This window comes from Pseudorasbora parva, chromosome 24 (genome assembly GCF_024679245.1).
Source record: "Pseudorasbora parva isolate DD20220531a chromosome 24, ASM2467924v1, whole genome shotgun sequence".
Taxonomy (NCBI): domain Eukaryota; kingdom Metazoa; phylum Chordata; class Actinopteri; order Cypriniformes; family Gobionidae; genus Pseudorasbora; species Pseudorasbora parva.
In genome coordinates this window covers 11,124,041-11,196,129 of record NC_090195.1, presented here as the reverse complement: position 1 = coordinate 11,196,129, position 72,089 = coordinate 11,124,041, and the positions used below count along the sequence as shown (strand labels likewise).

General features: G+C 36.6%; 3 protein-coding genes across 7 annotated transcripts in view; 2 read left to right on the top strand and 1 right to left on the bottom strand.

The window, feature by feature from the left end:
- zmynd11 (zinc finger, MYND-type containing 11) overlaps positions 1 to 14,795 on the bottom strand; it is a 22,515-nt gene extending 7,720 nt beyond the window's left edge. Inside the window, exons 1-15 of one of the 3 annotated variants that reach the window (XM_067434682.1) lie at positions 14,621 to 14,795; positions 11,765 to 11,896; positions 11,239 to 11,398; positions 9,759 to 9,782; positions 9,367 to 9,399; positions 7,846 to 8,007; positions 4,872 to 4,949; positions 4,660 to 4,752; positions 4,483 to 4,570; positions 4,340 to 4,395; positions 4,099 to 4,176; positions 3,897 to 4,015; positions 607 to 850; positions 433 to 501; positions 61 to 351 (exon numbers count right to left, since the gene is read on the bottom strand). In XM_067434682.1, the coding sequence (XP_067290783.1) occupies positions 61 to 351; positions 433 to 501; positions 607 to 850; positions 3,897 to 4,015; positions 4,099 to 4,176; positions 4,340 to 4,395; positions 4,483 to 4,570; positions 4,660 to 4,752; positions 4,872 to 4,949; positions 7,846 to 8,007; positions 9,367 to 9,399; positions 9,759 to 9,782; positions 11,239 to 11,398; positions 11,765 to 11,880 (1,611 nt within the window). In that variant the 5' untranslated portion in view covers positions 11,881 to 11,896; positions 14,621 to 14,795. The remainder of the gene's footprint in view (positions 1 to 60; positions 352 to 432; positions 502 to 606; positions 851 to 3,896; positions 4,016 to 4,098; positions 4,177 to 4,339; positions 4,396 to 4,482; positions 4,571 to 4,659; positions 4,753 to 4,871; positions 4,950 to 7,845; positions 8,008 to 9,366; positions 9,400 to 9,758; positions 9,783 to 11,238; positions 11,399 to 11,764; positions 11,897 to 14,620) is intronic. The other 2 variants (XM_067434683.1, XM_067434684.1) reach the window with 2 other exon arrangements.
- Positions 14,796 to 20,739: 5,944 nt separating this feature from the next.
- Positions 20,740 to 57,547, top strand: vipr2 (vasoactive intestinal peptide receptor 2). The gene is made up of 13 exons (XM_067435104.1): positions 20,740 to 20,979; positions 30,319 to 30,421; positions 34,321 to 34,428; positions 39,375 to 39,469; positions 46,900 to 46,997; positions 47,361 to 47,496; positions 49,111 to 49,261; positions 50,627 to 50,687; positions 50,860 to 50,929; positions 52,063 to 52,154; positions 52,658 to 52,793; positions 53,680 to 53,721; positions 55,441 to 57,547. The coding sequence occupies exons 1-13, from the start codon at positions 20,887 to 20,889 to the stop codon at positions 55,612 to 55,614; spliced, it is 1,359 nt and encodes a 452-aa protein (XP_067291205.1). The 5' UTR covers positions 20,740 to 20,886; the 3' UTR covers positions 55,615 to 57,547.
- Positions 57,548 to 65,791: 8,244 nt separating this feature from the next.
- Positions 65,792 to 67,501, top strand: LOC137064075 (uncharacterized). Of its 3 annotated transcripts, XM_067435411.1 has the most exons (4): positions 65,792 to 66,629; positions 66,748 to 66,903; positions 67,063 to 67,115; positions 67,195 to 67,501. In XM_067435411.1, exons 1-4 carry the CDS (start codon positions 66,293 to 66,295, stop codon positions 67,282 to 67,284), a joined length of 636 nt encoding a protein of 211 aa, XP_067291512.1. In that variant the 5' UTR covers positions 65,792 to 66,292; the 3' UTR covers positions 67,285 to 67,501. The 3 variants fall into 3 exon arrangements, 1 of the variants encoding a protein (XP_067291512.1); XR_010901484.1 differs by having other exon boundaries at positions 66,774 to 66,903; positions 67,063 to 67,501; XR_010901485.1 differs by having other exon boundaries at positions 66,771 to 66,903; positions 67,063 to 67,501.
- The last annotated feature ends 4,588 nt before the right edge of the window (positions 67,502 to 72,089 follow it).

Here is a 72,089-nt window from a genome sequence, read left to right as displayed (position 1 = left end):
TTTGAAACTGGCCACAAGAGGGAGCCAAAAAGAAGTCCAAAATTAAAGAACGTTCCTCACCTTGTCCAGAGCCTCTTTCAGGACGCGCTCGGTCTCCCGCTTGTTCTCCGCCTTCATCATTTCTTTAACGTCGCTGAAGATCTTGGTGTATTTGTCGTGGCACATGTTTTGGCAGTTGCCCTCGTTGAGCGTCTGTGTGCCTCGGTGTACCATGCGGGGGGCTGGTGAGGAAGAGGAGGGCGAGCCAGACTTTTTGGTCTGGGTGTAGACGGACATACGCTCAGGCTGATGTGGAACGGCTGTTGGGATCTCTTGACTGGAGCTGACGGCTTCCATCTCGGGCTCTGGTTCCTGATACAACAGCAAGGAGATGGTAAATGTGACGTGAACACAATGCCAAATCGCACTCGATAAAAATGATGCATCACAAACCTCTTCTTTGGGCTCTGCGACTTGGGAACGGCGGCTCTTTTTAGCTTTGGGCTCTTGGTTGCCTTTCGACTGTCGCAAAGATTAGAACAAGACGGCAAATAAGGCAAAGCCAATCTTGCTTACTTAAAGGTGAAATGCAATATTTCTTTGCCACTGTGGCAGCAAAATGCTAACCTGTTCGTTGGATGTGGAGGAGATGCTCGACTCAGCCTCTTCCTGTCTTTCTTCTTGTCTTTCGTGCCTCTCCGACCTGTCATGTTTCTCTTCAGGCTTCCCCTTCCAGGTACGGCCTTCCCTCACGAAGCGCTGGTGGAGCTCCAGCTCATCACACGCCTTCTTCCACCCCGAACTTCGCTTCACCTGCAGCTGCTGCACACTGACCGTGATCTCCTGGATGTTGTCAGAAGGAATCCATGCCCTGCAGCAAAACAGACGCGGGCCTGCTAGTTTCACAAGCTTGTTTCCCCACATACAGATTTATACCAGGTCTAGAATTTTCAGACTTTTGATGTCAATACAGATACTTACATTTATTTATATTTTTGGGCTATGAAATTATATTCAAAAAATGTATTACACCTAATGTTAAAACAATCATACATTTGTTTAAACAATAAATCTCCAAATGTATGTAGATTTAAAGTAAAATTATTTAATAAATATTATAATATGATCATACCCGTTTATAAAAAAAAAAGAAATTATAATTTATAACTTACACCTTGCATTACACATAAAAACATTTTTTAAATTTGCTTTCCACACTGTATGAACACCGATTTTTTGTTTATATGAACCAAAGAAATATCAATATTAACCTACATTTTTACTAAAACATTCTCTAATACATGAAGCATACCATATAGGCACTTCTGTGAACATTTGTGAATGAGGATGCAAACAAATCCGTGAATACTTTTTTAATTGATTCTTGAACTGTTTCATGTACCAGCGCCATTAAAACAATGAAAATCGTAAGTCACAAGACACAATTGCACAACTAGTCAATTTTAGTAAACTTAAAGGGATAGTTCATCAAAAAATGAAAATGACCCAATAATTTACTCACCCTCAAGCCATCCTTGGTGAATATGACATTCTTCTTTTAGACAAATACAGTCAGAGATATATTAAATAAAGTCCTGGCTCTTTCAAGCTTTAGAATGGCTGTGAATAGAGGAGTCGATTTTAAAGCCCAAAAAAATGAATCCATCCATCATAAAAGATATCCACACAGATCCAGGGGGCCTTCTGAAGGAAAGTGATCCATATGTGCAAGAAAAAGATTTAAAACTTAACTAAAATAACTAGATTTTAGCCTATTTATGGCGAAAGATTAACCCTTACTTGACGTGTGTCAATGCGGGAATGTAACACCGGTCCCCAAAAACGAGAAATGTCGGAGGATTTCGATATAAGAGAACAGAGGCTTGAGTTTGTTGCACAGCCCTGTGTTTGAACCAAGAGAGGCATCAAAGCTTAGCTACTCCAACATCTCATCAGGAGTTACTCTTTCGGCGCAAGTCGTCTTGCCTAGTCTATTCTGCTGATAGTTATTATAGTTTTTAAAGTTTAAAAATTTCAATATTATTCTTACACAAAAGGCATGACTTGGCTTCAGAAGTCCTTTATTAACCCCTGAAGCCATGAGGATATCATTTATGATGGATGGATGCACTTTTTTGGGGGCTCTATTATAAATCTAAGAAGAGACAGGACATTTTTTTTATATATCTCTGATTGTATTCGTCTGAAAGACAAATTGTCATATACACCTATGATGGCTTGAGGGTGAGAAAATCATGGGGTCATTTCCATTTTTAGGTGAAATCATCCCTTTAATGGTCCAAAAAAACTAAAACAAAAAAAACAAAAAAACAAAAAAAACCTAACAAAAACAAACAAACACATTAAGGCCTGGTTTCAAAGACAAGGCTCAGATTAAAGACAATGTCTGTCAGGCTGTTTTTGAGCATGTTTTGGCTTAGTTTTGTGTTCCACATTGTTGGCTCCATCAGGTGCTTTGGGCATCAGGCTGTCGGTGAGAGAAAGAACTCTGATCGGCTGTTCGAACAAGTTAGCGCACGAGACTAAAAGCGAGCAATCAAAACGGTGCAGAGATGGCTGTTCTAATTTTACGCCATCTTACCGGAGCATCTGAATACACAAAAAACATGAGCCGACAGGAATGAAAAGAAAGTGATCAGCGTGAATGATATTCAAAATGGTAAGCAAGCGCTGCTTTGTTTATGGTTTGTATATTAGCAGCTGAAAATATGACGAAAATGCACTATTGATACCTGCTCATAGGCATATTTATTTACACGCAGACACAGAATGCAAATGCTATAGGTGACAGTCTCCTTTAGTCCTTTTAGTGCATTCAAGTGCAGCTTCATGGACGGGACGCAGCCGACAACACTAGTTTGTTGACGTCGACTTGGTGTATCCCAGGCTTAAGCCAGGATTAGGCCTAAGTTCAATACAATTAGGACATTTAAGTAGCTTTCATAAACGTGCCTTAGAAAAAAAAAACATTGCTGATGTGCATCTTAAAAGGTTATTTCACCCAAAAAATTAAATTCTGTCATTACTTACTTACCCTAATGTTGTCAAAAGACCTTTGTTCATCTTCAGAACACAAATTAAGATATTTTTGTTGAAATCTGATGGCTCAGAAAAGGCTTTTATACACACCAATGTCATTTCAGCGACGAGAATATTTTTTGTGCGCAAAAAACCTAAATATAGACTTATATAGTGATGGGCCGATTTCAAAACAAAGCTTCGACCCGTTATGAATCAGTCTATTGATTCATGATTCGGATCACCAAAGTCACGTGATTTCAGCAGTTTGACACGCGATCCGAACCATGAATCAATTCACTGATTCATAACGGTTCGAAGCTTTGTTTGTAAGTCGCTATTTAGTTTTTTTGTGTACAAAAACTATTCTCGCTGCTTCATAAAATAATTGTAGAGCCACTGTAGTGAGATGGACTTTGTAACGACGTGTTTAGCAACTTTTATGGGTCTTGAGAGAGGAAATGACATTGGTGTCAATGAAGGCCTTTCTGAGCCATCGGATTTCACCAAAAATGTCTTCATTTGTGTTCTGAAGATGAACGGAGGTCTTATGCGTGTGAACCGACATTAGGGTATGTAATTATTGACAGAATTTTCATTTTTGGTTCATATTTTAAATATAATGACTTTAATACTTTAAGTATTAAAATATTTGTCAGTGCAAGTTGCTTTCAGTTAAGGCAGCTGAAACATGCATTTAAGTCAAGGACTAGGCTTAAGCCTTGTTTGTGAAACCGGGGGTAAAAATCATTATAATTTTCCCAATGTATTCATTTTATAACAAGATCAAGTTTTACTATAGGATGAACTTCTGAAGTCTCCTGATTCTCCTTTTATATCAAATATGGTTCATGTTCCTATTATAACCTGAGGCTCACCTTTGGTGCTGGTGACCAAAGAACCGAACATCCACCTGGTTGCCCTCTCTCTGCATCACCTTGGCAGGCCAGTAACCAAAGCCCTTCATCCTGGCCCACACCAGCTCATGATTCGGACTCTGATTACAGACAAACATCCTTTAATACACTCACAAATTACACATAAATCTGCAGGAACGAGTATGTGCGTGTCTGTGCTTACACATGGGAAACAGAACCAGTTGTCGGGTCGTGCATTCGAGAGATAAAAGCAGTGTCTGCACAACATTAACTCGTTCAGCTGGAAAAAACAAATAATTGTGCAATTCGTTTAAAAAAAAAGAAGAGCACAAAATCTTTTACACATTAACATAAAAATGTCAAAACCCTAAACGGCAAAGCTTAACCGTATTTGTCAAGTGCATTAAACAAGCTTAAAATTCCAACTGTATGCTCAGTCTGACCTCATGGCATGTGTCGTTGTAGAGAAGTCTCGCAATTTCAGTCTGATCGCTGTTGACTGTTGACAGAGAATGTGGAATCGGTTAAGCTGACGTTTGAGTCGTTTCATAAATCACACTGATGACTGCGGTACGGAAGGCCTCACCTCCGTGCAGAATGGCTGTGTTGTGAACTATAAGCTGAGCGTCGGCCCTGAACTCCTCAAAGCTCTTGTACTTCCCCTCTGAGATGTTCTGTACGGGAACAGAAGACGCAGGAGAATGTGCCGAGGCTGATAAAACATGATCTTTGATTCATTTCTACTAGTGTGTGCTCGGTGTACCTCTTGTATGTTCTCCACATCCAGAGCTGTGTGGATCAGTCTTTTGTACACGGGTTGCTTTGACTCCTTGCCTCTCTTGTGCAGGTCCACAGCCTGAAAGAACATCAGGAGGGGGACGAAATCTGCCTCAAATCTCAATAGAAAAATGCATGTGGGGGGAAAAAAGCTTTATTTCTACATGATTAAGTGTGAAGCTTCAGTGTGAAACGCACCCTTTCTTTCATGCGTCCAAGAATGAACTTCAGGTATGTTGTCATTTCCTGTTTGTTCAAATTCTTCCTTTTACTGCCCTGTTAGTAAACATCACCATTAGAAACCAATGACTCAATAACCACATCATTATGTTTACTTGCTTTTAAAATGCATATTGGGATTTAACATTCTTTGGTAAGATTTCTTCACGGCTGCATTCATTTGATAAACAATACGATAGCACAGTAATATTTTGGAATTTTATTACAATTTTAACTAACGTTTCTATTGTAATTAAATATGCAATTTATTCCTGTGATGCAAAGGTGAATTTTCAGCATCATTACTCCAGTCTTCAACTGTCACATGATCCCTCAGAAATCATTCTAATATGATGATTTGGTGCTCCAAAAACATTGATTACTATCAATGTTGAAAGATATTTCTGTGAAAGCCTGTGAATATATTTTCCTTTGATTAAATTCATTTTTTTTAAAAAATCTTTTGTAACATTATAAATGTCTTTAATCTCGCATTTGAGCAATTTAATGCATCTTTGCTGAATAACATTTCTTTAAAATAAAACTTACATTTTTAGGCATGACATGAAGCTATACAATTATTTGGTGAATTTTCTATGCTGATTACTATTTAGTGAAAATAAATAAAAATAAATATTAAAAAATATCTGATCATTCTATCCACAATAAATTAAATATTCTAGTTTTAATAATAATCAGAATAAAATGTACCTACAGTATAATTATTATAATAATGGTAACACTTTACAATACATTTTTATTTGTAAACATGAATGTACTAACTAACATGAACTAACCATGAGCAATACATTTTACCACATTTATTCATCTTTGTTGATGTTAAATTAATTAACAATGTGTTTGTGATTTCATGGTGAATTGACTAATTTGAGTTAACAAATACAACTTTTGATTATTATAATGTATTAGTAAATTTTGAAATTAACATTAGCTACGATTAATATATTGTAGTAGCATTGTTCATTCCTAGTTCATGATAACTAAAGTAGATAACTAGTGTGAACTAATGAAATCTTTTTTTAAAGCATTACCATAATATTAATCTGAATTATAGAATACACTCTGAACTAGCCATTTTCTAATGGTGTCTCTATACCAGAGATGCCCAAACCAGGGCCAGCAGGCCAAAGTTGGCCCGTGATGACCTTTGATTTGGGCCGCCATGCCATGAGGGGAAAATTATGGCCTAGGAAAAACAAAACATGCCATTGAAGTAGACGGTATTTGGTAATATTGTTTATCTCGGCAATTAATATGCATAATATTGTTACCGTGGGTACTTCAAAATACAAACCTGATTCCAAAAAAGTTGGGACACTGTACAAATTGTGAATAAAAAAGGAATGCAATAATTTACAAATCTCATAAACTTATATTTTATTCACAATAGAAACATTAAAATGTTGCCAAATATTGACTCATTTGGATTTCATGATTACACATTCCAAAAAAATTGGGACAGGTAGCAGTAAGAGCCCGGAAAAGTTAAATGTACATATAAGGAACAGCTGGAGGACCAATTTGCAACTTATGAGGTCAACTGGCAATATGATTGGGTCTAAATAGTTCCTCTCAGAGTCTCTCAGAAGTCCAGATAGGCAGTCCCCCAATGCTGCGGTGAAAAATAGTGGAGCAATATCAGAAAATGGTTTCTCAGAGAAATATTGAAGAGTTTGAAGTTATCATATACAGTGCATAATATCCTCCAAAGATTCAGAGAATCTGGAACAATCTGTGTGTGTAAGGGTCAAGGCCGGAAAACCATACTGGATGATCGTGATCTTCGGGCCCTTAGACGGCACTGCATCACATAAAGGAATGGAAATCACAACATGGGCTCAGGAATACTTCCAGAAAACATTGTCGGTGAACACAATCCACCGTGCCATTCGCCATTACAAGCTAAATCTCTATAGGTCAAAAAAAGAAGCCATATCTAAACACGATCCAGAAGCGCAGGCGTTTTCTCTGGGCCAAGTATCATTTAAAATGGACTGTGGCAAAGTGGAAAACTCTTGTGGTCAGACGAATCAAAATTTGAAAACTGGGACGCCATGTCATCCGGACTAATCCAAGTTGTTATCAGCACTCAGTTCAGAAGCCTGTATCTCTGATGGTATGGGGTTGCATGAGTGGGTGTGGCATGGGCAGCTTACACATCTGGAAAGGCACCATCAATGCTGAAAGGTATATCCAAGTTCTAGAACAACATATGCTCCCATCCAGACGTCGTCTCTTTCAGGGAAGACCTTGCATTTTCCAACATGACAATGCCAGACCACATACGGCATCAATTACAACATCATGGCTGCATAGAAGAAGGATCCGGGGACTGAAATGGCCAGCGTGCAGTCCTGATCTTTCACCCATAGAAAACATTTGGCACATCATAAAGATGAAGATGTGACGAAGACCTGAGACAGTTGAGCAACTAGAAGCCTGTATTAGATAAGAATGGGACAACATTCCTTGTCTCCTCAGTCCCCAGACGTTTGCAGACTGTTATAAAAAGAAGAGGGGATGCCACACAGTGGTAAACATGATCTTGTCCCAACTTTTTTGAGATGTGTTGATGCCATGACATTTCAAATTAACTTACTTTTCCCTTAAAATGATACATTTTCTCAGTTTAAACATTTGATGTCATCTATGTTGTATTCTGAATAAAATATTGAAATTTGAAACATCCACATCATTGCATTCTATTTTATGTCCCAACTTTTTTGGAATCGGGTTTGTACTGTGAATAATTCTAGATAGCATTAGCAGAATATTTTTCATTTCTCGGAACTTACAGTAGCTTCATTTCCATTAACGAATCAAGATTCAAAACGTTTTAATGCAACCCTAATGGGCTGTTTAACATGCATTTGCAACTTATTTTGGGCCCTCGGACCTCAATCAAGTTTGGCCCCCTCTGCTCTATACCCACCCTGCATATGCCGCACTGCCAGTGGGAGGTTGTGTCCCGTGGCCGGTGGTCTTCAGACAAACAACGGAGGTGGTAGACACGAAAGCAGCCGTCACACTCCAGCACGTCTCCGGGAAGGTGACACTCAAAGCAGTACCAGTCATGACTTTCTGCTTCCCAGTCCTGAAACACACACAGTATAGTAATGCACATCCCCGCCCACCTGGGCCACCACCAAGCTCCCGGGAACAACACCACTGATCCAGGAAAGCTTTGTCCCCCTTTAATAACCTGCAGGTAAAATCTTGGGAAATAGATTTAAGATCAGCCCTCTTACTTGCACATGCTTTTACGATATAGACTTTCTGTCAAAGTCATATAGGGTTTCTGTCAAATTAGGGACCAGAGCCCTGAGAGGCATAAAGTGATAACACTAAGTAGTCTATGTTTAATCACTAGAAACATTACCTTCACTATATACACAAGTATGTATACTGTGTGTGTGTGTGTGTGTGTGTGTGTGTGTGTATATATTATATTATATATATATATATATATATATATATATATATATATATATATATATATATATATATATCAGTGTTTGAAGCTGAGAAGTATGAGAGCTGTTCTTATATGATTAGCAGTATTTCAAAAGCACAGAAAGAGCAAAAGTGTAAAAACCCCACTCATTAGTTATAATAAAGAAACAATCGATCAAAAAATTGTAGGTGTATATGTTTATATTATGAGAGGAACATAAGCATGTTACATTTTTGCTTTATGGTTCAATTTAAATGGCCATTATTTCATGTTTGTACAATTGAAATGCAATGTTTCTGAACAATACGTGCTTCACGCAGGAAAGAGTTCAGCCTTGAAGCCCGTTCAACACGGATGAAACACTTTCAAAGACTAAAGCTATAGATTTAAAGCAAAGAAAACACCACTATATACTTTCCATCAAATGGCCATTTAAATCAAACCTCAAATAAGTCAAAATATTCTTTGAAAGGAACGGTGAGCAATCACATTCTCACATGCCACGATCACATTCACCATATGTTAACACTATCCTCTAAAAATATCATCCATCTATATAACATTTCTCAAAACACACCAACACACACCAGAGACATTCCACCATAGTCACTGTTCTGGTTACAGTAAAAAAATCTTTAAGATTTGGACAAAGTTTTACTTCAGAAAATGCTGGTTCTGTCTGCAAATTGTTTTTTTTTCTTACCTTTAAAATGGGCCTAAACCAGTGCAAGACGTTAACAGGGGATTAAAGTGCAAAAATGCCAAAGACTGTGACAAAATTCCCCTCATGTAAATATTAGTTTAGGCCTATTTATGCATAACATTTGTAATTTTACAGGTAATAGAAGCGCTAACTTCTGACACTGGTCTTAGCCCTAGTAAACAGCTTGTAAACTCATAAAACACAGGTCTAACTGATCTTAACATTGACATACAAATCTTATTAAAACAAAACATTGATTTAAAAACATATAAGATTAATGTGTGAAGCATACGCACATCTTGAAAAAGAGCTTCAGAAGGCAAAGAGGGCTAGAGAAGAGAGAAATCACTCAAATTGAGCATTCAGTGGCAAAACAAGTCGCACAAATCCTCACACAGCACAGCACTGAAGTGACAAAGCTTTCTGATGCCAGTATAGCCACCGGAAGAAATACTGTGTATTATCAAAATATCTATATTGACAATTACATAGAATGAGCATTATCGATTTAGATTTCATGGAAATTTTCAAATTTGGAGATCAAAGACTGAAGGCCACAGAAGCTCCTTTCAATTCAGCTGCTGTTCTGTGCACAGGTTACATATACTATTAACTATAGGGCAGATTATGTTGTTAATAAAAATAATGATAAAATAAAAAATATCACAGCAACTGGATGTGAACATACCTTGCTTCCTTCTGACATCTGCTCCTGCGATTGCAAGTGATCCAAAAAACATTGTTTAAAATCCTAATCTGAGAGCTGGGATTGGCTGAAACTAACCACAGGCGCTCCGTGTTAGGGACTCGCAGGTGGGTGTGTGTGTGTGGTGTGTGAGAAGTACCGGAATTCAGCACAGTTACAATATGAACATTAATCTACACTTCTATTGATAAAAATGCCATTTTTTCATACCCTACCATTCAAAAGTTTGAGGTCAGTAAAATTATGTTTTTTAAAGTCGCTTACGCCAAGGCTGCATTTATTTATTCAAAAAAACGTAAATTACTACATTTTCAAATAACTAGTTAGTTCACGCAAAAAAAGAAAGAAAATTATGTCATTAATTCCTCACCCTTATGTTGTCCTCCTAGATGTATATGATGTTCATTCCGAGATTAAGGGAGGTCTCACGGGTGTGGAACAACATTTATTACATAAATTCGCGAGTCATTAATTACATAAAATTCATTTTTGGGTGAACTAACACTTTAAAGTTCCACCAGTGTAGTCGCATGAACTATTTTAATCATGTATTTACTACCATTTTGGGACTCAACATTGTGAATAACAGTGCAGTCTACAGGGTCCAGAAAGAAAATATCTTAATGTGTGTTCTGAAGATAAACGAAAGTCTTAAGGGTTTAGAAAAACAGGAGCAATTAATGTCAGAATTTTCATTTTTGGGTGAACTATCCCTTTAATTTTAGGATTACGCCAGTCTTCAGTGTCACATGATCCTTCAGAAAGCATTCTTATTATCAATGTTGAAAACCATGGTTCATGTTACATTCTACGATGTATAAAAAAACTCTAAAGAACTGCATTTTTTGGAAATAATGATAACAATTGAATTCAGCTTTCCTCAGTAAAAAAATAAAATAATTGGTATTTTTTTTTAAAAATTACTGACCCAAACTTTTGAACAAAAGTGTAGATGTAGGAAGGTCTTTCATGCAAATAAGCAAACACTTGGCTATCTTTTTGAATGAAGAGGACACATATGGCTGATGATGGCCAGGGACGAATGCGTATATTCCTAGCTGTAAGCCATTCCCCAAAAACAAACAGTGCTTCCTTCAAACAGGCTCTTTCACACAGCAGAGGAATGACTCTGTGCACTAGTGAAGTCACTGAAACCTCAGCATCTACCATTAATAGATCATATGGAGGAAGTTTACAGCTAAAAACTCACTGTTGAACATTTAAGTCATCAACTTGATCAACTTTTTGGTCAATATAAGCTGAGGAACTAATCAAATATTTCTTACTGATGGACTTCAGAGGTCCATGGAGCCAGCAGCATATCTACATTTTGTGCTCTTTATTTAATTTGACTAATGTGTTGTAAAACCAAGCCATGTTTACCTTTCGCATTTTTATCTAGGAGGCACGCAGATAAAAGTATGTTATGTTTAAAATAGACATGCTCTGGTATATGTCTCACCATCTCGTCTCCTGGGAGCCAGTATCCCTCTTGTTCGATCCCGGCTTTGGAGCCTTTGCAGCCCACTGTGAGCGTCTCCACCACCAGACCGTCTTTCACGGCTAGGACCAGCTGCCTGGCTGTGTCTTTAGGGTGCATCCCATACACACGACTTAAATATCTGCATCAAAACAAAGCCATCTCTTAAGATATTTCAAATGAATGCATTAAAGGGATAGTTCACCCAAAGAAATCTGTCGTCATTGACTCACCCTCGAGTTCTTCCAAACCTGTATACATTTTTTTTCTCTGCTGAACACAAAGGAAGCGATTTTGAATGGCACCACAGTATTATTTTCCATACTGCGTAAGTCAAGGGTGCAGCACAAATATTTTTCAAAATATCTTCCTTTGTGTTCAGCAAGACATGTATGCAGGTTTAGAACAACTTGAGGGTGAGTAAATGACAGAATTTTCATTTTTTTGGGTGAACTATCCCTTTAAAAGGTGATAGGGTTAGCAAAGGCAGCCGAGTTAAAGCAATTACTTTGAGATCCTGTCCATGTTTGCGATTTGTTTCTGATTGCGGATGACTTCAATGGCCGACCAGACATATTGAACCACCTTGGGGTCCGCTTGCCTCTTCTTCACCACCCTTGACATTGTGGCCAGTTCCAACCTAGGACGAATACCAAAACCCTTGAACGAAGACTCACGCTTCCAACAATAAACAAAGTACAGTCTTAAGAGCTAAGGTGCTTGCATATAAAACAAGCAAAATGCAAATATTTGTTAGTTTTGTCAGAGAGTGCATTTAAATTACAACAGTGCATGAGCTCACCAATGATACTCTCCTCAGAAAATGGCACCAAACTACACATAACTTCTTCATTAAGTCTCCATCTAAATGGAATCTAAGCTCCAAGTTCTTTATGAAGAGCTCTTGCAACTAACCAGGTTCTTCATATAAAAAAACTGACAAGGTTAAACATTAAGCTTTCTTATAATACTCCTCAGAACAGTGCTGTTACTGTCAAAGGATATCAAAGACAACAACAAGAAAAACTAAAACTAGCCCCTCTCATCAGCATTACAGAACAGCAGAGATTTACAGTCAAAAGGACATGTAGAATGGAAAACCAGTTCTATACAAATCCTTAACAGTATATTCACTCTGCAAAGTGCCCGCAGTATTTTAGGTCTCCATGTGGCATGAAGAACAGATAAAAATGACAGTCACGTTTATTGCTGTTGTGCATACTGTAAGTTACAGCGTCTACAATCAACTGCCAGATGCTTCTGAAACTCCTTCTGTAGGCTGCAATTTATTAATGAAAGTGCATTCTAATGAGTTTCCAGGAATAAGAACAACAAGACACACTCATTAATTAAATTACGGAAATAACAGTTTTCGGTGTACAAGGCATTAATCTAACAATGTTGTAAGGCCTTAGCTGATAAATCTTGTTTCCATTTCAATAAACAAATAATGTCTGGAAAGAACAGACGTAGAATGATTTGCAACAACATAAACATTATTCATGTGGGGAAAAACACAAGTCATTTTTATTTTACAACATTCAAAAGTGCACTCAGTTTGTTCATGTCTAGAACTTTGGCTTGCGGTAATACTCATCGTATTGGCCTGTATGCATGACGTTTAAATACTACTCCTGGTTTACAACACGCCTGTCTGGCGTTGTACTTCTAAAGCGCCATGGTCAAGCCTGAAAGTGTTATATGTAGGTAAAACATTTGTGGAATTCGGAAGCACATACTAGCATACAACTCGTACTATTTTTACCACACACACAGAGAAAAAAGGTGTCAAAATTGTACCTTAAGGGGTACAAAAGCTTGTCACTGGGGCAGTAGGCCTACCATTAAAATTACATCTTCGTACCTTTTTTTTTTTTTACCACAAAAGGGTTCATAGTAGTACCTTAAAGGGATAGTTCACCCACAAATAAAAAATTACCCCATGATTTACTCCCCCTCAATTCATCCTCCTAGATGTATATGACATTCTTCTTTCAGACGAACACAATCATAGTTATATTTAAAAAGTCCTGGCTCTTTCAAGCATTATAATGGCAGTGATTTGTTGGTTTGTTTTGGAAGTCCATAGAAGTGCATCATATTACTGTTCCACATGGCTCCAGGGGGTTAATAAACGCCTTCTGAAGCGAAGTGGCACGTTTGTGTAAGAAAAATATACCTTTTTCAAAACTTTAAAGCCATTATAATGCTGTGAAGAGCCAGGACTTTTTGATATATCTCTGAAAGATATTCATCTGTAAGAAGAATATATACACCTAGGATGAATTTTCATTTTTGGTTGAACGATCCCTTTAAGGTAGGTATTTGTACTTTACGAGTAAAAAAAAAAGGTAAGGCCTACTAAAGATGTCCTTTTAAGGGTACTGCCCCAGTGACAAGCTCTTGTACCCCTTAATATATCGAAATAGAAAGCAATGTCAGAAATAGTAAGAGTAGTAATATTAAGCAATTATCCTAGCAACTTGGTAATTTGCATGGCTGGTCACGTGACGTCAACATAGCAGCACCCATGAAGGGGCGACCCGCTCCATGTAGAATAAAAACGTATCTTAATCATGTGGATTTTCCTCATTTTAATTATATTAATTAATTTGTGTGTAAACATTTTTAGTTTGCAAAATCCACTGAGTGCGGCTTTGATGTCACCAGCGCAGCGAGACCTGTCGCTTTATTGCGCAATACACATGCAATAAGGATGGGAACCGATCGCTTCCTGATCAAATACTACCACAGCAACGTTGTTTTTTGTTACAACCTTAACTTTTATTCACACGGTTCCAGTCTACAAATGTTGCCAGTGTTTTTTTAAACCCGCCACAGATGGCTACACTGTATCCACAACAGCTCATGTGATCTACAGCCAGAGTGCTGGAATGTATGGCGCAAAAGCATTAAGAACACGATTATATTAACGAAGCGACCAAAATATTGTCATTTCAAAAACCATGATGACTTTGACAGCTGCCTGTCTCGTTTGTGTTCAATCAAATCCAGCGTATATCCCGCTTTTCGGTCACAGTACACAGAAGAAACAACAAACGGGTGTCTAAGAGTCGCAAAACTACAAACGTTTGGACATCGTAAACGCGCGAGCTGTTTTTGTCACGCGCTTCATATAATCAAACCGCGAGGAATCACGATCAATAACCAAATCGAATTGCAAATGGAGGGAAAACCTTCATCGGTGCCTAGACATTCTTGTTGGTTGGTTGGTGAGCTACACGGACGCCATGTTGATATCCCTCCCTCGCTTCTAGACAAAACCAACCAGTTGGGAGTGGATTTTTTTGTTCTTCTTTGCTGCGAATGTCATGAAATCGAGCCGGTCTGTGCGTTTACTCACCGCTGTCCGACAGCTGATCAAACGCCTCGCCGTTCGGTCTCACTTTAGGATGTAACGCAGCGCTGGTTACATTTGTGTTTCCGGAGTTAAATGTCAGAATTGTGGTTGGTTGAAAGAGCCCGGCCACAGTTGAGAGCTCGGAGGGGGTAAACACACTCACACTCAGTCACAGGCTGTGGGAGAACTCTAGTGGCAGGACGCAGGAGTTGCTCGCTTTACTTCGCACGTCTCACCTTGAAGCTTTTTTATGCTGCCTTCACGTGCTATCTATCGGTATTATCGTATAGTTTCCTAGTTTAAAAAAGGACATTAACGCTCTCTCAGTCTCACGTCATTATTTGAATGCAATGAGCTCGTAATCCCGACTTCAGAAGTGGGAAGCAGGACATTTCCTATAACGCGTGAAGACAGCAACACTTTTTTACTAGTTTTTAATATGTATTCATAAATGTAAAATTCCAAGTAAAGCTTCAGTTTTCTTAACTTTTATATTTGGTAATGTTTCATCTGACATCCGTTAGATATGATGAGAACCTCATCTAAAAAAATGCATGCATTAATTTATTATAAATCTGCATGTTTTGCTGCATGTCATCAATGTCATGAGCTGTTTAATTTTTCAGTTCAGTTTATATGAAGTTTGTTGCTGTCTGAATACAAAACTTTTTCATGTTTTCTAGCAACAAACAAAATTAAGTTAAATTAAAATGACAAAAATAAATAAAAGATTCATAAAATAAAAACTAAATAAAATATTGCACATTTAGCCTGCAGTATATCAAAGCTGACTATAAAAAATGATGGTTTGTTGTAGTTGATAAACATGCTTCCTATTTATTAAAGTTAAATATATTTTTTAAATGATTTTTTTTCCAAGTCTAACAACTATAGACTAGAATAATATAATAATTTTGCAAAATGTGGTTCACATAAATAGCCTATTACATTTTTACTACTTTAAGTTTTACTTAAAAAACTTCACATTAAAGTGTATTCTAACAAACGTGCCTTGATACACAGAAAAAAAGGTACAAAAGCTGTCACAGGGGTGGTAGAGTTTGTTCCTTTTATGTACATTTAAGGTAGGCTACCAGTATGCATAATACTGTCCCAGTGACAGCTTTTGTACCTTTTTTTTCTGAGAGTGTAAGTTTTTCCTCACTTTTTAAAAAAAAATGTTAATGTAAGTAAATGTAATGTTAATAATAGGCTACTGATAAAGCATCACTAATTCCCGCTCACACAAATATATTAAAAAAGCTGTTATTTCTTTGGACTGGAGTGATGGAATGAACAGATCTTTCCAAAATAATTCTTGTTGCCCTTCACCCAAAAATACATTTCACCCCCCCAAAAAATTCTGTCATCATTTACTCACCTTCAAGTTGTTCTAAACATCAGAAGTTTCTTTGTTATGTTGAACACAATATAAGATATTTTGAAGAATATTGGTAACCGAACAGTGTCTGGCCCCCATGACTTACAAACATTTACTTCTATAGTCGTTTTTCAAACTATGGAAGTCAATGGGAGCCAACATCTTTTCGGTTACCAACATTCTTTAAAATATATATATTTTTTGTATTTAACAGAACAAAGAAAGTCATACCAGTTTAAAACAACTTAACGTTGAGGAAATTATGACAGATTTGTATTATTATTGGGTGAACTATCCCTTTAAGAAGAAGCTCCAGCAGATGGTGCTAAATTAACACGCATAGACTGACACCAGAATGTCTGCAATTTTTAAACAAAGATGAATATAAACTGCTTTATGTCACCTGTCCCATGTCAGTTTAAAGTTGTTAGAAAGTCCAACTATGCTATTGTCCTTTTTCTTTCCCCTTTGGATTTTTACTGCCAATGTACATCTGTCAAGCACTAATATTTCATTGGAGAATGAAGAACAACTTGAGTTTTGGTACTTGAAAAAGTACGTTACAATGATGAGCGAGGTCTTGCGCAGTGATTGTGTAGTCTGAACTTGAATTAGCCATGTCGCGTGAGCTGTTGTCTGACCTCATATTCATAGGTCATTTCCTTGAAATGGAAAGTATTCAGCTGTTTTACCATTCGCATGGCCAAATTTATTTGGATCTGTGTGTGCTTACATTTTCCCTCACTTTAATACCACAACAAAAAATTAAAACGTCTAAACACATCTCAACGGTTGACAAAATGTTTGTCATTATGTCTGTTACTCTGGCGAAGTCTGCTTATATGTCCTTTTTTAAAGAAAGAATTTGCCAGGAATGAGAACACTCATAATCATAATAATTCTGTGTGTATACATCACTACATAAGTCATATTTTTCTTAAGTTGATGCTTACACATAATGGATAAGTTACCAGCAGTCAGACAATACTAATATTTCGGGATTTAAAAAGAGTTTGTCAGCAATGCCATAAGAACCATTTTTGGTTCCCCAAAGAACCTTTTAGTGAACAGCTCTTAAAGTGTGAAGAACCTTTTTCCATGCACTTTAAATAACCGTTTGTGTGTTGTTTAGGGATGTTACTGAAGTGAAGTTATGAAGTAATTTTTTTTTATTTGTTAACAATTTTGTTATTTGTTAATGAGTGTAGCAGTATAGATCTTGTTGCTAGGCGGATTGTTTTGTATGACGTAATAGACTACATTTTTTCAGCAAACGCTATAGAACAGATCATTCATAACCAAAACATGAAATATATGAGACTACCAGTCTTATATCAGCTTACAGATTCCTAGCTAAACTGAATCCCTTCATATGACATGTCCTGGATCAGTCGGCTATCTGTTGGAACAATCAGTACAGGCCTTAATCTAGACTCTCCTTTCATTTTGCCTTTTCAGATTTTTTCGTTGTTTTTTTTTTTGTGTTGGGAAATGATAAACCATTGAATCTCCATAGAAGGAGATATCCTGTCTGGGTTTAATTTTAATACACGCATCTGACGCAAAGTGCATTTTTAAGGAACGTAAAAGCATATGCCAGTATCTAAAGCCATAAATGATGATCAACTACATGTCAGTATTTTCCTTTGTGAAATGTTCCAGTGCAGATGGTCTGGATTTGAGAGAGTAATGTCTTCTGTTCGTCTTTCCACATGGTCTACGATCAAGCAGATTACTGCAAAATAAAACTTGATACTCATATTTTATGAAAATGCATTTATTCAAACCTTATAAAATCCTGCGTAGTTTGACAGCTCTCTAAATACACAGATTAAAGGGATAGTTCACCAAAAAATGAAAATCACCTCATGATTTACTTATCCTCAAGCCATCCTAGGTGTACATGACATTCTTCTTTCAGACAAATACAATCTGAGTTATATTAAAAAATGTCCTGGCTAATCCAATCTTTATAATGGCAGTGAATGGCAGCCCAAAATTTGAAGCCCAAAAAAGTGAAACCATCCCTTATCCACTATCCTTCCCTTGAGTCAAATATAGCTTCTGGTGGACCGCCTTCCGTATTCAACTTACGAAGAATATGTAATGCCTCTCGCAGTTCAAAACCCTTACCGTCTGACATCATTTGTCGTGCCAGTTATGCTTTTTTCATAAGTTGAATACAGAAGGCGGTCAACCGGAAGCTAGATATTTGACTTTATAATGTGTTGAATATAGATATTTTTCTCACACAAACAAATCGATTCACTTCAGAAGGCCTTTATTAACCCCTGAAGCCATGTGGATTACTTTTATAATGGATGGATGCAAATTTTGGGATCTTGGATTAGCCAGGACATTTTTTAACACAACTTTGATTGTATTCGCCTGCAAGAAGAATGTCATATACACCTAGGATGGCTTGACGTTGAGTAATTTACGGTATAATTTTCATTTTTGGGTAAACTATCCCTTTAATTTGCGTTTTTATCTGTCTGGCTAACGTCTAACTTGGCCTTGCGTTTGAAGTGCGTTCTCAAACATCACATTTGAGATGGTTTCATCCAAAGCTCATTATATGGCATTTATGATTTATAATGTGTCACACAAGCCCTAGGACAACCAGAAGAGGTCACTGTCATGTCAAAACCCAGCCATGCATGTCTAGAATAACTATGAAGTCGCTAATAAGCAAATTCTCACACTAAATGCATGTTTTTATACTTTAGTAAAGGTTTCCATGAGCTATACTTTATAATACCAACTCTTATAACAGTTAAGACTCTTTTTCGTGTATTACTGTGTTTCTGTTTGATACACTCTTCTTCCCATCGTGGAAAGTCAATGGCTGCTCTCTGTTACTTATCCGTCTCCAAAAGTCACTTTAACTGACCAAGAACAAACACGATGCTTATGAATGAGGTGATTTCCTAGAACTGCGCATTGGTGCTGAAAAAGTTATGATTTATTAAGCTGCCGTTTAGCTCAACTGACCCGACACACACTCTTGTTCGTGGCAGATCTTTCAAAGACTGTTCTGTATTTGACAGTTTTATCAATGATTAATCATAAAATGCATCAGGTGCATCGGCTTAAACAAAGAATTGCAGTGTGCTCATTGAGGTGAAAAACAGTAAAACAGGCACAAAAGGGAAAATGTTTCCTCTGACACTACACTTGCCCTTTATAGAACTTTTTTTTTTTTGTGGTCACTATCTATTTTATCACATCTATGAACAACATACCTTGTGGTTTGACATTTACAGGTGAAAGAGTCTCAGTAAGCAATTGTTTCCCCTCAAGACATCCTCTTTATGAAGGTAGTTTATCTTATCAAGTTAATGCTAAACTAATCAGCATTTGATGCACAATTGTTTGGCGCTACGATAATAATTAAACAAGTGAAAAGATCCCTCGCAACTTCCACTGCCTGTTAGAATCCAAGAAAGACTTCTTCACACGTACAGCTTGTTTTCACACTCATTTTCATGCTTGTTACCCGAATTTTCTTGCAGAGGCCTAATGAACTGTGCCTTTCACACCCAGATGTCAACATGTTGTTTAGTTTCATAGCATTGAGCTGAAAGTTTATATGGTTTATAGTCATAAGTCTAATTACATAAGTATAAGAGCACGGCCGTCCATAGGGCGGTGCAACTGTTGTGACCATATTGGGCCCCGTGCTTTAGGGGCCCCGCAGCAATTGTGAATTGCAATTGCCCTTCTTCCTCTAAATCACACTGGGCTCCGTCCCATGAGTGGTTTTGTATGTTGTTTTTAATTTACATTATTATGAATTCGGTCTTTATAAAAGGACATGTTATTTTTCATAAAGGTTAATTTGAGGCAAGTTGTAACTTGTGTAGCAACTCATATGTAACGGCAAATAATTGTAGTAAAATGTTTATTATATTATAATTTTCTCAAAATGTTGAGCTCATAAAGAAATTTTTTTACATTATGAGAAATGTATTACATTACAAACTCACTATAAACATTGACATATTGTCATTATTGTAAAATAGCTTTTAAAACATACAAAAATACTATAATGAGTTTATAATGTAATAAAATTTTGAGCTCATAATGAAATTTTGACGTATTTTTTTTTACATTTTGAGAAATGTATTATGTTTTGAGAAAATGATCACATTATGGACATTTTATTAAAATAATAGTGTAATATGTATCACATTATGTGCAGTTTTTACATCATGTGCAGTTATTACATTGTGAGTTTCTACACATGTGTTTAAAAACAATGGTTTGATATAGTTGTACCTTTTGCCATTTCGTCTTTAATTATACACATTTATTTGTTATTTAAATGTTTCTGAAAAGGCCATAAAGGTCGGTTCTATTGGGACAGCTTAAATTGGTGCATATTGACTCAAAAGCTCAACATGTGTTCAGTGACCCATAGGTTTTTCAATGGAAACGTTCGATCACTTTTTTAGCCAGTGATTTATAGGGTATGCATCTACACAGAGACTGACTTTCAAATCTAAACCTACTCTGAGAAAACTTCACTGGAGTAAAAAGTGTGACAACTAGCCCTATTTAGTCCATAATCGGCAAAATCACCTCAATTTGAGTGACCTCAAAGAATATAAACCCTCTTTGTTTGAAATGAATGCAAGGTAATATCTATCCAAGTGCTGGCAGTGTAAGATGTTCTGTTGATCTAGAGGAGGAGGAACAGAATCAACAGCCTCCCCTCACCAGGCGGGCGCACGCGCGCGCTCGCGCTCGCGTGCTCATCCATCCTACACTCTACACACGAATTTTGCGCGCTCAGAAGTGTTTTCATCGGACTCACAAGTGGCGTGTTTTCTTCTGTCCTCCAGCATGACTTCTCGCTCTTGATACTGACGACTGGCTGGAATTTATGCTAACGAGATATTATTTATGTAACAAGCAAGAAATGAACATGAACCTCCTGAACTGTTTTGCTCTTCTCTTAGTTTGGCACGCGCACTCGGTAAGTAACCGACCCGCACCTGTAATTTCTCAGCCTCAGGTGTGCGGGTTTCAACTGTCAAAATGTTGTTATAAGTAGCCTACTGTATTTCCGTAAATATGAGATTATAAGTGAAAAGTCCAAGCACAACAAATGCGAGTTTTTTTTATTGTTTGTTGCTGTGCTTGTGTAGCCTATTTTGGTTTCAAACCGAGTTCAAAACCCTTAACCATCACAATATGTCTTCCAAACTATCATATTTTAGCTATAGCTGCTAAGAAAACAACATTAAAACCACTTTAGCGTGTTACAAAGAACTATAACGATTATCAAAATTGTAACTAATCGGTTTTAGAGAAATACAATTTAAAAAAAAAACATTTGATGTCATTCATGTATTTTATAATAGATCTATATCATTAATGATTTGCATAAAACTATAAATATAACAAAATAATTGACAAACGTCATGAGAACAGTAGTTCAACCTCTTAATTTATATTTAAATTAAAAGGTTGAAATATTGTTCTCAGGGCATGTTTGTCAATTAGTCACTTATTTTGGTATATATTTATTCATGAATGACATTACATGAAATACAAATGGTAATGCCGTTAAAATGGTACAAATAAGCTTTGTCAACTTGCATATCAGCTTATGGTGGCCAAGCTGGTTTAAGAACATGATTGATGGTTTTGTTTGGTTCTAGGTAGTCTACCAGGTTGATATCAGACCTGTCAGCTGAGCCATCATTGAAATCTGCTTTGACTAACCAACCTTTCCACAAATGACAAGCTTTGACTGGATAGAAACCATGTCAAAGCCAGCTGAAGAATAACAAATGAAGACTTCAGATGCAAAAGCCTCTAAATCCATTTGAAGTTTTTCTTTAAAATAAGCATTTTTGTGAGGCTTCCATGTTTAGGTTTTTACCTAAGTACTAGTACTTCTGAATGGGCTGAGGCTGGGATTTAGTGGGTTTGAATGAAGGGTTTTTTTTTACGTATACTATATGCGGAGAGCATTCACTCAGTATTGTTATCTCATTTTTGACCAAAGTGGCTTTTAGAGGCTTTTGAACTTTTCAAATAGGCTAGCCTTTACACTTTTGCTGTTTCATGAATCATTTTGTGCTTCGTAATTGCTTTATTGGTGGTTTAAAGTTAGGCTATGATGTGACAACATCCCCCATTACAACATTCCCAGTTATTGGGACAAGAAGGACAATATGAGTTCAGTAAACAGTATTTTTTTCTTTCTTGGACCCCTCGATAAAAATATGAAATATTCCCCAACTAGTCAGTATAGTTTTCGTTTTTTTGTACGGTATATGTTTATAAAGTAGGCTATATACCTGAGAAATATTGACTTAAGTAAAACGTGTGAAGCCACATCCTCCTCTTAATACAATTTTTTTTTATTTGCAGAGTATGCCAGCTATTAGTGTTAAAAGGATAATTCACCCCAAAAATGTCTGTCATAATTCAATCACCCTTAAATTGTTCCAAACCTGTATGAGTTTTCTTCTTCCGCTGAACATAAAAGAAAATGTTTTAAAGAAAATGGGTAACCAAACAGTTATTGGCATTATGGAAGTCAATGGGACCCATCAACTGTTTGGTTACTTTGTGTTCAGCAGAACAAAAACATTTATACAAGTTTGGAACAGCTTGAAGGCGAGTAAATGATGGTTATACATTTTAATTTTTGGGTGAACTATCTCCTTAAAAGGGCTTCATTTCTATTGTATGTAGATTTGGTTTATTGATCTTCGCTTTGATTCAACCTTCAGGCCCTTAACCGGGTCATTTAGACCTTCAGCTTTCCTTTCTGCTTGTATGCACAGCTTTAAATTGAATTAAAATTTTAATTACTCTTTATAAATAATAACATAATATGCTAAAAAGAGAACATAACGCAATGCTTTGAAGAGAAGTGGGTCAGGGCTATTCTAGACAAGCTCTCTGTGGTGATTCAGGTGTTTCGCCCAAAGGGGTCTCACGAAAAGGTTCATCAGGGCACAAGCTACTTAATGTCTTGCTGTGGAGTATAAACCTGGTGGCTTGCAGACAAATAAAAACCTATATGCTTTTTTTTTTGGCCCAGCTACAATTATAAATGCTTTCCTCAAACATTTGTGCACGCAAAAGTGCTTTATAAGTACTTTCAACATTAGTCTTCTAATGCACTTTAACAGTTTTAAAGCCAGGGGATAAAACGGCACAAAGTTTAAACTTTGGATGCAGGTTCAAATTTGCTGCTATACACAAAATACCATGTGCACTAATATTCAAGATACATTGCCTCTAAGGCAATTTCTAAGAAAATTCATCTTGCTTTAAGGCTGTTTAGATACACTTCCGGAAAAGATATTGATCAAAAATAGGATTTTTTCCTCCCAGTTGTATTTTCTAAATACCAATGTCAAAGATAAAAAATAGTTTGGATATTGCAGGCGATGCACCATAAATAAACTTATATAAGCTATTGTTTACGAGGCCTGCTGTTAATCTCATTTTAAATAAGGCTAAGCTTATCTATTCAAAAGTCCATTTATCAGTTACTTATCTTGTAGATCACTGAGCATCTCTTTATGACCTTAATTAAAGTGCAACATTCTGGGTCCATATGGCTGCATCCCCAGAGGCACAGATACACACAATCTCAATATTAGTATATGCTGCAGAAATGTTCAATTATACCATATATACATCTGTGTAGTCTGCAGGGATTACCATACAATATGACTGTCCTTGATATGTCTTTGTCATGGATTAGTATTGAGAATGCACATAAACATAATTGTTTTGTGTGCTGCAATGTTTATATTGATACAAAATAGCATTTTTCTTGTTGTACTACTTTTTTAATTTGCAGCGATTTATAAAGCTCCTACAATATCTGACCCCAAAAGTCTCTAAAACTGGGTTTTCAATCTGTGGATCAAGAGGTATCTTCAGAAACTGAAGACATATTACACAGAGATCCCATCAAAGCTCTGAGAACAAGTTGTGTGTGGTTGTGCTCTATTAGAATCCAATCCCTGACCAATTACATACAGCAAGATTTAATGCCATTTTTATTTTTTCCGCTATTCCATGTCCTCCTGGGGTTTGATGGTGTTGTATTGTATTTATGTGACAGGCTTTTGTGGTTCTGAAAAATTTAGTAGCAGAAATAACTTTTTTTTTCTTTCAGTCTAAACCTGTGGCGGGTGAAAAATGACAATAAACTCGTTCTACTAAATACTTTTGAGAAATCATGAAAAAACTAGTCTAAAATCTGTTAAAAAAAAAAAAAAGAATTTACACATTATTTATGCTAGTAATAACACAGCTTTTGTGTGGATCACAACTGTTTAAACAAAGCAATAACATCTCAGAACGCTTTTGACCTTGAAATGCGTTTTTTATTCTCGTTAATTACTTTTTCGAACAACGCTTTATCCTCTAGTGTGAGAAATGGAAAGTTGGCTTACAAACTGATAACAGTTGCTTTTCACCGTAAACACGAGACCACACGTTCTCAGATAATCAGATGATGACATTTGCAAAGTTTCATGCTTTCCAGCTGACCCACTTCAGTTCAGTAAAAGACTGCCAGAATCCAACTCTTGCTGCTTAAATTATCTTGACTGTGTCAGAAGAGAAAGCACATAGTAGCACGGAAACAAATCATAGATGGTAAAGATGTTCATCATGTTTGGTTTAAACCACTTTTGCGCAACATTTCCGAGCTTTTTGTTCTCTAACCACCTGCAATATTCAACCAGATGCTATCTGTGCTGTGCTTTTTCATCATTTTCAGTGAAAATAAATGACCAGTGACTGTTTAATATGAATTTAATTTCCCCATAACCTTCAAATAAATCTGTAGTCCTAAAACAACTTATGGAAATGAGTTTGTGGTGGCATTTACTCCAGTGGGGTTTAAACATGAGCGAGCAGGAAAGTGTGTCACGCACAGCAGTACAGCAGGATGCAAAAGGACGTTGCAATATCAGTGAAATTACTGATTCTGAAATTGGAGATCACCTTTATTTAAAGATTTAAAAAAATGCACTATGGGAGTAGAAAATGCTGTGTATGATCTACTGACTAAAGAACACAGACACACTGAAAAAAAAGTGTTGGATTTACATTTTTTAATTGTGTACATCGGTCCCACGTGAATCCATTAAGTTAGACAAACATAATTTGTTTATGTAACTTCAACATCTTGGAATGAATATATTTTAAGTGACTCAATTAAGTAGTCTGAAATAGATTTGTAAATGGCTCTCTTCATGCATTCAAAATCATATATTCATTCATCCACTGCAGTTTCATATATTTTAATGTTACACAACTGAATTATAATACTGCACTAGCTAGTTCACTAAATTTTAGGTAGTAATAACACACATTCGCATCTCAAATGGTTGTTTTAGTCCACACCCTAATGCTCCATTCTTCTGCACAATGGTAACCCACTGTAATTTAAATTGTTCTAATAATTCTAACATAATTGAATAGTAAACACTATAAAACACAATCAAGTCTCCCCCTTTCTCATCTTGCTCAAAAATACATAAAATAACATAATTACATATAAAATAACAACATTTACTCTCTCTCGATTTAGCCATATACAAAGCATGCTGGGAACTAACAAGCTCCGCCCAGTTTCAGTTAATGCAACATAAATCATTCATGTAACACAACACACTTGGATTGAGTTTGACTTCAATTTGATTTATATTCAATTTAAGTGGATTGAACGCAATCAAATTACTTTAGGACAAAATGCATAGCAATTGTGTTGCTTTAGCTCATTTTAATTAAGCAATTTACACAAGCAGTAAAAATAATTTTTATTCAGTGCACAGTGTATAATTTTCATCCACCAAGAGAAGCACTCCTAGAAATGCATAGGTCAGCTGCACCCCCCCCCCCCAAACAAAACAAAACAAAACAAAACAAAACTGTCCACACCTTTTCAGCGCTAATTTGTCATGACTTTAATAAATCCTGACAGTAGTTTTTTTTTTTTTTTTTTTTTACAGTTTAACGGCCCTTACACTCTAAAAAGCACTGGATAAATATGGACAGAACACGTTGGGTTTATTTAACCCAGTATAATGGGTTGATTTAAAGGGATAGTTCACCCAAAAAGGAATATTTGATGATTATCTGTTTACCCCCTGGGCATCCAAGAAAAATTATATAAATACTGTTGGGTTTCTCACACAAACCGATCGTTTCGTGTCTTAAGACATCCAATGTGTCGCCACGAGCAGCTATGTTTAATATGGATTTGATATGGACGTTTTTTTTTACTCTCATAGCAGCTCTCATAGAAAACACCCCATTGTCATGCATTATACGAGCAACGGTGTGAGTTAAAAATCTTCATTTGTGTTCTACTGAAGAAACAAACACACCTACATCATGAATGCACTGGGTGCTGTAAGCAGATACACATCACATTTTCATTTTTGGGTGAACTATCACTTTAACCCAGCATAGTTAATTTATTTTTACTCTAATACTATAATACTTTAGTTTTTCTTTTACTTCAAGCATGAAATAATGTCTACAGATTAACTTAAATCCTCGAAACTTTTGAAATAGTCGACACAACCACTGTTTTGCATGATAACTCTTACTTAAAACTTAATTGTCGATCAAATTTTACACTATAGAATATTTAATACATAGTAAAAAAAAGAAAAAAGAAGTGATTCAAGTGTTATCGACCAGTCGACCACAGGATCTCATGCAGGATCTCATGATCTCATATTCAGCAGTGAACTTCTAAATTTATATTTTGTATCTTTTTTAATAAAATCATATAATTTTATCCAAGACAATTAAACAATGTACAGCACAATAATGAATTTATAGATCAAATAAAATGTACACACCTGTTTTTACAGAAGGCGTGTAGCAATTTGATGCAGCTGCACTGCTCTTTCCTGAAGGGGTGCAAAAGTCCCAAGATAAATAACTCAACCCAGGATCTGGAATACGCAAAAACTACCCAAACCCTGAAAAAATATACTCAGGATTTGGGTCAGATGATTTTTTAGAGTAGAGGCAAAAGTCAAATACACGTTTTTGTTTACTCTTTTTGGGAATAAATACAACATATAACATATAACATACTTAACATATAGCTATTAAGTATTAAGTATATTAAGTATACATATAGCTACATGTATTTTTTAAATTGTAATATATATTTCACAATAGGCTACTACTGTTTTACTGTATTTTTTTTTTAATCAAATACACATAGAGCAAAAATGTGAGAAGAAGTGAATGTGTCTATATAGAAATGAACTTAAACAGAAAAATATAAACTTGGAGTCTTGCTTGGCTTTTCAGATAAACATTGGTATTATTCACTTATGAACTCCGAAAAGTGTCATTTATCTGATTATCTAAAATATGAATCTCATTTTGACATTTTTGCATCTCCCTCACTTAGTTTAGAAAGCATCAATCTCAGGTGGAGCCGTTTTACATGTTTATTGCACCAGATGCTCCCCTTTTAACTACAAAGCCCCTATTCATTTTCCCAACAAATTATTTTCGAAAAACATGTCAATTCCCATGAAACAAAAGGATGAGTAAGATATGTGCCCTGCTGACCGGCTGCTTACGAGAGTGACAGCAGACTGTCGGGACTGATAGATGTGATGCACTTTTCTCACAAATGTCATTAAAATAAGATATGCAAATAGGACACTCTTGAAGCTCATTTGGATATTTTTAGTAACGCTGGGATGTTTGGATTCAGAGTTTTGGTTATCCACATCCATTCTCTCTTTATGGAAGCTGGAAAATCAGTGGGGAAAAAAGCAGTGAGAATGTCAAATCTGTTTTCGACTTGGCTGTAATTGCTCTCAGCCTGAGTTAATCTCAGCCAGCGTGCGTTTGCTCTGACAGTAATGATCCAGAATAATCCTGATACAATCACTCATATAATTAGCGTGTATGGCGATCGTTCTAGCTGTGATACAGAATGGAAAGCTCTGCTCAGCAGAGTACTCTCGTCGAAGATGTAGCTCAAGATTTTGAAAGAGATGAGCAATGACATAGTAAATGTTTAGGCTTATGTCCTGTTCTGATTCGAGCTGATTTGTCTCTGCTGTTCACGTGGAAAAACCTGAAGCCAAAGTGACTAAGAATTCACACGCAGCGGCAGCACAAACTTGTGTTTGTGGTTAAAACATTTGGTTTTAAATTTTTTCTTACACTCTTTGATGTCAAATTGTATATAAAAAATATTCTGATTTAAAATGTCTAAAATCATGTGCTTTCAGAATGATTTTGTAGATTTATAAAGTAAAAACGATCCATGGCTAAGCACCAACTGATGAGATCTTTAACCAAAGACATGTGACTCTGGTTAATTCCCTTGATATCATTACAGGTCTTATAATAGAGGATTTTTAGTCCATCCGTTGAACAGGCTTTGTGGCTGCTCTTTGATCACACTAGCTTTGAGTCCAACTGTGTTGATCAGTTATTTTGGATGATGTCCCCGGCAAGCCGTCTTACCCGAGTTAGCAATTCAGCACTACCTTCAGGTGACAAACCTCATGATGTTTATGTAGATTCCAATAAGCTGGCGGGTGCATGTCTATGCAACTATTGGTACTGACACCAGGGTTATTAAAACTAAAACCATACAAATAATTTTCAAAGAATGTTCAAAGAAATAAGCAATTTTAACCAGGACACAGACCTGGTGTCTGTGCGGCACCTGTCAATGACATCATATCCGCGTTACCCTCGAATTCTTGTTTTTTTATTTTGTAGAAACCATGGGAACACCAAATATGCTTTAATATTATGTTTTCATTAGACAGATGAGAAACAGTTTGAATACATTCATCGACAGAAAATGTCATGAAATAAAATTATTGTTAAATCTTGTTTTCTTGATTTACCGTGAGTACCATGTTTTACCATGGCTAATATTGATCTAGCTTACTGCAGTGTGCAACAAGTGTCTCACAGCCGCTGAGCAAACACACAGGGTAACATAACTTTTAACACACTCAAATAATGTATCTAAAATGATAAAACAGCACTGCGTTACCCCACATAGGCTACTCATGACCGGAAGAAGAAGAAACGGTCGTCATAATAAAATCTCTGAATGGTTGGGAGGGAGCTTGAAGAATAATTTTTTCACACATGAATCGGCACCTCTGAGTCCAGATCTTAAATTCATATAAGTCTTTGGGATGTGCTGGAGGAGACTTGACAGAGTGCTAGACTATTGCATCGTCAATACAACATCTTGACCAAAAAAGGATGCAACTCTTATTGGAAATAATTGTTGTGTGATGTTATTTCCATGAAGAGATGCATACATTTTTGTCAAGATTTTGAAAAAAGGAAAGCTACACATGCTATCAATTAGGATTAGAAGAACTTATGCCAAACATATAACATGCTAGAAACATAATAATCACTGCAATAATATGGCCAGATACTAACCAGCCATATAAGGCCAGATTCAAGAACAGCTGGCGCCAACGCATTTGGCGTTAAAAAAACACTGCCATGATTTAATAAAGAATGAAGAGTTAGCGCTAAAAAGGTGTGGATAGTTTATTTTTGCGGCTGATCTTATTGCATATGCGTTTGTGGGAGCTTCCCTGCTTTACTGAACAAAAGAGTATGTCTTAAACCAGACACTAACTGGTAGATTATGTATACTGGTCATTATGGAAATGATCCGGCTGCATCTGTGTTCTTTAATTTGCAAGCCATCAGTAGATCACACTAAAAATGTCCACTCCCATTGGCACTATTTTGGGATTGCGCTCTCACTAATTTACCCTGTTTAGTAAATCTGGTTCAATAATTTTTAAGCAATTGCCTATTTAAATCGAACTATCCCTTGTTTTTTATTCTTTTATATTATATTTATTTAATATGAATTTAGGCGTATTACTTTTAATATTTATATATTAATTGCAATAATTGTGATATATTTATAAAATATTTTGCCTTTCCATTTATTGTTTTTTGCTTCATTCATTTTTGACTGTTTAAAAAAATGTTGAAAAAACGAAAACTGGCTGTTTAATAGCAGGTTTCATTATGACGTCCATATTTTTATCCCTTAAGCTCAAATAAAAATTAATAAAAATTATATAGAAATATTAAAAATAATAATAAAAAAGGAAAAAAAAACAGTAAATTACACAAAAAACTTTAAAAGTAATATAACATTTAAAATGTCATATTAATCTCAATGAAACGAGAACAATGCTTACCGAGACATTTTTTCACTATTTCTTGAGTGGCAGTAGCATTAAGATCATATGGTTGATTTTCTTTCCTTTGCTCCCTGAAGGTCAGCGGGAGACATGCAAACTGTCACTTCCTGTATGAGCTGCAGATGGCCGAGAAGGAATGTTTGGGCATGCTGGCAAATGACTCTTCTCCGTACACCAAAGGTACGTTTATGTGTGCACACGCACGTTACATCATCTTCTAAATCCACTTACAGCATCTGTTGTGTACAGTATGTTGGATGGCAAGAAAGTGAAACTGCTTTTCAATAGTAGGCAAACATTGTAAGATGTATAGTGTTGTGTGTGTTTGTGTCATGTTCCCCACAAACATTACAGTGAAATGATTCTGAATGAGCTCTCGCCAAATTGTTTGTCCTACATAATCAGTTAACGTCTCATTGTTTTTCTGTTGGTGTGTAGCAATGCTCTGGCAGATGTAGAATCACATTTACTGTTTGGCTGATAGTGGTTGAGTTGCTTTTGGCTCCAGCTTTTAAGGTCAATGTTGAATGTGATGTTTATATATCGTCTGGATAGAGTGGTGCAGGGATGACATATTTTGTAGGCCAAAACCCGGAAACGAGTTCCAGTTCCACCGTCCTGAAGTCAATGGGTTTTTTGAATGAGTTTTTGGTTAAATACTTGAAAAAAGGTCTGTGGTGAACACATGCTCAAGATATTTTCATGTTTTATTCTATGACATAAAACACACCAGTAATAAAACACTCGCGATTTAAAAAAAAAATGCTTTAATGTGTTTTAAAAAGTTGGTTGCTAAAAAGTGGTTCAATGGGAATACAGTTAATTAGTGAGTGTAGGCTCACGCTGCTGAGACAGACGAAAGGCTTAAGGTGGTAAAATAAGTTTGTGGTATTACCAGTCTTGGTGGGGACGACGTTCTTGCATAATTTGCAGACGACATTGGTCTGACTACGGTCAGACTTATAAAATCCGAAAAAAATGCCATACTGGCGAGCTGACTTGTTTTTCTGATTTATCAACAAATTCCTTGCTCGCTCATTTTCCACGTATCACTCCACACTGGTTTTGTAACTAAACCAAACATGGTACTGTTACATGATTGGCTGTTAGCGTGTCACTCCCTATGTTGCTAGGTCACTAGAGAGTGAGTGAGTTTGTTCATGTAACCAAACTTGCTTCGCAACCTTTGGTTTCTTCCAACCAAGAAAATGTTTATTTTATTTTTTTATCGAAAACATTTTTTTACTGATATCGATTACGTGTCTATCGTGATACATTATTTACGTTATCGCCCAGCCCTAATCCCTGCTTAACTCTATTGGAAATAATCCACATTTCCCTGTAAATAACTTTGTCTCACAATTGTGACTATTTCTTATTTATTACTTTTATTTATTCTTAACTTCTAATCTCACAGAGAGAACCCACGAGAGTGATGTGAAATCTTATGGGAATGATTGCATCTCTCAGTTCATAAGCAATTGTATCATTAGCAATTGGTTCTCAGTTCCATGTTCAGACCACCAGCCCTCAGTTTCAGCAGGTTTTTCCAAGTCGAAGGGGAGGGGCAAATCATGTCCCCTGCCCACAATTCTTCCAACTAAAGTCAGTGCAGATCGGTTTAGAATCCCATGCCACCCATTCCGCCCATGCCTCCCATTCCACCCATTCCTCCAGCTGGCGCGTCCTCCTCCTCTTTTGGTAGCTCAGTGACAACGGCCATGCAACAGCAGTGATGCAACACCTGCGGCATCTAGCAATGCCGTCCACACAACATTTGTGGGGTTAATAATGCCTTTCGTCTTTTTTAATGTTTTTGAAAGAATTCTCATATACTCAGTAAGGCTGCATTTAAAAAAAAAAATATTTTAACATAATCTATTTCTATGATACTGTATCAAAGCTGAATTTCAGCTTTTATCATTACATCATTACTCGTTTTCAATGTCACATCTCACATGGTCCATCAGAAATCATTATAATATGTTGATTTGCTGCTCAAGAAAGAGTTATTATTATTAATGTTGAAAACAGCTACTTAATGTGTTTGTGGAAACACTGATAATCTTTTTCCAGGATTTTTTGATGAATAGAAATGTCAAAAGAACAATATTTATATGAAATAGAAATGTATTGTAAGTTGTAACATTGTGAATGTCTTTACTTTTGATTATTTTAATGCATCCTTGGTGAATTAAAAAGTATTCATTTCTTTAAATAAAAATCGTACTGACCCCGAATGTTTTTTATGTTTATATACTAAACACACTAGCCAAAATTGGATGGGGTAACAGATGATATATATCTTTCTTTTTTTATTGGAACAGAGATACTCATAGTTTTATGATGAGAGCTCTCAGATTCCACTTTGAAGCTTTAAACAACCGAGATGTTTTAGTGATGACTTAGTTTTACTGATGCCTGTGTTTCAAAGTGCCTTCAAATATTTTCTTCTGCATTTTCCCACTCTGGTCATTGGCCATAATCATACAACCCGCGATCAATAACCACCAGGGACCATTTTTGGCTTTTGTTTATTTATGTGGCAATTCTAATGTTAAACAACTACATTTTAATCGCTGTAATCAATGTGCAATCATAGACAATCTTTTCTTTATTGTTTTGCATGGTTCTACATGCTTTGCATCCACTTAAGAACAAAATCCAAAGTGTGGGAACAGCTCTGCTTTGCTTGGGTTTGCCTTTATGACAGCTGTATGGTGTCCATCAATGGACAGATGTTCCAATTAATGGTAATTATTTGGCAATAAATACACAGGTCTTGACCATTCGAATGGGTGAAATGAGTGACAAGTCCCTCTGGAGATGACTGCACAAAAAAAAAGCGGTTTGGGACACTTAATGTATTCCACATTTCTGATGGTTCATAAAAGGCCATAGTGGACTGAGAGCTGACCAATCAGAAGCAATGTTTACTGTGTCTTAAACAATGTTTGGTGAGTGAGATGTTTTCTCTTAGTTTGGATTCCTTATTTTCCCTCAGAACCGACCAGCTGTTTCAGAGAAGATGCAGCTGTTTAAAGCAATGGTTCCTAAAAATGAAAATTCTCTCATTATTTACTCGCCGGTTCCAAATCTGAATGACTGACTTTCTTCTATGGAGCACAAAAGCTTCTTTTTTTTTGTTTGCTTACACACAATACTGTTTTATTCAGCAATGATGCATTCAATTGATTAAAGTAACATTGGTAGTGTATTGTTTCAAATAAATCCTGCTCTTTTGAACATTCTCTTCATCAAAGAATCCTGAAAAAATGTATTGTGATTTACTCAAAAATATTAAGCAGAAAAACTTTTCAACATTTATAATAATAAGAAATCTTATTGTGGTTTTCCATATACAGGATGGGCAATTGGTCTCACATTTTCCAAATTGACAAGACACGGCATAAAACTGTTATAACACTTGTTAATATAACGCTTACATTTTATTTCAAGTGCTATATAGTTCTCCGCAGATTAAAGAAAGTCACACGGATTTGCAACAATTGAGGGCGAATAAATGATGACAGAATTTCATCTTTTTTAGGTGAAATATCCCCCTTTGCCGTGCTGTTTCGAGTGTTTCGAGTGTCAGATGAAGATGGATGGGGGTGTAATGTCATTGTCAAACCTCTTTGACCATCTTTCTATTTATATCCAGACCTTCACAAAACACTCATCTGACCATAGATGCTGGAATGTGTCTCATCCCTTTTGCCTGGTTTAAGAGATTCAATGACTTTCTCCTTTTTTTCCTTTTTTTTTGGTTGTACTGTAGCACCTTTACTGCTAGATGAAAGGCAAACTCAAGGCATGTTCCAGGCAGTGTTTGTAGTATGTTAGGATAAAACATAAAACCTGTTGAGATGCACTTAACACACAAAAGACTCTCAAGAACATTGGTAAATGAATGGGGATCTTATCTTAACCTGAATTGAACACATGTCAACTTTCTCATGTGCAGTGCTGCAGTAACTTTTGTTGAAAGTTCTGCTATTTCAGCATATTTTGAATGCGTTTTGAGTTTCCATATGCTTTGAGCTTTTATTTTGTTTTCTATGTCTATGTCCTTACAGGTTGCAGGGGGCTATGGGACAGTATTTCCTGCTGGCACCATGCTGACATCGGAGAGGTGGTCGTCAATACCTGCCCTGTTGTTCTAAAAAATTTGTTCACCAGAGATGGTAATTTTTACTTTAATATTTTCAAACTGTCGTTTAGCCATTTTAACATGATGCTGAGATCCAAAATTGTCTAATACAGATAATTGAAAAAAAAGTAGTGGTTGTTACAAGGTCAGAACCACATTTGGAGAACCACTAGACACCCTTTTGAAGATACCTCATATATCCCATTATGCCTTAAGGAACTTGCCTTTTTAAAAACGTTTCCTTTTGGGGCAACGTAAGGAATGTTGACAATGTTTCGAGAACTTGTAGTATCCATTTTGTGAGATTCACAGAGAAGTGCCTGGATTTTCTCCAGTGTTTTTCTCCATTGTTTCATATAGCAATCTAAACAGGTTTTCCAATGGGATTAAGCTGTAAACCTCTATTCTGAACCATCATTTTTTGAAGTTCATAGAGTCAGTTTAGCGTTTTGTACACAAAGCAGATAATGACAATATGAAACTGCTATTTTCATTTTGAAGGCGAGCTTTTTGTAAATGAATAGAGTGAATTGTGTTGATGTGATTGTGAGTGTGAGTAAATTAATGAGTAAGGGAGTAAACTGAAGGCTGGAGTGAGTGAATCATGTCTTTCCCCTTCTGCTCGGACATGCTCATTGACCCGTGGACCTGAGCCGAGGGCACAGAACCAGCACACTCGTTCCTCCCCACAGAGAAGTGGCCTGTCATGCTCCAGAGTGTGGGAGTACGTACAGCCTTTATTCCCCAATCAGTCTATTTCCAGCCCTTGTGTACTTTCTAACCTGCTGGCACAGAGAGGTCATGCAGGAACACATGAACACATGGTGCTGCTGATATCCACAGAGCTAAGGAGTCAAATTAGCTCAGAACACCTGGAAACACATGACATGTGGTTTTATAGCACACGATTTTCATTTCCAATCAAGCTTTCTAATGTATGGCTGAACTTTTCACAGATGAATCACTGTCATCATCATCAGCATCATTTATGCTCCATTAGCTGTTACCCCAGATATTATCAGCTTTTTTCCCCCTACAAACTAGCTTTCACAAAAGCAACGCATTGCACTTTCTCAACCAGAGGGATATATTTTCAATCATTCGACAGGGGTTAATGGATTGTAAGTGGTAGAGCAGATATATATTTATCACCCACTTTCATTGTATGAGGTAGATTCAGGTGCCGGGGGTTGTGTGGGGCAGTAAATGGTTCATCCTGCTATTTCTCTTGCTCGATGCTATAATTTTTAATCATGTTTTACACCTTCATTATTTTATATACATTTTGCACATTAATAAAATACATTCATGTTTCATGAGATTTAGAAATCATGAGATAATCACAATCATTTTACAGTTAAAGACAAATGAGCTCATTTTGTGGGAAAAATATTAATTTACATAAAGAGAGAGATTAACTGTAAGAAATTAATAAGTAAATTAATACCTTTATTTGCAAAATGTATTTGTCACATTTAGCTTTACCTTAACACTGAAGGTTTTACAGCAATACTGTCTATAAAATGGTTTTAGAGCAACAGATTGTGAAATCACCATTTATAAACAAATGTTTCTAATTTATATTATTACATTTATTTATATATAATTATTAGTGCAATTGCACCCACTCTTTACTCTATAAATCTTAAAGGTAAAAAAGTGTATTATTCTCCTGCACGAGCCATTTGATCAAAAATCCACAAAAATTATATTGTGAAATATTACTGCAATTTAAAATAACTGTTTTCTTTTTTAATTGTAATTTGGTATGAATGTGTACATGTGTGCACATAATTATATCCACAAGGCGTTTGCAAAAAAAAAGAATTAAAAAGCCCCTGTGTTACATTGTAGTACACCTGTCATTTGTACAGTAGCCTTTTGGAGAACGTACTAAATTACTCCACATGTAGCATTCTTCCTGTCTTTGTTGCTAATGTCGTCTTAGATGTGTGGGTTTTGGACTGATGTGCCATGCACGGAATGGAAAGTAGCTGTCTGTCAGGCTTTTGCCACCACAAAGCTCTGCGCCTTTACATTTGTGTCCCTGAATGGCAGTTAGGAAGCAGCAAAGCAGTCCCGCTTTGTGCTCCCGCAAAGCACTTACACTCATGGAAAAAAATACATGTTTGATTACCCTTCTGACAATTTCATTTCAAGATAAGAGCTCACATGATGACGTAAATTAGCGGATCTCTTTGAATTGGATGAATAAGGTGGACCAGGTTTTATAAAGATGGGTTAGTTAGCACCTTTATAAAGCCTGAATCTGTCTGTTTGTACAGACAGGCCCTTTTGTTAGGCTTGTGTGTGTGTGTGTGTGTGTGTGTGTGTGTGTGTGTGTGTGTGTGTGTGTGTGTGTGTGTGTGTGTGTGTGTGTGTGTGTGTGTGTGTGTGTGTGTGTGTGTGTGTGTGTGTGTTTGAGTGCCTGTATGCACACGTGTATGTTCTGATGTGCATGGCTGGATGCGTGTGAGCATGTGTGGGTGTGTATTTGGGGGATTTGTTTCAGACTGGACACGGACAAAAATAAATCTCATTGTTGATACATGTCAGTAGAGTTTACATTCTCTCTCTCTCTCGCAAAGTGCTCTGCAGTGATGTAGTTGTGCTTTCCCGCATATTCGGCCCCATGAAATGCCATTAAACATTCATTCTGCTTTCCTCTCAGTGCTAAAATATACATATAACATACGCATGTCACAAAGATCACAAGTTGTTTCACTTGAAGTGTTACATACTATTGATGTTAGTAAATATACAGTATTAAATAGTTGCCTTTTGTAGGTCAATGACTGAGAGAGTCAATGTCTGTAGTGAGGAAGAAGAGTCCATTAAATTCGGAATCAAAGCTGATGTAATTTTTTTACGGATCTCTTGAAAAATAGATTGAATACTTGAATTCATTTTTTTAAAAACAAAGCAAAAAATAGCTTCCAAATTAAATAATGTTTAGAAATTATGCATGCTAAAAATACGAATGCACATAGGTATGTATATGCTATTTTGGGAATATTGTTGGACATATAAAATGTTTAAGATTTTTGTGACAAATAAGATTAAACGTAATAACAAACTGATTTAATTTTACAGGATTTTCAGGTAAATCAACCTACATATTGTAGTCTCTGCATATTCAGCTGCGATAGAATAAAGTATTTTAACATGCACCCTTTTTAAAGTATTTTATTCTGTTGGTCTTCATTCTATCCAGTGCTATTTTTAAACCAGATGTTCTAAAATGTATCTTTCAGCCTACTTATTTTCTTGTACAGTGGTCTGTTGGGTGTAATATTATTTGGTTGATGGGTAAATGTACACTTTGTTAGCCTGCCAGCTGCTCTTCTCCAGGTGTAATGGTTGTCATTGATGTAGTGCAACGTGTAGGAGGCTGTTTTCGCTACTGAGAGGATTAACAAGCCTACACGCAGACACTTTAGTGCATGAAACACAAAAATACTGTATTTATACTTCACACTCAGCCTCTTAGCCTTGACTGAATGCATCAGTGATGTGCAAACCATTATCACTGGTGCCATATGGATTTACAAGCATAATGAGGGAGTGCAACCCATGCTGGAAATGTAAAGGTAATTGCACCTATAAGGAATTTCATAGTCATTTCACTCTGTTTTCAAAAGGAAAAAATAGAAGAAGTATAATAGTTTTTAGGATCAGTAAGATTACTTGCATGCAGTGTTATCCTCATTACATTTAAGCACATTCAACCCCCTTGGTCTCATTATCAAAACACTAATACAAGTTAATATTCTCAAAAACAAAACTCAAGTAGTTATATAGTAATATAGTAGTAATTATAAAAATAAGTATATTAATAAAAGTATTCTTCTTGGTAATGTTTTTTTTTACTGCTGATTTTAATTAAAGTTGTTATATACAACTGAGAAATTGAAATCTTCTGTAACATTTTAAATGTCTTTTCTGTCACTTTTGATCAATTTAAAGCCATAATATGTAAATTTTCGCATCTAGAGGTGTAGCTTGATGACACCTTGATTTTGAGCTTTTATCACTTCTGGTCATGAGTATGCGCAGTGCTGTTTTATCATTTTAGATACAATTATTTGAGCGTGATGAAAGCTATGTTATAATGCTACTCTGTTTTCACTCGACAGCTGCCGTGAGACGCTTGTTGCTCACTGCAGTAAGCTAGATCGATATTAGGCATGGTAAAACATGGTACTCGCGGTAACTCAAGAAAACAAGATTTTAAACAATAAGACTAACTCTGCTGAGCTGTATAACAATGATTCGTTTTTTGTCAATGAATGAATTCAAACAGTTCCTCATCTGTCTAATAAAACACAATATATTAAAGTGCCTTTGGTGTTTCAATGGTTTCTACAAAATAAAACTGGAAATCGAGGGTAACGCTGGTATGATGTTATTGATAGGCGACGCACAGACACTGGTTAAAATTGCTTATTTCTCTGAATTTAAACATTCTTATGTAAGTACAGAAGTCAACAAAATATATAACATTACTCTAGGGGTTTCTGGAAATTTTAATCCAAAAATCTTACATATTGTGCTTTTAATGCATTCTTGTTGAACAAAAGAATGAATCTTACTGATCCCAAACTTTTAAATGTGTGTGCAATATTTGTGGATTAAATAGTAAGGGAAATAATTGTAAAAAACGAATTGAGAGAATCCATTTAATTATCATGAAAACTATGATAAAAATGGTAGTGGTACTAAATGTAATCCTTGTTTCTTTATGCAAAATATTGTGATTTTTATTTTTAAACATTTCTTGGCAAGCTATGTTGAGCTTCACTCTATTCTTGAACAATTTATTTGATCAGCTTATTGTTATGTTTAGTTTTCTCTGGTATCTCTGCTCTTTCTGTGAGGCGGTACCTACCCGAACACTCACTAATGCTTGTTGCCAGACTAAATTGCCATTAATCAGTCTGATAAATTGTCTGTTAACGAAGGGATGTCTGTTTGTTCTAGGGATCATTAGCAGGAACTGCACTAGCGAAGGCTGGTCCGACGTGTATCCCAGCGTAGACACTGTTTGCTCTGAGCCCGCCACGAATGTAGACAAGGTGAGTGACTGCAGTCAGATCTTTTCCAGAATTACTTTACAGACAATTGTCTTGAAAACAGATGCCATCAGAATGGGACTTTTGATTGTACACAGTATTTAGGATCATTGCGCTAACCGTCCTGAAGGAGCTACGCATGAATGGCAGCGGTAAAGGAAGATATTTTGTCTGAAAGGGACTGTTGTTCCTTCTCCACATGTGCTACAACAACAGAAAAATCACTGTGTGTGGACACTGAGGACATTTCAGGACCCTGAACCTTTTAGTGCCTGAATCTATGCCAGCTGGGACTACCTTTGGGGCAGAGACAGTGTTTGTGTGCATTTGGAAATGCAAGTGCGTACATGAATGCATGTGTGTGTTCATGCGTGTGTCTGACAGTCGTGGAAAGCGCTAGTTTTAAAAGAAAGCGAGCAGCTGGCTCAAGTGTATTTTCATGGGCTTTCAACCAAATTGCTCTCAGTATTATATTTCTTCCACGGATCCCGAATTTGGAGACAAATGATTTTAGATGTGTTTGAAGTTGAAAAGAGTGCCAGAAAGCCCAAAAAAAGAAGACATGATAAAAGAATCAGAGCAGAGAAGTGCTTTTGTTCTTTTATGGCAGCAGAATTTAAAATAAAAATAAAAAATAAATGTCCAGTAACATGTAGCATTTCTCACAATAACACTAGATTCTCACAGTCCATTTAATAGCTTGTCGTGAAACAGCAGTCGCCTGTGAAATTTACAGTTTCATCCTGTGATTGTACTTTAGAAATATGAATAATCATGAGTTAGTGGAATGGAGAGAATCTCTGCAGGAAGTGAACCATGGCAATGTCAGTGTTAGACAGACTGCAAGAGCAGAGGAGTGAACTGAATCATTTAGAGTTCCATAAGTTTTTCAATCATTTGTTCTGCAAGTATTCTGGTTAAATGTATTTTTATAGAGTTGTATTAATTCACATATAGGGTCCATTATTAACACTCACCAAGTACCATGGGTAATTAAAAAATTGTCCAATAACTTAAAGGAACTTTGACACGTAAAATGTGATAAAATTATTTAATCCAATTGTCAGAATTACCGGCAGACCCCTACTGATGTAAGTTATTTATTCAAATCAAATCAAATAATAATAAAAAATCTGCCAAAGCTTCCTAAAACATTTTCTCCAGAACTTAATGAAGTAACATAAGCACAGTGTTCCTCAAATTAAAAATATCCACTAAATTGAAAATATTATGAATAAAACAGATAAATAATATTGTTACTATAAAAAAATTACACATTAAAAAATGCAACAACAAAAAAAAGATTTTTGTAATGTTTCTGAAATTATTTCACTTATGCTCACACAAATGCAGTAGAACAGCAATAGTGTGAAGTATTTTTAAATGTAAAATAACTATTTGAATATATTTAATAATGATTCCTGTGATGACAGCTGGATTTCCAGCATTATTACTCCAGTCCTGTGTCACATAATCATTCTGAAATGCTGATTTGCTGCTCAAGAACCATTTCCTATTCTTATCAATGTTAAAAACATTGCTTAATATTTCTATTGACACCCTGATACGCTTTTTTCAGGATCCTCTGATGAATAAAAAAGTTCAAAAGAACAACATCTATTTGACCTTTAGTCAAAATGTGCATCATGATGAGTTTTTAACTTGTACCCATGAGCCTTTTTCTCCTTAAGGTTTGTAGCATCAATAAGTCTTTATGGGATTGTTTATCAAATAAATGCTCTTAATAGATCTGTGCTATATATTGTGCTATATATTCCAGGTGTAGGGAGCCTTGGGAATGCAAGGAACGATTGGAACTTTGGGAACCTTAGATTAAGTCATTGTATGTTGGAGGCCATATGGAGAAACTGTCATTTTGACAAAAAGAAAATGTCTCCAACATAATCCGATGAAACCTCCCCTGCATTCTAACTTAACAAGCCGTCTGAGGGAAAGAAGAGCATTTAACACAAAGAAACAATTAAGGATTTAAATGCAAATGTTAAGTATCTTATAAGTTATTATGACAAATAAATGTCCTATTAAGTTTTAAAATGTCCAGATTAACATAAGTCAGTTGGCAAGAGTGAAAGTTCAGCCAAAGCATTTTGAATGTAAGAATGTACAATTTAATAAATTATGATGCTAAAATGTCTAGTCTTAGTTATAAACCAAATTGGGAGAAATACCGTGTTTCAGAAAATAAATACTTGAAGATGACAGGGCTCAAATATGCTTTAACTGGAGAAAGTTGAAACGAAATCCGCTTTTATTAGAGGGATTTACTATAAAATTCTCAACACACGTGTTGTGTGTTTTATATTGCTTTACTCTGTCATGACTGTGTGGTTCTGAGTGTTTTTGGACAAGCGTCGTCTCCCGCAGCGAGGGCAAACGCCTCTTATGGCTGGATAATCAGCCCTCTGAAGCGCAGTGAGTTGTCAGTGCGACTTGAGGTGATGCCAAGGATCAGAGCAGACATGCTGACACAACGGCCTGCTCTGATTGGCTACATGTTGAAAGGAGATGCACGCAGTGACTAAAGCAGCCTTGAAATGGTGCAAATCAGCCTGTCTGAGGCTATAGACACAAAAAGAGGATGATCCAGCATAGAAATGGGATTTTATTAGAACCTGTTTGACATCTAAGCAATGATTTGCTTCAAGCACACGATAGACTGAATTAGAAATGGGTTTCTGCAACAACAACAAAAAGCTTACACAGTAAAAAAAAGAGAAAAAAAGTAATTGCAACCCCCCCCCCCTTAATTGCAACTTAGTTTCTCATAATCACCTTTTAAATTTTTTTGTTTACTTATATACACTAAGTTTGGGGTCAGTAAGATTTTATTAATGTTTTTCTCACCAAGGCTGCATTTATTTGATCATAAACACAGTAAAAACAGTAATATTTGTTAATTGTTTATGGTTTGAATATATTTTAAAATGTAATTTATTCTTTTGGTGACAGCTGAATTTTCAGCATCATTACTCTATTCTTCAGTGTCACATGATCCGTCAGAAATCATTTTAATATGCTGATTTGTTGCTCAAGAAGCATTACTTATTATAGTTCTTTTACCCCCCCCCCATCTTTGATTAAAAAGTTCCCAAGAACAACATTTATTTGGAAGTTTGTTTTTGTTGCAACAGCGTAAAAGTTTTTACTGTTGATTTTGATCAATTTAATGCATCCTTTATACCAAGTCTCATAGTGTTAGTCAATATTTTTTTGCACAAAAACATGATATTTTTCCACCTTTTTCTAAACAGGATGTTTTGGCTGCTGCACCTTTAACGCTCTGTGAATGAGCTCCGTTATCATTGACTAACCTCATTCATGTAATAAACACCCTCATTTATCAGAGTGGGCCAAACAATCATTTTCATTTCAAAAGAGTTAGGGAAATCCTGTTTTTTTGTACTTGTGTATTGTTCTTTAATGATTAGAGAGGCAGTACATCTCCCTAGAAATGTTTTCCATCACAACTATTGTCAGTGGACTTTTGACCCAGAATTCAGCAAGTGCTCCGCAGTAAGATGGTTGACAGCGGTGTGGTTTGGGATGGTGCCCAGTTGACTCAACTCGTTTGAGCGATGAGGGGACAGTTCGCTGTTTTTTTATTCTGATCCTGTGTCGGGGGAAATGAAACATTAAAGCAATTTCCTGAAGGGTAGAGAAACAGTAGCAGAGGGCACATTCCCATCCTCTCAGAGTTCTCTCGTGGAAATTAGGAGAGAGGACTGAAGTCATCCTCCTAAGGCATTAGTAAGAACACTGATCGACCTTGAGTCAAACCTGTCTGAAACCTGATTTCTTGAGCCCCATACTGCTTCGCTTCAAAGAAGTCCTGCCCTGGGCCACTTCAAAGAAATTAAAACAAGCCCAATGACGAATTAAATCAGACATTGATCTTCTAACCTTGGGGTATTGATTCTCTTTAAAAATACACCTGATATTCGTTTTAGGGTTCACTGCAAGTGCTATTGCCGGGCAGATGGACCAGTTTGTCTTTCGCACTTAAATTAGTACATTAGAGTTTAGGTTATATTCAAATGAAATCATTTACTTATCACTTCAGAGAAACAGAGGCTTAGAATAGCTTCTGGCTTTGATTTGTTGTGTATACTTTCTGTTTCACTTTTAGTGTCATTAGTGACCCAGATTATGGATCTTTAACTGCTGCAATAGTATAAAACACTCCTGATATTTTAAAAACAATTATAAGAGAATAAAATAAAACATTACATTACCAATGTGGTAATCCTTTTTGGAACTTGGAAAGGTTCAATTTGAGCAGATTTTTTTTTTTTTTTTTACCATCATCACTGGTCTGAGCTCATTTCCCCAGTACATTCAGCATCTGGCTATCTATAATTTTCAATGTCTGCAAAATCAATATTTTGATCACTTGCAGCTGATTCACCGGATCCAGCATCAGTGACGGTAATATTTAATTGCGATAAAACTGCTGAAAATCGCTGAGTTTTGCTAATGCTACTGTGTATTTGTTTGTTTTATGCCTGTGGTAATAAAGTGAAATATCACGTCATCATAGTGTATTAGACATCGCCACCTTGAGGAATAAAGGTGAATCTCATCAGAGATTCAATTATTGTTGCACAGACAAAAATGCTTATACTATTACATACCTCGGGTCATTAGTGACCCTATACACTTTTTAGACATTTTTTTAAATTTAGAAAACAGACATTTATTTTATAATTTTATTTTTGTTTTCTTGTTATATTGTTGAAAATAAATAGATTGAGGAATACTAAGTAAGTTAATGTCTAAATTTAAAGAATGAATGAAGGGGAGGGTAGTGAATGATGTCCCGGGTCAATAAAGATCTGAGGTATGCGTTTAAGGGTTAATTACAGTGATGATTTTGATTTATTTATTAATGTCTGTTTTCAAACTGGTTTTTCAAACATCATCTGCCACTGATCAGAAATTCAGATTATCCCGCCCCTGAAACTCATGTCATTGGTTAAGACAGCATGTCAGATTAAATTTCACAGAACACTGTTTGATAGTGCACATTTCGAGATAATCAACCTAATATTTTAACATAAAAAATAGACTACACACTGTCTAGATAACACTCACCTTTTCATAAGCCTCTTGCTGCATGTTGAGGTCCAAGTGCCATATTAGTGTCACTTTTAATCTGAAGTTCTCCAGAAGTTTTCCATGGGCATTCTGTAAAACACGTATCACATCCAACAATAAATAAGAGACTGTCTAAAGAAGGAAACAGTCCCTCATCTCATCTAAAGCCAGCACAGAGGCTGGTTTCTGTCTCCTCCTTTTAACCTCTACAGCTCACCTGCACATCACTTGTTGTTTATGGATGATGTATTACAGCAGGCCTAGTATGAAATATTGTAGTTAAAAAAAGTCAACTGATGGATTTACATCTGTATAGATATAGATAAGAGTGTTTTTTTCTGTCACATTTTTTTGTTTTGTTTAAACGGACAGATTTTGGTTACACTTTTTGAGGTGTCTGTGTTAAAGTGTAATTATACATTTAAGTACTGAGTAATATTAATTAACTACATGTACTTACTATAGGGTTAGGGTTAGGAATAGAGTTTTGTGTGGTGTTACCAAACAGTGTTTTATTTTTATTTTTTTACTCTCTTGGAAACTTGTTACCATGCCTGCATTCTTTTATTTTTTTTTACTTTTCAAATGCTCATTATTTATAGATTATATATTTTAATCCTTCTTCTAAAAATATAAATTGTGACGTATAAATATTATTTCTGAACAGGACATTTTTGTCTTTTCCAATCATTTTTATGTTTACCTTTTTGTGTGTATTTATGATACATAAAATGCTAACTAAATACACAATACATATTTTTGTAATTTCATGTCATATGATCACAAAACCACAAACATGCATGCACACAGACAAAAACATTCTTTATGTACAGATAAACCAAAAGTTGTAAAATATTAATCTGACACTTTTTTTCGGAGAATTTCGTGTTACGTTCAGCTTTCTGTTTAAAGTAACGCAAGAGGAATGTTCCTGGTGTTGTTGATGTTGTTGAATGGGTGCCGTGGCTCCAGTCTGCCAGGTAGTAAGTCTGACTGAAAGAATGTTGTTTATGGGGGTTGAGTCTGTCTGAGCTTCATCACACTCTTCCACCACCAAGCAGCCGCCTGTCCAACAAGCCAATTCCATGGTTATTAGTCACCCTGTGATTCTTGATCCGTGAGAGAATTCACATTTAGCTTGTGTACATTATTTCATCACATTTATAACATGGCGCAGAGCTTAAAGGGATAGTTCACCCAAAAATTTAAACTCTGTCTTCATTTACTTACCATGCAGGCCTTTTTTTCCTACTATGGTAGTCAATGGGGGACGAGATCTGCTTGGTGACAATCATTCTTCCAAATACTTCTTTTGAGTACTGCAACACATACATTTATACAGGTTTGGAACAACTCGAGGGTGAATAAATGATGACAGAATTTTCTTTTTTGGTTGAATTATCACTCTAAGCTCAATGAATATATTGCTGACTGGTGTAAATGTAAATTACATGTTTTATTTTTCATACTTATTGCTGTACTCATTAGTTTCAAACGGATAATAGATCTTGAGAAAGTGGGATAAATCTGACTTTTTTTAATTGTATGCTTTTCTTTGATTGAAGGAAAGTGGAATAGTATAACAATTATGTACACATGTACGTTGGTTTTGTTGGAGTATGATTTTTGTTTAATGTCTAATGTGTAAAAAAAGTACCATAGTGGTGCCATGTTGCAATGCTCAAAAGGTAAACCTAGGATGATATTTTTTAAAATGTCCATGGTACTAAATGAAACCATATTCCTGCACCATAATATTTACATATTAATTCAAGGTAGTTGAATGTGATACTTGTCCATGCTAGCTGCATGCTTGTCTATATTTGTCCAAAAACATGGTATTGCTCTGTATGCTCTATATTATTTTAATATTTTTAATGTAAATGAAATGATCATACAGAATACTTTTTTATGAAACCAAGTGAAATTGCAACTGGACAGCCTGTTATGCATGTATTTCTGCTCTATGGAAATGGCAGCTTTGACATTTTGTTCTACTAGGGGAAAAAAGTATGATTTTCATGAGCGTGGGTGGGTGATGACAGAATTTTAATGTTCTGGAAAATGTACAGCATGATTGGACTGGCCTAATGTTATTGAGTGATTTAGAAAAACACTTTTACAGTACCAACAGGCAACTTAAATATCAAAAAATCATGTCCCAATCATGTTTTTAGTGGCACAATACACAAATGCATAATGGTATAAATCTTTTAGAGGGAATAGTTGAATTGTATGTGTGGTGTCTTAACCCACTGAAAATAAAATATTGCAAACACGAAGTGTAGTTCTCATGCTCGGTTTCTCTCTCTTTCCAGCTTGTTTTCTACACGGTGATAAAGACCCTTTACACACTCGGACACAGCCTCTCTCTCATCGCACTTATCACCGGCAGCACCATTCTCTGTCTGTTCAGGTTTGAGACAGAGCCTTAAATAGTTCCAGTAGTTGTGCCTGCTTTATATTACAGCACACTTTGTATGGATGGATGAGCCTGCCTTATATTAATTGTAATCATTGAGGAGTTGAATTTGGCAGACTTCTGAACAACTATATTTTACATTTTTTGACATTGAGGATAAACATTATGCTTGGCTCACGGCCTTAACCCGGTATTGTTTATCTAGCTGGAATGAAATTATTAATTTAAGATGTTGTCTGGAGATGTGATGAATGGAACAGTGCTTAAGACGTCTGCATTTTTCTTACAATCTAACCATAAGCACAATTCAAATAGAAAGAGGCCATGTTTATTTACAGCACTGTCACGCTCCAACAGAAAACTCCACTGCACCAGGAACTACATCCATCTCAACATGTTCTTCTCCTTCATACTGAGGGCCATCGCTGTGCTGGTCAAAGATGCCATTCTGTTTTCCCATGGGAACGTAGAATGTACAACTCAGCCATCACTGGTGAGTGACTCCATCCATGCACCATTTATTTTTAAAAAAATGAATGTAATTAGGGGGATGTTTACATGATAATGATGTACTAAAAACAGAAATGTTTTTCCTTTGCAATTTTCACATACAGATAGCAATGTTGTCAAAATGATCACCATTCACATTTGTCTATGAAAATGACAAAAAAAATCTGCATTCTGCATTCCAAGCCAGTAGATGGCAAAAGAAACACTGTGCACCTATAGAGGGTATGCATTGACGTCACTTTGCCACCGGAACATTCCCCCTCATCCAGGCTGAGTGGCAACAGAGCTGCTGCATGACTGAATTTAATAGGGGAAACTAAACGAGTAAAACAAAAGATTTTCATTTGAATGTTTAAATTAAAGGTTAAATATAGTGTTTCTTCCAACTTACTAAAGACCCAGTGATCCATAGGACTTAAAGGATCTGCTGCTAACATCTTGTTGCCAGATACCATAGCACACCTTCAGGGGTCTAATGGAGTCCCTGCCTCAATGGGTCAGGGATGTTTTGTCGTAATGTTATGCCTGATCAGTGTATATATATCATCTTACCAGTCCTAAAACTTGTATATTTTTTGTCTGTGTTTATTTAAATGCATCAAATCAGGCAGACAATACAGGGGTAAATATTTAATTGATGAGTGATCAATACAATATATAACAATACAATTTACAGGATATGTTTTTACCACAAAATCGCCTAAAATGATAACTGCAAATCTGTGCTTCGCTGCTTGGAGTCCAGTTGTTCCAGTGACTTTCAGCGATCCATTTGCTTCTCTTTTTGGGTAGCTTTTGGAAGTCTGTAAAAAATATACCTCAAATATCTTATCAAAGCTGTTCGTACAGTCAGTCTCAAATTACAGTAATCTCTTACCCATTTTAGATGTGTTTTGTGTTTCACGCTAAAAACCAATGTTGCCTCTTAGGCTTTTTGCCACTCAGTGGGAGTAACTGGCGATTACACCAATTGAGCATACCCTCTATAGACTGAAGGTCTAGTGCTCAAATGCATTTTAGCAGCATACACTAAGAGGATATTTATATAAGAGGATATTTCACAGTATACACTAAGAGGATATTGGAATTGTTTTTAAAAAATCTTACAAGCCTGAAACTTTTGAACAGGACTGTGTAGTTTCTTCACAACTAGTGACACTAAACAAATAAAAATAACTGTTACCCAACACTATGCCACCCCATAATCCCAACCTCAATCTCACGGCATTTTCTAAACCAGAAGTTGGCGTACCTGACAGCTCAAACAAACATGGCAATGTTTGAAAGTGCTAATACTTTTCAGGAAGCCAACCTTACAAATGGTTTACTTTCAGCTGTCTGAGCACATTAAACTGAGATATGAGACAGTATTTTTAACATCGAAAGAATTTCACACTTCACCTTTAAGGGTCTGAACTGAGCTAAGCCAAAACATGCATAGTCAAGTAAACACATCTAAAGCTTTAACGTTTTAAAAGGTGGTTATTTCTGTCGCTGCAGACCCTCAAATCCCAAATCTTTACACGTTTGCTTGTCACAGTCTTTGGTGTTTCAGAGATGTTTAGTACACATTGCAGCTCTCTGTGCTTGTGTTTAGATTGGTTGCAAGGTCAGCCTGATCATCTTCAACTATTTCATCATGGCAAACTTCTACTGGTTGCTAGTGGAAGGTCTGTATCTACATACCCTACTGATGGTCATCTTCTCCGAGAACAGACACTTCATCATATATCTCCTCATTGGATGGGGTAAGTCTTCATTAGAAACACTGACCTTTATACGCAGTTTCCTTTTTCCAAAATCCCCTGTGTTAAGCTTTAGAATTATTTCAAAATAACTTTTCAGTCTATTCATGTCAGTGTTTTCACATGCAAGCAGGTATTTGAGTAAATAAAGGATTATTTGAGTATGAAGCCTAGAAATGTTCCACTTCCCGCTGCTTTGCTTTCATCCTGTCTGACACGAACAGATGCGTGCATAGAAAATCATTTGATAACACACACCTCTTCACGGTGTAGCACTGAATGTCTCTTCCTTAATTCATTCAAACACTTCTGAATAGATGTCGCTCACTACTCAGAGGAAAAACAGCGGAGGAACAATATGACGTGCCATCGGTCTTGTTCAGTCTGTTTGTCTTACATTATGTATTAGTATGTCTTTGTAGTTTGTTGCGTCTCTGGAGTTTCCAGGCGAGAGAAAGGAGAGCAGGATCTTCATTCATTGCTAGGGGACAGGCTTGGGAGTGGCTTGCTAGACTCATCATATCAACACCTCATTACGCTTCTCTTTCATCGTGACAGTGACGACTAACATGGCCCCTTTAATCATGTTCTGTTTGGCAGCATTTCCTCTTCAGCTCTTCTTCTGTCTAGAGATAGTGGCCCACCCCCCAACAGGAAACTAGAGTAACAGATTTCTCAGCAGGTGTCCGAGCAGAGATGCTGTTTCCTAACATCACATTTTCTTTCTGTTTATCTATCTATCTATCTATCTATCTATCTATCTATCTATCTATCTATCTATCTATCTATCTATCTATCTATCTATCTATCTATCTATCTATCTATCTATCTATCTATCTATCTATCTATCTATCTATCTATCTATCTATCTATCTATCTATCTATCTATCTATCTATCTATCTATCTATCTGTCTGTCTGTCTGTCTGTATGTCTGTCTGTCTGTCTGTCTGTCTGTCTCTGTCCATCCGTCCGTCCATCCATCCATCCATCCATCCATCCATCCATCCATCCACCCATCCATCCATCCATCCATCCATCCATCCATCCATCCATCCATCCATCCATCCATCCATCCATCCATCCATCCATCCATCCATCCATCCATCCACCCACCCACCCATCCATCCATCCATCCATCCATCCATCCATCCATCCATCCATCCATCCATCCATCCCTCCCTCCCTCTCTCCCTCCCTCCCTCCCTCTCTCTCTCTCTCTCTCTCTCTCTCTCTCTCTCTCTCTCTCTCTCTCTCTCTCTCTCTCTCTCTCTCTCTCTCTCTCTCGCCTATATTCACATTGATTATACATGAAGGAATGTCACCACTAAGTCTCTTGATATTTGATCATTCCCTCTCCTTCCCCCAGGATTCCCCACCATGTTTGTGATTCCATGGATTGTGTGTAGGATTTACCTCGAGGACACAGGGTGAGCAGTCGAGCACAGCATAATCAGACGGTGACAGAATTCACATGAGACTCTTAATAGCAGATATTTAAAATTAAGAGATTCAAATGTGACAAGAGAAGATGAAACGCATTCCCATTTGCTACTGCTGTTACGAAAGCACTTGTAATTCTTTGATGTCTCCTCTTAATAGATGCTGGGAAAGAAATGACGCTCCGATTCCCTGGCGGGTGATCAACTGGCCAATCATGGCATCTGTCATTGTGAGTATAACCTCACACCAGTACTTATAAACACACTGAGACCAGCCTCATACTGTATGCATTATGTCAGGCAGAGAGGGATTCTGCCAGCAAAGCAGGCACAGGGATATGCTGAGTCTCACGGACTGTTTCCATGTCCTGGATGAGACGTGATCGCAGGCATGTCAGGAAGAGTGAGCAAACACGCTGTCACAAGTGCCTCTCTCAGCACACGTGCCAGGACTATCTCTTGTGTCTGCTGTGCCATTTCCATTTTGTAAAACCTCACCTGCAAAAGATCAAATGTGTTTGGACAGCATGATGGCCGTATTTGATAGCTTTGCCAAAATGCATCCAGGTCAAAATGCTCCTCAGCCCTTGAACATAGGAATGAAATAATAATAGAAATCGTCATATGTTTTTCTGGCAAACACTCGATTCTGGTAATCCATGGTTCCATTGCTACCCAGAATGCCACTGGTCGATGAACATTTGTCCAAGACGTTCTGTTTGTTTTGTTTTGGGTTTTTATGGTGGGATTAATTATGAGGAACAGAAGCAGGTGCCCTCTTTGGTTTTTACCATCTGTCTGATGGATTTGATTTGAAGTTCAGCATTTGGCAGACCAGATCCTAAAATGTTTTGGTCCTTTCAAGGCATACATTTTATTCATCTGAATGTTTTCTGAGAATCAAACTCATGATATTTTTTTTTGTAGGATCAACCCCTAAAAGGGTAGATCAGCCAAAATAATAATTCTGTTATAATTTTCTCGCCCGTCGTCCAAACTTGTATGACTTCTGTGAATAAGATATAAGATAATTTTGTCCATACATTGAAAGTCAGTGGGGTCAACACTGAAGGCTTTTTTTTTTACACAGAAGAAGGTTTAGAATAACTTGAGGGTTTATAAATGGTGGCAGAATTTTCATTTTCAGGTGAATTGCTCCTTTAAGGTAGCGACTGCACATTTTCACGTGTTACAGTGTGTGCAATAATCCTGTAATCTGGTTCAAATCTTACAGCATGTTTTGAGAACTTCTTGTGTCAGATCCAGAGAACAGGATTCAGTGGTAATGTTTAGTCTGGATAATGTCATTGTATAAAAGAGGAATGATATAAAATCTTTTTCTCTTCCTTTCTGTGTTCTACAGTTAAACTTTATTCTGTTCATCAGCATCATTCGAATCCTTGTCCAAAAACTGAGGTGTCCGGATGTTGGTGGAAACGATCAGTCTCAGTACAGGTATTGCAAATGGATGCCAACTAATTTTCTATTCTGCAAACATGGCAACAGCCACCATGGTTGAATCCTCTTATGTGCTATTCAGGTCATAGCTGAGATCTCCCATTTAAATTTACCAGGAGTTGCATTCTAGCATGAATCTCTGAAAAATGGATGGCTGCTTTCCATTTTTATCCAAGTCTTCCACTATCTATTGTGGAGAGCTAAATGTGTCTGCATTGAAATGGGGGTGAAATATTTATGTCACAATTTGTAGAGATCTGAGTTTTGTTCTGCTGAGAGTGGCACGTTCCGCGTTTGAGTGCTCTGTTGCTAATGCACAAGAGGCTCTCCCGGATGAGCTTTTCCCTTTTTATTTTCCTGAAGTTGGGATTTCAGTTAGGAGCTCTCCATTGTGTGCTTGGAAATAACTGTCCATTTGACAAAAATTGCCATGCTATCATAACAGTAGGGGTCACACCTTATCACTCCAAATCCTGTAACTGTTTTTTTTCTGTTTTCAGGAGGTTGGCCAAGTCCACGCTTCTCTTGATCCCTCTCTTTGGTGTCAACTATGTTGTTTTCGTTTACTTCATAGAAGAAAATGGAGAGATGGAAAACTACAAAATATTCTTTGACCTTGGCCTGGGATCCTTTCAGGTGAGGAATATGCCTGAGTGTTCACATTCAATTGATCAAAAGACAGTGAAGACACTTATAATTTTACAAAAGATTTCGGTAACACTTTGGTTTAGGGTCCAATTCTCGCTATAAACTAGTTGCTTATAGCATGCATATTAGTAGGATATTGGCAGTTTATTATTACTTATAAAGCACATATTAATGCCTTATTCTGCATGGCCATATATGACATCCTTAAAGGGTTAGTTCACCCAAAAAATGAAGCGACGAGAATAGTTTTTGTGCGCAAAAAAACGAAATAATGACTTAAATAGTGATGGGCCGATTTCAAAACAAAGATATGAATCATAAACGTATTGATTCATGATTCGGATCGCGTGTCAAACTGCCAAACTGCTGAAATCACATGACATTGGCGACATTGGTGTCAATGAAGGCCTTTCTGAGCCATCGGATTTCAACAAAAATATCTTCTTTTGTGTTCTGAAGATGAACGGAGGTCTTACAGGTGTCGAACAACATTAGGGTAAGTAATTAAGGACATAATTTTTGGGTGAACTAACCCTTTACCCTTCCCAATACCTAAACCTAACAACTACCTTACTAACTATTAATAAGAAGTAATTATGAGTTTTAGGCAAAAGTCATAGTTAATAGTTTGTTAATAGTGAGCATTGGACCCTAATCTATTTCTGTTTCAAATACATGCTATTCTTTTGAACTTTATATTAATAATAATAAGAAATGTTTCTTGAGACTAGAAATTAAGCTTTGACATCACAGGAATAAGTTATATAATATAATTAATCAGAAAACTGGTCTTCTTTCAAAATATATATCTTACCAACCACAAACTTTTAAACAGAATTTTGTACCACATCATTTCTCTATGTTTCTTTCATAGGGCTTGGTGGTTGCAATTTTGTATTGTTTTTTGAATAGTGAGGTAAGTGTGCAATCTTGTCAATCTTATTGTCACATCTCACAAAGTGAGCGACTTGGAACACTTGCATGTTGCTACAATATGCAATAAATTGAAATAAGCATTAAAATGCACAGCACACACACATTAATGGGTTAAATACATTTTTCCTTACAATGAATTTTTTTAGCAATGCTTTTCAATACCAAATGACATATTCTTTATTTATGAGCAACATTTATCTCGCCTTGGATACCGTTTTTTGCCATTTTCACTGAGCTTGTATACTGTAAAAAAATATTGTTGGTTTAACTTAAAAAAGTAAGTAACCTGGTTGCCTTAAAAATGTGAGTTTATTGAAATAAAACTTGATACTATGAAGGAAATTGGTTTAATAAATAGAAACCCAAAATATTATTGTATCTGAACCACATAAAAATGTGATAAATCACGAAAATAGCCAAATTTACTGCATTTCACTACAAGTTCACTACAAGTTTACTGGATCATCACAAATAAAACACACACAATCACCCAATATAATTAATAAAAAAAATGTTTTACAATAAACTTAAAATTTTAAGGCAACCAGGTAACTTATTTTTAAATATTTTTACAGTGTAGCAATGCATTCTAGGATTATGAAGGACAAGGTATCTTATAAGGCAATATAATTAAGTCGCTATGCCCTTCATTTCCATGCTTGTGTTGCCTTAAGATGCTACTTCCTCCCCAGGCAGCTCACTGTTTTGGAACAGAGCAGTATTCCCTCCTCAACAAGAAACATTTCCAATTCTTAAACTTGGTTTCACAGACAAAGCCAGGATTAGTTCAATTAGGACATTTAAGTAGCTTTTATAAATGTGCCTTAGAAAAAAACATTACTGGTATGGATTTTGAGACAAAATAACGGCGATTTCAGTTAAAACAGCTCACACGTATTTAAGTCTGGGACTAGCTTAAGCCTCATCTGTAAAACCTGGCCAATTATATAATAATGTAATAAATGCCTGAGATTAAGAGGATAATCATTGAAAAAAATCAAGATGGACCCTATATTATCCAACTGGAATTGATTGAAAGTTATCTAAATTATGTGGTTAGAAGTTAGGGTTTAAAAAATAAGAGGGTTTTTTAACAGTTTAAAAAAAAATAAGAACAGTTTTTTAAAAGGCTCAGCAAGTAATTACATTGTGATGAAGAATTACGAAGACAAATATTTTATTTAGAAATAACTGCACTGGGATGTGCTTCCTGTAAAACCACATAACTCGCTGCTTAACTACCGTAGTATGACGCATTGTTGAAGACATAAATTAGCTAGTCACAACTGTTTCCCGAAACCATACTGTCGCAAATTGTCGTTCAACCACGTTGGTTAATGATGTCATGCAAGTGGTGAAGTAATAACTTCTTGTAGTGAATTTGTTTTAGTGTTAAGATTTTTTGCTATAAATTATGATTATTCAGTCATAGGCTCGTTCTTACGTACTAGAGCACGTAAGCACATCCGCACTCTTTCGAACCGGTGCTTTAAATCACTTTACAAACTAAAAGACGTAAATTACATTTGTATGTATTCTAAATAAAACATATAGATTGTACTGAATGTCAGCTTGCTTGTTTCCAAGCACTCAAGTTAAGGAATGTGAATTGAGTACATAAATGGGTTCAATTTGGATTTCATGTTGACTTACCACGCTGTGCTAATGCTAACGGATTTTATATTTGACTGCTCTGCAGGTCCAGAGCGAACTCAAGAGAAAGTGGCGGAGTTTGCGTTTAAAGCGTTACATCGGTCGCGACTACCGTCTGCACAGTTCATCCATATCCAGGAACGGCACGGAAAACATGGCCCAATTCCATCGGAACTCCAGAGCCCAGTCTTTCCTACAGACTGAGACCACCGTGGTGTGAGACATCCCAAGAACAGAAGCGGCGCTTTATGAATCATGCTCTTACTTCACTGCCCCTTGGCCAACAACTCTTTTTTTCAAAAGCTTTATGCTGAAGAAGACGAGGCTTTCTGAAGCATGAGATTGACATGCAAGAGACACGATGAGGATTCAGCATCTCTATGAGACACGACGCTGTGTTGTCAGTACAATGCAAAATCTTGCTTGCCCGCCAAAATTTATACCAAACCTCTGTGAGTGAGAGTATTGGTGGTATTAAAAACTATAACTCATATCACAATATTTATGGCTTTTTTGTAAACACTTTCATAGCATTAGGGTCAGATTATATAATAGTGTTATGTAAATGCTACTTAAGACCCACAGCCGTTTTCTTAGATACTCATGGAGACGCGGTGCCATGAACAAAGCCGCCACCCCAAGAACATGTCTTGGATGAATTCAAGAAGTGGGTCACCTCAATACCAAACTCAAATGTGAGGTTTTTAGAAAGAGGACATTACTGCTGGAGGCGTCCAGATTAGCCTGGGACTTATTTTAGAAGAATATGTCTTCAAATACGCACGGACACTGAGCTAAACTGAAAAGACAGTCATGCGCTCAAACAGAAAGTGGCGATTGTAAGAAAAAGCAACACTTCTTGCTCTGATATTGAACCGTCCGCATGATTACATAATGCCCTTTTGTCATTATACGACCCCTGGGGCTATTTTCTCTTGTTTTACCTTCTGAAGAAAAGCCACTGTATGAAACTCTGTCAGATATAAGATTATGCTTTACTATGTATATTCTAGCATGTGAATGTAATATATTTCTTCGTTACTATGCGAGGAGATTCAGAAAGTCTTATGAATGAAAATATTTAGCTGGCCTACAAAAAGATCCAGTGATAAAGCAAACACGACTCGCTGTTATTACTTTCGCAAACTCTTTTATTTTCCATGCCACTGATCAGTCATTTCAATGGAAGGTGTCGATGGTTTTCCTGATTATTTTGCTTTGTGTTGCTGCGCTTCACATTGTCTGGAGGGTTGGAGAGTTGTACACTGCAATGAATCCCGCTGCCTGTGCTCTTTTCATTCAACTGAAAAACAGATAATTAATCCAGTAGACAGTTGGACGCAGATTTAGGTCAAGTGAAAACTGACAAAACACAGCGAGCATGAAAGTGACGTTTCAGCGCGCGCTGTGTTCTGTCGCAAACAGATTTGTTGAAGTGCGCTCCGCAGAATGCACGACGGGTTGAAGAGGAGATCGGATCTCTTACAGCAGGGCCTGAAGAGCAAACGGTCCCCGGGACACCACGTGCGAGGTTACGCTCATCTAAAGTGACACAGATGCCATGGGCAGGGGCATTCAGCATCATTATCAGACTGTCAGAGGGAGAAGAAAAGATGGAGCTTTGATTAAACCTGGCAGAAAGGAATTGAGTTTTATCTAAATGAAATACTGTGGAGGACAGTATGCCTCTGTGACCAATCTGGCATGTTTGACAGATGTAAATAACATTGTGCTCTTCTCTTTTATTATATTTAACCATCTGCAATGTTTTAATGGAAAATTGTTACATTTTTGCTGAATGTTTCTTGTAAACTGTATAGAGCTTTTTTATTAAATGTGGACATTTTAAACTGTCATTTTGAATCACTATTAATTTAGCTGAATTTGAAATTAATTTTCACCACTTATTCTAACCAGCAATTCACACTGCGGTAATTGAAATATCTTTAATATGCCAAAATAATTTGGAGATATGGTAGATAAGGTTGTTTTTATGATCCCGGTTTGTGAATGGTACAATAAATGAGATGCTAAAAAAGGAGCAGTGAAACACGATTACACTTCTCCCTTGCCGATCAACAGATCAGCTCGGCCATCAACACAGATTATATCACACACAGATGATGTTGTTTTGACTCATTTCCTGTTCTATTGCATCTGTTGTCTTATCGCCTTCCTGTATTCTGAAAAAGGAGTGAACATGGCCTTCTTGGAGACTGAAAAAAATTAACAATGGATAACAACTCTCATTTTCAGACACTGTTCTTACAAACACTGTTTCTTCATGCAACACCCTAGCACAATTCACATAAGTCACTGTTTTTTTCTTAGCATATATGTTTAGTGCCATCAACTCAGTAAAAACAATTGAACGTCAGAATGTCACAAATTAAATTTCACGGTAATTCACACAGCCTGATTATGGAGTTTCGCAGCTTTCAGTGTAACAGTTGTTCGGATGAAGACTGGGTCAGCTTTCACGGACATGATGGTGGTGTCCCAGTCTATAGAATAAAGGATGGCTCACTGCCACGGCAGAGTTTCTGTCCTCTTGCCTCATGCTCATTAGCAGTGTTTGTAAACAATTTCCTGCAATTAACTAATGATTTTTGTCCAAGCGAACCAGTGTTATTTTCAGGGTTGGGCAGTATTGCGTTACTAGTAATGTGTTACTGAAGGCCTATTATTACTTTTTGCAGTAAACAGTGTAACTTTACTGACAAGATTTGATAAATAATATTACAGTTACCATCCATAAAATAGCTCATTATAACATGACATCACCGTGCCAAGAGCCGACGTCATTGTCAAATATAAATTGTGGCATTGCTCTTGATATACATGCATGATTTTCTAGAAAACAAAACTTTTTCTCATGACCTTATTCTTTTTACGACTGTACATTCAACACACAATCGGTGACTTATAGCAACAATTAGCATCGAGCAATTCAACACATGACAATTTGTCTGATTATTACCATGCTTTTACTTAAAACTCACTAAAACACCATTGAGTGTTTGTCAAAACCCTCGATTGTGATCTAATGTGGATTTTGGTCATATGCTGAGGCAGAAATGTATGGAAACTTATTTTCGCCACGGAATAAAACAATTTAAAAGAAAGACATTTCGACTTTTTATCTCACAATTTATCTCGCAATTGTGATCAATATAAGGTCCAATTCAGAGTAAAAAAAAAAGAAGAAGAGTATTCCGAGTTTATGTCTCGCAATCCTGATTTTATAACTTGCAATTCCGACTTCATAACTCACAATAGCAACTTTAGCTATATCACGCAATTCCAAATTTAAAGAGGAGTGACGAATGTGACAAATTTTCTATATCGCTATATTATGCACTATATTGTGCTATATCACGCAATTCTGACTTTGAAGAGGAGTGATGAATGTGACAAATTCTCTATATCACTATATTACGCGCTATATTGTGCTATATCATGCAATTCTGACTTTTAACTCACAATTGCAGCTTTTGCTATATCACACAATTCCGACTTTGAAGAGGAGTGACGAATCTGGCATGTGACAAATTCTCTATAACGCTATGTTACGCGCTATATCACGCAATTCTGACTTTATAACTCACAACTGCAACTTTCGCCATATCACGCAAATCTGACTTTAAACTCACAATTTGCGACTTTTGCTATATCATGTAATTCTTACTTTATATCTCACAATTGCGACTTTTTTATATCACTCAATTCTGACTTTATATCTCATATTTGCGACTTTAGCTATATCACGCAAATCTGACTTTATAACTCACAAAGTGTTTATATCAGGCAATTGGGAGAAAAAGTTAACTCAAACTCAACTAGCAAGTAAACTCACAATTGCGAGAAAAAAAAGTCAGAAGAACTGAGACTTTTTATTGTGAGATAAAAAGTCTCAGTTACCTTTTTTATTCTGTGGCGGAAGCAAGCTTCCATAGAAATGCGTAGATTGTAGCTTTTTAGAATGCTTAGCATTTCTCATGTAGGGGAAACCGGGATGGTTGTAACACTTTTTGTCTGAGCATCAGTAACTCAAGTGGTTGTTTGTGTTAGATGTCTCACATTTTGATAAATTGTAACCACGTTTGTCTGCTACAAATATAACTCACTTGGACATGTACTATACAATCACAGATTATGAGTTAATGTCCCGTTGTTACAATCTACCCAACTACTGCGGTGAGTTGTAGGCTAACAGCTGGGGAGCGATTTAACACAGAGATAATTGGCTGAAATAACACCCACACTATCCTATTTTTGCATAAAAATCATTGAATCGTTTGCGTCAAAATAATTTTGAACAACATAAACAATTTAAATGGACAAAAAACATATTGTTTTATTTTTTAGAACATTAAATGTAGTGCAAAATTACTGCTGCGTGTTTGTATGAGTGTAAGTGTACTGTATTCTTGTCACTAGCTATATTTCCAAGATCCACCGATTTTTGTGTGAATTTGTGTGAAACACTGGATGGAAGCATCAAGATGTGCATACATTTTTCATCAAGGTGCGCATAAACTTGTGCGTTCAATTGAGGCAGATCACAGTCATATGCAATTTCTCCTGTGAGCTCAAAAAGAAGTGTATATGACCTGTCAAACTTAGTGTTACATCCTAACCCGTGTTATAAAATTACCCTTTCTCCCCTACACATCCTTTAGACTCTAGACTCCTCTGTCCTCCACTCGTTACTTGTATTAATCCACCTGTTTTAACTTTTGTAAGTATAAAAGACATTATTCAAGTTGGGAGCAATTATTAGAAAATAGAAGACATAGAAGACCACTGATAATCTCCCTCGATCAGGGGCTCCACACAAGATCTCACCCCATGGGGTCAAAATGATCACACGAACAGTGAGCAAAAATCCCAGAACCACACGGGGGGACCTAGTGAATGACCTGCAGAGAGCTGGGACCAAAGTAACAAAGGCTACCATCAGTAACACACTACGCTGCCAGGGACTCAAATCCTGCAGTGCCAGATGTGTCCCCCAGCTTAAGCCAGTACATGTCCGGGCCCATCTGAAGTTTGCTAGAGAGCATTTGGATGATCCAGAAGAGGATTGGGAGAATTTCATATGATCAGATGAAGCTAAAACATACATTTTTGGTAAAAACTTGTCGTGTTTGAAGGAGAAAGAATGCTGTGTTGTATCCAAATAACACCATACCTACTGTGAAGCATGGGGAAGTAAACATCATGCTTTGGAGCTGTTTTTCTGCAAACGGACCAGGAGGACTGATCCGTTTAAAGGAAAGAATAAATGGGATCATGTGTCGTGAGATTTTGAGTAAAAACCTCCTTCCATTAAAAAGGGCATTGAACATGAAACGTGGCTGGGTCTTTCAGCATGACAATTATGAGTTGCCTAGCCAGTCTCCAGATTTCAATTTCCACAGAAAATCAAAAGTTGAAAATCTGTGTTGCTCAGCGATAGCCCAAAAACATCACGCTCTAGAGGAGATCTGCATGGAGAAATCGACCAAACTACCAGCAACAGTGTAAAAACCTTGTGAAGACTTGCAGAAAACCTTTGACCTCTGTCATTGCCAACAATAGGTACATTACAAAATATTAAGATTAACTTTTGTAGGTGAGAAAATACTTATTTTCCACCATAATTTATAAATAAATTCTTTAAAAATCAGACAATGTGATTTTCGGATTTTTTTCTCATTCTGTTTCTCATAGTTGTGTACCTATGATGAAAATTACAGGCCTCTCTCATCTTTTAAAGTGGGAGAACTTGCACAATTGGTGGCTGACTAAATACTTTTTTTGCCCCACTGTACAAATTATATACTGTCATATTCACTTTCATTTATATCATAAAGTGTAAAATAAGTCATTTGAGAGCCATGTTTTTACCAAGGGAATTTGTAAACTTACTATTCATGTCACAACTTTAAGAAAATGAGCAAAGTCAAAGTTATTTGCCTACATTAGACAACCTAAAATGCTTCTGAATTGTTAATTAACCCCTGTGCCTTATCTCTTCACCCAAAAAATCAACAGATGCTTCACTTTGGCAATGATCCATCATGATTCGTCCTGACTTATCAGTGCTGTTGACCTCAGCTAAATCATTTGACATGGGTATAAGGCCGAAATGACATGCATCCAATCCTGTGACAAGAGCTAAGTTGTCAGCCTGTGGATATGGTAACCACTGAGAGGCAACAGTTAGAACAGTGTGCTCAAAAACCAGTCAAGTGGAAACCTCCACACACTGGACTCTTGGGAAATGCAAATCTGCTTCCAGAACCCTTGCATCTGACGGAAATAGACAGGCATTTCAAATGTACGCCGTCCAAATTGCTGACTGGTATCCGTAACTGGTTGGCCTGAGCTTTAGATAAATAGAAATGGTCTTTTGGGATCCTATGAGCAGTCATTGACCCCTGTTCACACATACAATGTCTGGGAGTCTTTGAAAACATGTTGTCCATTAGGAACAGCTGTGCTTTTGCGTTTGCTCCCTGCTTGTCAATGTCGCCGCACAGCGAGGAGCACAGCGAGGAGTTCCTTCTGTTCATCAGTCAGAATGAGCCGTCCTGTTCTCCTCTGGAGCTCAGGCTGACCTCGTCGATATCTCTCACTGAGAAACGGTGCTTTTCTGAGTGGACGTACGTGCTCAGGTGTGTCAGGAGTTTATATGCTCATATTGATGCCCTAAAAAAGGCAAATCCAACAACATCAAACATTTTCACCAACTATGTACATAAGACATTTAATTGGAGATGGATTTTGTTTACCATTACATTAAAGTGCATTTAAGATATAAGATGGTAATACTATGGTACCAAGATATACCATAGTACACAATTATTACAATATCCTATACTAGTTTTTACATGGTACTCAAAGGTACTTTACAAAGTACCATGGCAAATGTCCAAAAGTTGTAGTATTAGCTAGGTACATGTAAAAAAAACCTTGGCAGTATCTTGATTTATATTAAAAAAAACATGGTATTAAAATGGCATTACACCATGCAATTTCTTTAACATGTTACCAAGTCCAAAAAACAATATCACCTTGGTACATGTTCCAAAACATGGCAATACTTTGCATTATTATAACAATTACTGCCTACTGTATACTGTATATTATGAAATATGTATTAGGTTGATATACACAATACAAATGCAAACCGTTGCTATGTTTTGGACATGTAACAAGGTAGTGTTTTATGAACTTGGTTGCCTATATCACAATTTATGGTAATACCGTACTTTTTGAATATTAAAGGCGATGCTACCTGGACATTTGCCATGTGAATACTGTTGCTTTTGGATATGCATCAAGATAAAGCCTGTTTTAGATGCCTTCGGAGGGAGAAATATCAGATCAACAACAGGTGATGTTGAATTTATGAAGGTGTGTGATGTGTGTGGCACTGCTACAGTGAGGTGATGGAGTCAAACATTTCCACTGGCTCAGATGGACAGTGCAGTGTTTAAGCCAGACAGGCAGCAGATGGAGGGTTTATACACCTTGAATAATGAATTTCATGACCAGGAAAAAAGAACAGCTCTGTCTCCAGGGACAGGTCTAAAATATCCACGAGGTAGAGAGTAAACGGACTGTTGATGTTTCTTAAATGCTCAACTCTGGCAACACAACACTAGTTAGGAGCTTTGGTGTGGACAAACAAGAAATATGTTATATTAGATTAGATTGTGTGATTGTTCTTATAGTGCCAATAAAATAAGACTTTTTATGTCACCACACAGAATAATGACACAAAATGGTGTGTAGTTTGATTTTCTTTTCTACCACATTGTTCTTGGCATTGCTTGAGAAGTTTGGGTGGGTGAGTGATGGATCACAGCAGCAAATGGAACCATAGCATATTCAATAGACCTTAAACCAATATCCCTTGCTTTATCAGAAGGTTGCTATGTATGAATTTTGAATTTTTGCCACTTGAGGGCTAGCAATGGTGTGGGCATTTACTGTGTCATTCAATTAACTAATGTATTCTGATAATTTTAATTTTTGTCAGATATATATTTTAAAATTCCTATTTTAAACTATACAAGATCTAAATTTATAGAATAGAGATGATGCAGGTATGACGTCATTTTTTTTTTTAGCATCACAATGGTTCCCTCAAGAAAATTTTGGATTATTGCAACAAAAAAAAAAGTTTTGTGATCAACACAAGTTTATGATACTTACACATTTTTTCCATCGAGATAATTAACACATTTAAAAAAAAAAAAAAAAATAGGTAGCCTAAACTAACTAGCGTTAAAACATGAAAGTGTGTTGATCTTGTGTTCACTATAGACCTTTCAGCCATTTGAAGAACATTTTTTTGACTTTGTGAGGAGGGAACCGGAAGTGCTCGAATGCTAACTCGTTTCCGTGTTTTGGCCTACAAAGTGATATCACACCTGCACTATATACACCACATCATGTTAATACAATATTTACATGTGTTAATGAGTATTTGCTCTTAAAAGTTCCTCTCTTATGGCCACTTTGTGTAATTCACCTTTTCCTATTATTCTTCAAGGCAGATGCTATGGCATAAGTCCTGAGACAGGAATACCTCAAACCAGAGGAAATAATAAGTCTTTGTTCTGTTATTGAAACATATTCTTTATTTTTCATTCTAAGGAAGAAAAACAATGGAGAACATCAAGATGCTTAAAATAAGCCTGATTTTTCCCCTCACATTCTTGTCTGTGACCTTATTCTGTGTTCTCTGTCCCCCTCTATTGGCATTACAGTAGGCAACATCTGCATGTCGTAGACTACCATGCTGGAATTTGTAATACCAACACTAACACGTGTGATGTTAAATTAAATTCCTAATTCTGTCCTTATTCATGTCACCCTTGACTTTTCCTTGTGTAATTTATTACACCTATAATATAATCTGGCAAAAATTCCGACATAAAACAGCAACATCTGATCATCTAATGAAGCAGACACTAATCAAAGTCAGTTTGTTCTGTAATATATTGGAGTAATAACATTAGACATGGACATTTTGCTTCAAATAGCATGGCTGCAATTTTTACTTTTGACTTCTCTAGAGAGGAATTATAATTCTGGACGGCCTTCAGACAGGGTAGATCGTGCTTTTCAGTCTGAAACCGTTGGGATCGGTCAACTCTTTTGTGGAGACGACAGTACAGCAGCGTGGAAACTTTGCAGCATCTGCTAAAAACCAAAACGAAAGGAGAGTAAACCTTAATATTTTGTAACGTTGCATCAGACAGAATATTGTGCAAATCATTATAAACACTTTACCTGTTATAGTCCAGACCACAGATGCAAAAACCACAACAGCCAAACTCCTCATGAGGATCCTTTGTGTCTCCATCGTCACAGTCGATACTCTCCCTTGAAAATATTCAAGAAAAAGTTTAAGAAGACTCTTATTAGTTTGTCTTAAATAGTCAACAAAGAGGAATAAATTGCATAGCTGTCACATGTGTGTCTGCTTGTTTGGTCTTCACATTGTGTTCGGATTCTGTCATGTTTCTTTGTCTTAGTTTCACACCACTTGTCTGTTTCCTGGTTACCCTTAGTTTAGTTATGTTCAGCTAGTTAATTATCTTGTTTCTGTCTGCTATTTACTTTCCTCTTGTTCACGCAGTATTTGTAGTTATGTAAGGTTGTTTCTGTTGCCTGTCTGCATGTTGTGATCTTCAGAGTCTTCAGCCTGTTCCTGGGTCACCAGCCGTGACAATAGCCTAAATCTTGCAAGCACGTTTATTTTTGTGGATGATTTAATTGTTCTATCTCATCAGCATATTGGTGTAAGTTTGTGGGTAAATTCAATAAAACCATTTGTGGATCTGCCAGCTCACTGGCAGTAAAATGATTTTTTTTTTTTTTTTAGTAAAATGATTTGTAAGTTTGGGTTTGGTTAAGTTTAGGAGTTAAAGGGTTACTTCCACGCTTTTACATATTAAACTGTTAATTCCCTTAACTAAGACGAGGAAATTTAGAACCAAACACCTCCACGTTTTCCCTGTTTAAATACAGTTACACGAATAGTTGAACGATCAAGTATAGTGACACAAAATAAAATGTGGCGCTTTTCTAAGCGGATTAAAAAGGAGAACTATAATGTATGGCGGAATAGCACTTCTGAGAGTACTTCGACTCGGCGCAGTAAAAAGTCCCGGCTAAAAAATCCTCCCTCACATCTCCCCCTCCCTCTCTCATTTCTGTCAAGAAGACGTGGAGGTGTTAGGTCGCTTCTAAATTGATCTCTGTTTGGTACCATAGTGAATGAACTGGTGGGCCAAGCTAAATGCTATCAGATCGTCACCGCGCGTCAGAGAGATTAAGTGCACGCACTCAGGCGAGAGAGAGAGGTATGTAACTCGTTTTAGTTAAGGGAATAACAGTTTAATATGAAAAAGCAGTGAAGTATCTCTTTAAGGTTTGTGTTACAGTTAGTGGTAAAGTTATCGGTTTAACTAAATGTTAATTAAATGTAAGAACTTTATATTTATTTACAATGTATCAGCATGTACGTATATTGTATCAATTGGATAAGTACGTAGTAAAGACCACCTCCTAAGTATGATCAAACAAGGGATGTGACACATTCTTGCAGTTGATGATCTGAAAGAGAGAGACTGAAATTTGTCACAAACCACATAAAGAGAGCACGCGAGAAAATGATCCTGACACAATTTACATGTGAGTATGTGAAATGATCAAATACTCCAAGTCCACTGATGCTGTACATTTGATTTGAAAATGCTTGTGACATTCTTCGTTTGTAAGTTGATTTTGATATGTCAATAATCACCAAGACACATATTTTCAAGTTTTCCATGAATTTACATTTTCCATACTAACCAGATTAGTTTGTTTCATCTCTAGGTTTCAGTGTCTTCATGATTCTCACTGAAGGATCATCAGTGAATGTTCATCCAGGAGGAAACACAACACTCCCCTGTAGCATTAAAGATGATCGAGAGATTACATGGATCATCACAAACGGAAATCAAACATTTGTCAGAATTCTGAAGCTTGAATTTCTGTATGGAGGTAAATCTAAACCAGAGCCCTCCAATATTCACCCAAGTTATGCAGGACGGATAAAAGCTCTCAGTTCATCCTCAAACACTCACTCTCTGCTTCTGATGAACATCACTGACACTGATCTGATGCTCTACTGCTGCACGGACTATACGATTGAGCAATCTCACTGCAACAAACTGGACTATGAAGGTAGGATTTAACTTCATATTATTCTGTAACTTCTGTTTTTTTTAAAATCTTAATAGTTTTTGACTTTTGAAAATGAGACAATTTTTTTTTTTGCATCCTGTGAATCAAACTGAATTAGAAATCTATAATGATGTGGACCAGCAGGATGCAGATATCAGTCATGATCCAGTGATCATCAGTATCAGCCCGTGGCTGCCTGTGGTCTCTGTTCTTCTGCTCCTGTTACTGGTGTCAAGTGTCTGTGTGTGCTGGAGAGCAACACGACTGCAGAAAGGTGAATATTACTTATGATTTGACTTCCATGTTAACTTAAAATACCATCAGTTTACATAAAGTATTACTATATTTAATATGTTTCTATTATTAAATATGTTTCTATATTATAACTGTTATTATATTTAACAATATGTTTTAATAATATTCTCATTTAAAGGTTGCACAAGAACTAACGATCTGCACAAAAACTGGATTCTCAGCAGTGTTGAGGTCAGAATCTCTTCATTAGTCTGCTATAAGATTGCAATACCTTAAGGCCGATCCTGTTCTCTTTTTTCTTGCTTTCCAGGGTAAAATAAAGTTTGGTCATTTTATAATGAGACATGAGGATTGGACACTGACTGAAGTTATTTATACACCCCTGAATACTATTTCTTAAATCATACTTTCAAAATATGTAATAAACAAGTCATCTTTTGTGCTCATATACATTAGATTGTCGTTGCATTTAATATGATAAAACAAGTTGTCAAAAAATAACTTTTCTGCATATAACTATGTATGAAATTCTAACTAATGCATATTGCTCAGCATCACCTGTTCTGTTGTCTCTTTATCTTATAGTTCTAATATTATTTTGTTGTGATCATGGCATCATAAAAGCACAAGCAACTATGGCTTGATGGATACAGTTGAGTTCAGTATCTACAGTCATTAAAACAATGAAGTGCATACAAACAAACAAATCTGAAATGAAGAAGTAAAAGTATTTCATTGCTTGTGGGTGATGTCTAAAGGCATAGATGCTGATGACCATGTCCTAAACTTTTATAACTAAATAACTAAATTTATAACTAAATAAAGCGCTTTACCATGGTAAACCACCAATGGTGGAAATGTGCTGTGGTATCTGTGCTGTAGGCCACAGCAGGTCCACAGAGCTTGTCATGGTTTCAAAGAACAGCAGATGGAAGATGGATGCACCACAATTGGAGTTATATCTGCTTTTAGAATTGAATGCGGACATTTTGTCCTCAAAGTTGATGTGTTAGAAAAATAGGTAAGCGTATGGATTTGAGCAAGTTTGACAAGGGCCAAATTGTGATGGCTATACGACTGGGTTAGAGCATCTCCAAAACTGCATTTGTTGGGTTTTTCTGTTCTGCAGTTGTCAATATCCAGTGTTTCCCCTAGAAAATGTTGCACCTATTGAATAAATAAAATAATAATAATAAATAACCTCTTAAACGATGACTTCTGGCAAGTTTTGTGGATAGAAATTGACATTTTGAGACAACTATGACACCATCAACAGATTCAAGGCAGGATTATAGCAGCACGTATCTTGAACTGGTCACAAATAGAAACCTTCATTTTATAATTTTAGACAGGATTATTCATGTCTTTTGTGTTAATTTCAGCTTTCCTTTACATTATCGAAGAAATTGGTAAAAGAAAAAAGAAACGGCATAAAATCACCCTATTCACCGTAAAAAAGTCACTAACAAACTTTATTTGCTTCTACTGTAGAACACTTGATTCTTATTTGTTTATAAGTTATGTTTCTGTCAGCTGCGTGAGGATACAGTTTGATTCTTCATGTTCAAATATGCCACTTACCTGCATAAAATTGTCAAGATAGACATAAAAGAATGCAAATAAAGTTAGATGGTAACAAACGTGGCATTAAACGTTTGGGTCAGACTTGCGTGTGTTTTTGTCACATTGTTTTAACTGCTTGGGGTAACAGTTACTAATGTTAGCATCAGCCTCGATTGCATTAATACAGCATCTAGTCAACAAAGTAATTACTTTATAGTCATAGTAAAGCATATACCCTTTTGTTGTCTTTTTTAAAGGTCCACTGACGTAATTTCCCCTGAAACGGCTCCAGCTGTTAGCAGCTCCTCCCCTTTTTTAAACCAGCCAATAGCGTTTCTTTAATATACGGTTTGACTAGAGCGCAAGAGCGGACCTTTCTGTTTGGTAAAGCCAGTTTCCTCTAACACTGTTTACCATCATAATCTCCTCCATATTGCTTTGAAATGCATCATTCTGTACAGAATTCAAAAGGGTCGCGCTGCGCTATATTCTAAATTTAGACCAGAGCCGTTGATGTGTGCCCTGCTGCGGTGTGGGAAACTAACGTTAAAACAGACTTAATTCGCCTCAAATGAAAGCATATTTACACTGAATCGTTTCCTATCACATAGTGCTATGTTCCTTTCACCATGTAGAAATTAGTAAACGTGTGTTAACAACTGACCGATGAAAATGTGGGAAAGATGTGGAATATGTAATGGAAGAAATAGGCTACATCAGGTTGAAATGTGGGGAATGGAATGGGGTTTTAAATTTTCTGCTGAAAAATCAAAGGTGATGGTATTCTCTGGAAAGAAAAAAAAAAGATTAAACTGAAATTATATAGGAATAATTTGGAAAGAGTTGAGAGTTTTCGTTTTTGTGGGTGTGGTTTGATTCACGAATAACACAGAGATCACACATTAAACAAGTAGAAGATACATGTAAAAAAGTGATAAACATTATGAGGTGTCTTACAGGATTGGAGTGGGGAGCAGATTTTAAGTCATTAAAGTATATATATATTTCACTAATAAGATCTATGTTGGATTATGGGAGTCAGGCATTTGGATCAGTAGCAAAGTCAGTATTAGCAAGGCTGGACCAGCTTCAGGCTCAGGCATTGAGATTATGTCTTGGAGCCATGAGAACATCACCAGTGTGCTCATTACAAGTAGAGGCATGCAGGTGAAATGCCTTTAAATTTAAGACGGAAGCAGCTCCTGGTAAATTACTGGATTACTTTGAGAGGACAAATAGACAATCATCCAACCAAAAGAGTGTAATTTAAAATATTATCATTAAATAGTTTCTGTTGAGCAGGCAGGATACAAGTTAGGACCAACAAATCTCTCGTCACCCCAGGGAGGCTTCATGAACTCTGTTGATTGTTCTGTTAATTGTGCTGCTGTTGGGAAAACTTGTAGCCTATTTGTTAGGTTCTTTGTCAATGTTACTCCACTGCAGTGTACAATAGTCATTACACGTCTCGCTGTTTTCCATACCTAGTTCCCTCTGTGTAATTGTATTTAATGCACCTTAAGTCAAAGCCGAGCATGATGCTGCATCCCTTGTTTTCATTAGTCTAGAATAGTGCACTGCACTGCACACAGCTGGGCAAAATAATGCCGTTTTATTGTATTACATACATCTTAAACCAAGGCAATGCATAGGCCTAACTATGCTTACTGTATGTACTCTTAACTGTTCAGTACTTGAGAGCCACAGCGAGTTTACGTAACGTAGGCTGGTCAGATTTGTACTCCCAAGTTCACATGTTCGTCACAAAATTACCTCAAACAGCTTAGACTAATCTAAACACTATCTAAACAGGCTATGAAATTGTGAACTTGAAATAAATCTGAAGACACGCACATATAGAGCTTTTTTTAGTAGGCTATGTTGGGTTGACTCATAGACCTTAGAAAAATATGGACAACGTGACATCCGTTTCGGCTTGGCAGAGTTGAAGCTTTCAGACGGCCTGCACGGCGCTGACATCTTGAGACAGAGTCTGCACAGTAGAGATTTCGGGACCGGAGTTGTGCACTAGAGAGCAGGAAGTAGAAACTAAATTTATTTTAAAAACGAACACTTGAAATGAAATCATTGTGATGATAACTGCCTTCAATGACATAAACTATCTTTGGGGAAAAAATATTTGAAGGGTAATTTTATTGTTTAGTTTGCCTCGCGTCCATTTGAAAACACAGAGGGGCGGCTATACTGGGACCGGTCACCGGGGGGGGGGGGGGTCTTCAGTTTCTGAGAGGGGTGCTGCAGGCTTGTATTGACTTTGTTTACTTCTGTTGTAAAGATGATCAAAGCAGACTAGCTGACAGCCTGCCATGAATGTGAGATGTATAACCAATCGGAGGAGAGCCCTTCTAGCCAATCATAGACGAAAAAGGCGGTACCTTCCCCTACCATCCTGGGAAAAAAAAAAATATTGCAACCCAACCGGGAACATGCTCTGAGTTGTCTCGTCTAACTCCGGGACTCGTTTTTTTGAACCAGCATATCTTGAGTAAGCAAGGTTTGTGTTAACCAACCGAGAGTTCAGGGTATATGTGAAGGTAAGTTAACCTTGCTTTCTGGAATACACCCCGGAATCACCTTACATGCATTATACTGTAGCTGTATATTTATACTTGTTTATTTGTTATCACGGCGCTTGATGCCCAAGGGAAAGTCTGCCAATTCCGCAATGCAGTTGAAACATTTAAATTACTTGAAATTTAAATTACTTTTAACATTTATAAACAGACATGTTAAAATTTCACAGCTTGTATTAGTAAAACTGACTCAGTAATGCACAACATTGAAATTTGTACATAAAAAATAGAAGTAATTTTAATTTATACAAATAATATGTTTCAGCTGCATGGTGGAATTGGCAGACATTCCTGTGTGTTTTAATTAGGAGATTCAGTACTTATTCATAATAGCGCCCCCTAGCGTCTAATGCCTGTTCAAACTACAGGAGTTTTAAAATCCTATCCAATTGTAAAATCTGGTTGCAGCACACACTTCCGGAGAATCTTTGCAGATTTTCTTCCCTCAAATCTTAAACATGCTCACACTACAAGATTTGAAAATCGAGGAGCAGCACACACTACAAAATAATACAGCAAACTTGGCACCTCAACTTTAAAATGTCCGTCTCGTCGTAGACTTGTTTCCTTTTGACTATTGTAACAGTGCTGATGTTATTACAATCTTGCTCATCCCGATAAATATCAAACATGTTTAATATGATCGGGGCAAGCCCGATTTGTGTGAGAGCAAATTGGGAGGTGAAAGATTTGATCTGTGATCGCCTCACATTACCAGATAATCTGTGTCAAACATCGGAACCGATCAAGTCCTGGAAAATATTTTTTCTCTGAGTCTTGGGAGGGGAAAATCGGGCATAAATCGGCCTAAAAGTCCTGTAGTGTGAGCCAGGCATAACAGTGAAAACACAGAAAAACAGAAAATTCCTTGTTTGGCTAGTAAGCGTTTTCTCACAAATAACGGGGAATGAGTTATATGGTAGGTAGATGGCTACGCATCTCCTGAACAAGTACAGTATTCTCCAGATCAAAACAGACAAAAAAAAAAAAAAAAAAAAAAAAAGAAAAGATGAACATCTGCAAAGATTCTCCTGAAGTGTTTGCTGCA

What these genes read in the sequence shown, in the direction of transcription:
- vipr2 (XM_067435104.1), top strand. Translation starts at nt 20,887, where the DNA reads ATGCTAACGAGATATTATTTATGTAACAAGCAAGAAATGAACATGAAC. An exon ending in CTCTTCTCCGTACACCAAAG is followed by an intron (nt 30,422 to 34,320) that starts GTACGTTTATGT and finishes ATGTCCTTACAG; the next exon opens with GTTGCAGGGGGCTATGGGAC. An exon ending in ATTTACCTCGAGGACACAGG is followed by an intron (nt 50,688 to 50,859) that starts GTGAGCAGTCGA and finishes TCCTCTTAATAG; the next exon opens with ATGCTGGGAAAGAAATGACG.
- LOC137064075 (XM_067435411.1), top strand. Translation starts at nt 66,293, where the DNA reads ATGATTCTCACTGAAGGATCATCAGTGAATGTTCATCCAGGAGGAAAC. An exon ending in AGCAACACGACTGCAGAAAG is followed by an intron (nt 66,904 to 67,062) that starts GTGAATATTACT and finishes TCTCATTTAAAG; the next exon opens with GTTGCACAAGAACTAACGAT. An exon ending in GGATTCTCAGCAGTGTTGAG is followed by an intron (nt 67,116 to 67,194) that starts GTCAGAATCTCT and finishes CTTGCTTTCCAG; the next exon opens with GGTAAAATAAAGTTTGGTCA.